This window comes from Glycine max, chromosome 8 (genome assembly GCF_000004515.6).
Source record: "Glycine max cultivar Williams 82 chromosome 8, Glycine_max_v4.0, whole genome shotgun sequence".
In the NCBI taxonomy this organism is placed as follows: domain Eukaryota; kingdom Viridiplantae; phylum Streptophyta; class Magnoliopsida; order Fabales; family Fabaceae; genus Glycine; species Glycine max.
In genome coordinates, this window is record NC_038244.2 from 23,285,782 (window position 1) to 23,357,870 (window position 72,089).

At 32.3% G+C, this 72,089-nt stretch overlaps 3 protein-coding genes across 4 annotated transcripts in view; 1 reads left to right on the plus strand and 2 right to left on the minus strand.

The window, feature by feature from the left end:
• The window catches only part of LOC100798750 (RNA polymerase II C-terminal domain phosphatase-like 3), a 6,985-nt gene extending 70 nt beyond the window's left edge, over positions 1 to 6,915 (minus strand). The window contains exons 1-12 of the mRNA XM_003530434.5: positions 5,941 to 6,915; positions 5,695 to 5,818; positions 5,558 to 5,613; positions 5,392 to 5,455; positions 3,870 to 5,276; positions 3,000 to 3,629; positions 2,781 to 2,927; positions 2,415 to 2,683; positions 2,220 to 2,331; positions 1,888 to 2,145; positions 1,114 to 1,160; positions 1 to 1,016 (exon numbers count right to left, since the gene is read on the minus strand). The exon at positions 1 to 1,016 is cut by the window's left edge and continues 70 nt beyond it. Of these exons, the coding sequence (XP_003530482.2) occupies positions 953 to 1,016; positions 1,114 to 1,160; positions 1,888 to 2,145; positions 2,220 to 2,331; positions 2,415 to 2,683; positions 2,781 to 2,927; positions 3,000 to 3,629; positions 3,870 to 5,276; positions 5,392 to 5,455; positions 5,558 to 5,613; positions 5,695 to 5,818; positions 5,941 to 6,548 (3,786 nt within the window). The 5' untranslated portion in view covers positions 6,549 to 6,915 and the 3' untranslated portion in view covers positions 1 to 952. The remainder of the gene's footprint in view (positions 1,017 to 1,113; positions 1,161 to 1,887; positions 2,146 to 2,219; positions 2,332 to 2,414; positions 2,684 to 2,780; positions 2,928 to 2,999; positions 3,630 to 3,869; positions 5,277 to 5,391; positions 5,456 to 5,557; positions 5,614 to 5,694; positions 5,819 to 5,940) is intronic.
• Positions 6,916 to 22,681: 15,766 nt separating this feature from the next.
• On the plus strand, positions 22,682 to 24,487 carry LOC102664834 (uncharacterized). 2 transcript variants are annotated; one of them, XM_041018442.1, is made up of 2 exons: positions 22,682 to 23,656; positions 24,235 to 24,487. In XM_041018442.1, exon 1 carries the CDS (start codon positions 22,841 to 22,843, stop codon positions 23,630 to 23,632), a length of 792 nt encoding a protein of 263 aa, XP_040874376.1. In that variant the 5' UTR covers positions 22,682 to 22,840; the 3' UTR covers positions 23,633 to 23,656; positions 24,235 to 24,487. The 2 variants fall into 2 exon arrangements, with proteins under 2 accessions (XP_040874376.1, XP_006585841.1); XM_006585778.4 differs by having other exon boundaries at positions 24,271 to 24,487.
• Positions 24,488 to 41,561: 17,074 nt separating this feature from the next.
• LOC102664960 (protein LAX PANICLE 2) lies at positions 41,562 to 51,142 on the minus strand. The gene is made up of 4 exons (XM_006585779.3): positions 49,698 to 51,142; positions 49,464 to 49,514; positions 49,217 to 49,289; positions 41,562 to 42,081 (listed from the first exon to the last, which is right to left on the minus strand). The coding sequence occupies exons 1-4, from the start codon at positions 50,663 to 50,665 to the stop codon at positions 41,917 to 41,919; spliced, it is 1,257 nt and encodes a 418-aa protein (XP_006585842.1). The 5' UTR covers positions 50,666 to 51,142; the 3' UTR covers positions 41,562 to 41,916.
• Positions 51,143 to 72,089: the final 20,947 nt, after the last annotated feature.

Genomic DNA, 72,089 nt, shown 5'->3' on the forward strand with positions numbered 1-72,089 from the left:
TATAATTGGTGTGGTCCTTTTCCGGTAGTGCACAAGAATCTCATTACCATTATTCTTGGGTATATGATAGAGCACATACTTTTTTCTTCTTTTTCTATTTTGGTTACAAAGGCTTTATATCCAAAACTGGCATCATGAATTAGTTTGCCGTTTTTACAAATTCTCAAGATTTTCCAATTGGGTTGTTGTAATTGTAAAGCAACGCAATCCGCATGAATTGATGGTAAAAGCAACCAAGAGGTTTAGACTATAAAACATGGTTAGACATGCTTCCTTTCATTTTCTATCCTGTCCCCCTCCCTGCCAAGCTTTATTGTTTTGGGGAAGGTAGTAGAGTGAATGGTGATTAATTTAAACCCCCAAATGCTTTTCAGTGACGCATTGACATAGAAATTCGTCTATCAGAAATTCATTTTGCCGGGGCCATGAACCCATTTCCAAACTGACTCGACTGTTCTGGCACCCACTTCTCCTTAGACTCAAGCTCTAACAAATTAGGTTCGTTTCAGTCAATACCTCCCTCAGGCCGGGTTCCTCCACATTTTAACTCTTCTCTAATGCTGAGGTCTTTAACTGTCCTTTGTCAGCAACAGAAATAAATTCCACTCCCAATACAATCCCAAGCAAAATTTACTGGGAGCTACTAACAAAAGTCACCCCCACGATATCACTCACCTAGCCCCTAAAAGCAGTCAACCAATTCTGTCAAGCCCTGTCACGCCCTGCAGCACTCACTGTCCTCCATTTAACTCCTCAACAACTGGTCAGTCATCTTGGTAAAATTACATACACTCCCCAATCACCCATCTCCAATGGACACAGTCATCATGAACTAAAACTATCTCTGCTGACCAGTTCTGATCGAATGGTTTCACGCCCCCAAAATCAATGTGATTCTTGATTTATGTTTTCACATGTTTTAGTTTTTGAAAAAGAATTAGGTCAGTTTTTTTTAAGGTTTAATGGCAAAATCTTGCTCATTCGCCCTCCTATACAGCAATGCTGATGCTTCCACCCTGTTTTTATAAGGGAGGGGGAAAGAAGCAGCACGGGTCAAATCCAAGAAGAAGAAAAAAAGAGGATAAATAAAAATGTAAATTATGAGATACTCACCAGCCAGGATGGACAACAAATCTTCCGTTGTTAAGAGCCCAATTCACCTGCTCGAGAAAAAGGAAAGAAAAAGTAGCACTTGTCAGGCTTCAAATTCAATGCACAAGAACACAGTCTGCCACAACTACCATAGAAATGAAGATTTTACAGCATTTTGTTCGTGGTGGGAATAAGCAAAGAAGAGAAGTTGGAGAAAAAACAGAGAAAAAGGAAGGGCTCCCTTCTAATTGATAAAAGGGAAATGGTCTTTTATTAATTGATGTCCGTAAATATGCCATAGACGGTTAACAGTTTAAGTTGCCATGTTATGAGCAAAGGGGAGCAACAGCTGGATGAATCACCTGGATATCCATTTTTCTAGATAAGCTTATCCAGAAACACTTCTAAAAGAAAAAATGGGAGGAAAAAATAGAAGAAAAAAAAGAAATGAACTTCTCAAGTTAAAAATCATTTTAGGAGTTTTTTAGAGAGCTTCTACAAATTCGCCTATACATGAGCTAATTTTAACTCATGGAGAAGCTCATTTCATTTTTTCTTCTTATTTTATTTTCCTAGAAGTGTTTCAGGAAAGTTTATCCAAGCATGCCCTTAAATCAAACTAAATCATGAATAGTTTGATTTGCACTAAATTTCATCGTATAGGTTACCCTTTAGTCCCATTAAATTACTCTATCATGAAGACCTGTTAGCAATGCAGGAATCTATATTTTTTTTACATGACACAGACAGACAGGACTATCATAACATGCTGACAGTTTGGAAATAAAAACATACCTTATCAGTCCCAGGGGAATTTGCAACTACGTGAGTAACCTGTTCATCAATCTGGTTGGTGCAAACAGCACCAAATTGTTCAGCTGTCTGCCACAATGGATGAAGGTGAGGATTTGCTTCACCAACAGGAAATACCCTGCTAAATACTATGCGACAACCAGCTAAGATTTTTCTCTGTTCTGATGCAAGTATATTTCTGACATCCACTTCTTCTAAGGATTGAGAGGCAAAAAAGATTTGGTGTATTTTCTCAATAACCTAGAGGAAGAGAAGAAATTATCAACTGAACAGGCCATCCCAAATTAAATACAAAAAAAATAATGTAAACTCACTGCCAAAGAGGATGCCAGAGTTCCAGCTTCAGGTCTCTCATCATGATCAATCTCAAGAAGGGAAGGGCCAGGCAGTCCAAACTGACGTCTACTACAGGGGAAGTATGTATACCTGCAATGTGTTAAAATTTAATATAGGAATTATTCATATGCTCAATAGAATTGCATGAGTTTGAAATCCCATGTTACACGAACCTTTCCACCACTATCAAGTTCAGTTTGTTATGAGGCCAGACCCTCACAGAATCATCTATAATTACAACAGATGATTCCATACCCAAAACGCCTTCCAAATCTTTGCTTTTGGGAACCCTCTCCTCACCATCAACTGAATCAGTATCATCACCTCTAGAGATAACTCTTCCAGCAAACAAAACTCCCTTTGGATCAAGCACCTTTGCCATTTCTGTCGCATATAGCTTGTTTCCCATAGTGTAAAGATGCAACTCATAGAGCTTACTAGCCTATAAAGCATTTGGGAAAGATGTGAATTCTTTATTTCAAAATTAAGCCATTGTGCAATGTCATGCCTAAAGCATATAAAAGAATCCACATTATTACCTTCTCCAAGAAGTTCCAGATTCCTGGTCTGAGTTTAGTCCACATTCCCATATGAGGAAAGCGAAAAAGATGTCTGTGAGGTTTCTCACGGTCCTGCTCTTCTTTCTTTCTCAATATCTCATCGTGCAGAGGATCAACTTCCACAAACTGAAAGAGAAAATGTTAACATGCAATAACACAAACTTTCATCCAAAGGAGAACCCATTCCATGCAAATTACCTTGGCAGAATTAAGTAGCGTGTGGTCTAGGTCCAATACAAGGCACAATTTCCGAGCAGCAAACATTTTATTCTGTTCTTCAATCCTCCTGGCCCTCTCTCTCTGTATAGCAGCCTTCTGCTGCTCGTCATAACCTTCAAAAAGATGCTCAACATCTCCCCATGTACTCTGGGATCGAGAGGTAACTGATGCAGCTGTTTCGTGAGCAGATGCCATGTCAGCCTGCAGGTTCTGAGAGCTTGACACAACGGATTTTTGTTCCCCTCTATCTGAAGTAAGCGGAACAGATGCAGAAGAAAAATTTTGAGAAACAGGAGTGTGAGTTGATGATTCTTGGGAAACAGACATAATATCAGCAATGTTTTTCAGATTCCGGGTGAATTGTCGAGCAATATCAGGTTGTGCACTTGATTGAGTAGGCACTAATTTATTATCCACCCTACCCTCAAGCTTCGGGGCATTGACATTGTCCCCTGTTCTCTGGTTGTTAGACACAGGGGATACAATGGCTTTGAATTGCTCATTCCCCAAGTCCCCACTCTTCTGGATAGTATTATTAGTGTGGAGAATGCGCCGTGGATCACGGGGTTTCATGCGAATCTTTCCTGAATCATCTTGTAGGGTTTGTGCCTGATTGTGCCAACCAAATGCAAAAATGTAAACTACAGTTAGCTTGACGGGACTTTCATAACACTAAATTGTGACTTTCAAATTCCACAACTAAATTCATTCATAATCAAGGATCGTGATGTTAACATTTTCAATTCAATTTTTAGAAGAAATAGATAATTGGATATTAAGACCATAGCCACAAGTGAATATTCAAAAATTTACTTCAGTAGGTATATTTAAGACAAACAAGCATTTTACCGTGGAAGTTGATTGTGATGAAACAGGAAGCATTCCAACAGAACTTTGAAGAAGACCAGTGGCCATTGATGAACCAATACTCGCTGTTGAGTCTGTTCCCATTGCCGGATTTGAGCTTGTTGGATGCAGCAGCATAATTGCAGCAGAATCAGCAGATTTCTTCTGGGCTTCAGCTAATCTAAGTATGTTAACAAGCATGATTGGATTTACAGATGCTTCTTTCAATAGAGCAGGTAAGGAAGCTAGCACATTACTAGCTGTAATTGGTGCCTGCTCATTTCTAATGCTTGTTGCATTGAAATTATCAGAACCAGTACAGGAACTACTGACTGTATTCAAAGTCTTTTTGGCTTCGGGTCCAAATTTGTCCATTAAATGATTCCTCTCTATCAACTGAGCTCCAGGCCCAGTATTCTCTTCCAACCAACCACCACTTCCAGTTCTTACTTCGCTCATATTATGCTCAGTATTTTCCAAAGAACTTTTTAGTCTTTTTGATACAGTAACATCCAAAGAAGGTTCTTCAGCAGCCTTTTGTTTCCTTGAGATTGTTGTTCCAGAATATTCCACTTTAGACATATTATTTATCAATGTAGACAGGTTATCCACAGCACTTGCATCAGAATTAATGAAACGAAGCCTGGGATCTCTATTCTTTGCAGAGCTTTTCACCGGGAAAGACCCAGGACCTGTTGCATCCACTCTAGAACTAATGAATCCATGCATGCTGGACCTATCCATGGAAGTAGCAGAAACAGGTGGCTGATCCAAAAGAGTTGGTTTAGTGCTTGTTAAAAAATCACCAGTAGAAGCACTAGAGACCTCCTCGTTTGTATCAACAACCTCATCTTCACAGTCACCTGAAGGAGTTGGACTTGGAAATTTATCATTTGTAAAAAGGGAACTTCGACCAAACTTCTGTTGATATGTGGAAACAGCTTTCAAAGCATCAGTTTCATATAGATGAAATTTAGAACCTTCACTATCAAGTTCCATCTTAGCAGATGCTGACCCAGATCTAACCATAGACTCTCCAACAGAAAGTAACTTATTCACAGGGAAGCAGGAAGGTGCTTCTCGAGTTGGTGATGGTAAACTGTCTGCATCATGATCCTTGTGAAGGTCTAACAGAGGGAGCAGAACCCCTCTGCCTTTAATACTATTTTGTCCAAATTTTAAAGCCTGTGATGTCCCAGTTATGTCCCTATGCAAAGGCTTACTATAAGAAATCAATTCAGCAGCTTCTACAGCCTGATTTTCCTGAGTCTTTATCTCATGGATCTGCACTTCTACAGCTGAATTTTCTTGAGTCTTTATCTCAGTGGTCTGCAATTCTTTCTCCTTGCCAATAGCCTCACTATTTACTAAAGCACCAACAGAATCAATTGCAGTCATCATGCCCTGAATCTGTAGGAAGAAACAACCACATTTCAGATTCAATCCCATCGTTGAATTTCTAAATTGAAGATTATGATGATAATAGTAAAACGATTTCCAAAATCCAGTTAACATTAAACATCACCTCTTTTACATGCTCTGGAGAAAATAATTGAGCCTGTTGTTGATCCTTCACAAAAGAAAGCAATCTGACATGAAAAGTGTAGTCAAGGAAACATAGTTAGTGATAGAAGGCACTGCAACTTGAAATAAATCACTGCTACAACCTAAAAACTTAGATTTTTAAAAACCTTAATATGCTATCCTTGTTCTGTTCTTTCTCCGAAGAGTCCATAGAGCAAAACACCTACAATAAATCATAAAACATTGATGACAAAAAATCCCAGTAGAAACAAAAATGATGAGCAAAAGCAGACAAGGGTATTACAGAATAAACCACTTCAGTAGCATTAAATGACAAGCGAACGAGATCATCCTTCTCAGAACCAGCAGGTCTAGAGAGCACTTCAGGAAGGGTATTTTGCAGCTTACTGCAAGTTTGAGCAAACGACCTACAACAACAAATCACCAACAAGCAAAAAATCAATTTAATGTTACAAACTTTGTAATGTAAACTCCAATGCCAACAATTCAGAGAAAAGGAACAAAATCCATTAACAACAGTTCCACTTACTCAACCACATTAGCAACGGTAACACCCTCCAGAACACCCCTCGCACCAAGCTGCTCGGAATCAGAAACATCCATCTTCACATCATCAAGCTTCTCAGAATCAGAAACAGCCACAACAACACTCTCTGCTTCTCCTTCGGGTTCCGCATCAGCATCGATCTCACCCTCCTCCAACTCCCCTTCCTCTTTGTCCACATCCACCACCACCACATCCTTAGGATTCACAGCAACAGAGGCCAGTCGATGGGAGCTGTTGCGGTTACTGTTAGCATTGGCATCAGAGTCCACTTCCATCACAAAAATATCATTCAAAGGCTTATTCTGCACGGCCTGTGCCCAAGCAAGATTATACAAGCCCGATGCATAGCCGCGACATATAGTAGGGTACTTTGAGTAAAGATCATGAACAGCCCAAACCCTAGCATCACTTCCATTGGGCTTATTGTTATTATTTAACAACTTAACATCTTGCTTATTGAAATCCTCGGCTGAAATCTCTTCCACCGAAGCAGTATCCGAAATCTCACCCTCTTCCACATCCTCAGCCTCCTTCCCCATCTTCTCCAATTTTCCCAATACCTCACAATCCAATAACGATCCAAAAACCATAGAAAGCAGAGCCAGACAACAAGCAAAACCAACCGATAATCGAATCGGGATCTAAATAGCGGGAAAAGTTTTAGGGAGAAGTGATTATATTAGGGTTCCAATTTCGTTCCTTCGAAAATCTCAGATTTAGGGCGCAACAACAGTGTCAAAAACTAAATCGGAAATTTCACGGTGTTGGATCTGTTTCGTGAGATCGCAGAAGGTTATTCTTCAGATCCGAAGAGTGATGAAGCAATCGGGATTGTTTCGAAAGCGAGAACAAGAATGACAACAGTAACGATAATAGTGAAAAAAAATTGATTATAAAAAAGTTAAAACGAAGAAAATTATACACGAGGGTGGCGGAAGAATGGGAACCGGGGAAAGGGAGAGGAGGCTTTTATAGGGATACGATGCGAAGGAGAATCTAAGTGTGATGGGATTTTGAATCTAGGCCGTACACGTCAGTGATCCCCGAAAGAAACCCTGTGTGTGTGTGTGCTTAGTGCTTACGAACGAGAACGACCCAAGTACAATGTAGTCTATTAACAGTAAACAGTATTTCTGTGTTTCCCATTTTATCGGGGAAATCATCTTATCTATTTTTTTAAACGATAATTCTGATAGTTGTTAATATTTGATTTTTTTTACAATTGTAGATATAGATTTCTTTCTTTTCCAAAAAATATATATATTTGTTTCTTTAAAAACCTTCAAAATTAATTTTTAATTATGTAGGGCATATATAATTATGCGATCATTCTTAAAATAAATGTGTTGCATAACTGAAAAGAATTCAAGATTTTATAATTAACTAATAAGATTTATACAGAAAATATAAATATCTAGTATAAAGAAAAAAAATGATTCTATTGGAATAATATCACATGATAATCCCATCAATTAATGCATATTTTATATTTATTCTATTAAATTGATTTAATTATTATATTAAACCTTAAATTAATTATTAATTATCTATATATATGATATAAAATATTATTTTATATAATGGAAAACTGTCATAATTCATTCTCGAATTAAATCAATTCTAATTAATTAATTAAAATAAAATTAATAAATAATAAATGTATATTTAGGAAAGTTGAAACATCAAAAGATTTGGCCAAAGGATTTAATTTAAAATGTATTTTAAAAAGAGTTTTACTCTTTGGTAATTGATGATCAAAATATGTAATCGATTATCAGTGGTCAATGTGCCTTCTGAAAAGCTTTTAAATGTTTTAGTCATCAAAGGCTTATATATATGTGACTTGGGCACAAAATTTTCTCAGTTTTTACTGACCACTGACCAAAAAGTCTTATCCTCTCAAAAGAGTAAATTGTCTTATCTTCTAAAAATTCCTTGGCCAAAACACTTGCAATTCAATAATGAATTATTTGGGTGCATCATTGTACAATCTATCTCTTTCAAGAGAGATTTCTTCTTCTCTTCTTTTTACTCAAGGAAAGTGATTAAGGGACCGAGGGTCTCTTGTTGTAAAGCGATCTGAACACAAAGGAAGGGTTGTCCTTGTGTGGTTCAAAACTTATAAAGGGATTTTACAAGATAGTGGAACTCTCAAGCGGGTTGTATGGAGACTGGACGTAGGCACAAGGGTGTGGCCGAACTAGTATAAAACTGAGTTTGCACTTTTTTTTCCCTTAAACTCCTTTATTTATTGTTATTTATCTTTTGCGTTAAGGAAGTTTATTTTAAATTAAATTATAATAATTCATAATAAAGGAACATTGTTATTATCATTAAAGAAGAATAAAATTTTAATTGGGAAATAGTTTGTGATATCTTAATTCAACCTCCCTTCTTAAGATATCTGAGGTCACTTGTCCAACAAGTGATATCAGAGCTTCATTCTTGTATAAAGTTTAGAAGGTTCAAGAATAATGGTTTCATCAAACTATTTATTTCTTGAAGGGAATTCAATAAATAGACCTCCTATTTTTAATGGAGTAGGTTACCATTACTGGAAAACCTGTATGTAAATTTTTATAGAGGCAATAGATTTAAATATCTGGGATGCTCTAGAAGTAGGGCCCTATATTCCCACTATGGTGGTAGGAAATAAAACCATAGAAAAGCCTAGGGAAGAATGGAGTGAAGAAGAAAAGAAATTAGTGCAATACAACTTAAAAGCCAAAAATATAATTACATCTGCCTTAGGAATGGATGAGTACTTAGGGTATCAAATTGTAAAAGTTCAAAAGAAACGTGGGATACCCTACAAGTAACACATGAGGGCACAACAAATGTAAAAAGATCTAGGATAAATACATTAACTCATGAGTATGAATTATTTAGAATGAATTCAAATGAAAGTATACAAGACATGCAAAAGAGGTTTACATATATAATAAATCATCTTGCATCTTTAGGGAAAAATTTTCCAAATGAAGATCTCATAAATAAAGTATTGAGATGTTTGAGCAGAGAATGGCAACCTAAGGTAATAGCCGTTACTGAGTCACGAGATTTAACTAACATGTCTCTTGCTACATTATTTGGAAAGTTACAGGAACACGAAATGGAACTGTTGAGATTAAATCAACACGAAGAAAATGATAAGAAAAAGAAGGGAATTGCTCTTAAAGCTTCATCTTCAATCCAAGAAGAAAGTGATAAGGAAGATTTAATTGATTTGGATGAAGATGATGATCTTAACCTTTTTGTAAAAAGGTTCAACAAGTTCCTGAGAATCAGAGGAAATCAAAGGAGACCATATTTTAAACCTAAAAGAAGGACAAAAGATTCATCCTCTACTCCAAAATACTATGAATGCAATCAACCTGGACATCTGAGGGTTGATTGCCCGATCTTCAAGAAAAGAATGGAGAAATCTGAAAAGAAAAATTTTAGTGAAAAGAAGGCGAAGAAGGCCTACATCACATGGGATGACAATGATATGGAATCATTTGAGGATTCAGGAAATGAAGTAATAAACTTGAGTCTAATGGCTAAAAGTTATGAAAGTGATGAAGAGGTAACATCTTCAAATAACAACTTATCCATTTCTTTTGAGGAATTATAAGATGCATTTGCTGATTTGCATAGAGAATCAATCAAACTTGTAAAGTTAGTTTCATCTTCTAAGAAAACAATTTCAGATTTAGAAAAATAAATTTCAAAATTAAATAAAGAATTAGATCATCTTAAAATTGAAGTTTCAATTTCTAAATTAAATGATAAAGTTTATGTTTCTATTATTCCCGATGAAAAAGTAATATCTAATTCATGTAAATGTTGTAGCGAGTATGTAAAAGAAATTAAAGATTAGAAAAACTCACTTGCTAAATTTTCTATTGGTAAAAATAACCTAGATGTCATATTAAGAAAACAAAGATGTGTCTTTGATAAGGCAGGAATAGGATATAAACCTGAAAAACAACAAAAACTTTATAAAAATTTCTTTGCTTCCACACAAATATAATTCCCCTTTCATCACTTGTTTTTGTTGTGGAAGAAAAGGGCATGACACATCTACATGTTATTTTAGGAAAAATTGCAACAATATTAAAATGATATGGGTCCCAAAAGGATCTTTAGTTAACACTAACACACAAGGACCCAATAAAGTTTGGGTACCTAAGTCATAAACTTGATCATGTAGGTATCTTTGAAGAAGAGATGGTACATAGATAGCGGATGCTCAAAACATATGACGGGAGATGCATCAAAATTCACACATATCTCTCCCAAGAAAAGCGGACATGTGACTTATGGCGACAACAATAAAGGTATAATTCTTGGAGTTGGAAAAATAGGTACGAATTTATCAACCTCCATTGAAAATGTTCTACTTGTTGAAGGAATTAAGCACAATTTGCTAAGTGTTAGTCAATTATGTGATAAAGGCTATCTAGTATCATTTGATTCTCAAAAATGTGTTATTGAACATGAACATGATAGGAATATAAAGCATATAGGTTATAGAGTTAATAATGTTTACATGATAGACTTAAATAAAAAACTAGATCATAATCAATGTTTTCTTAGTAAAGATGATGATCCATGGCTATGGCATAAAAGGATTGCTCACATTAACATGGAACATTTAAATAAGTTAATATCAAAAGATTTAGTTATTGACTTGCCAAAACTTAAATTTGAAAAAGATAAATTATATGATGCATGCCAAAAGAGAAAACAAGTTAGGGCTTCATTCAAATCTAAAAACATTGTCTCAACAGCTCAACCATTACAATTACTACATATGGATTTGTTTGGCCCTTCTAGAATCATGAGTTTTGGAGGAAATTACTATGCCCTTGTTATAGTTGATGATTATTCTAGATACACTTGGACACTATTTATCACTCATAAAAATGATGCATTTCAAGCATTTAAGAAACTTGCAAAAATCATTCAAAACAAGAAAAATCTCAAAATTATATCTATTAGGAGTGATCATGGGGGTGAATTTGAATTATTTTGTGATGAACATGGCATTGAGCATAACTTTTCTGCACCTAGAACCCCTCAACAAAATAGAGTTGTTGAAAGGAAAAATAGGTCTTTGGAAGAAATTGCAAGAACTTTATTAAATGATACTCTTCTTCCAAAATATTTTTGGACTGAAGCCGTTAATATTGCATGTTACATCATGAATAGGGCTTTAATAAGACCCATTTTAAAGAAAACTCCATATGAATTGTTTAATGGTAGAAAACCCAACATTTCACATCTTCATGTATTTGCTTGCAAATGTTTTGTGTTAAATAATGAAAAAGGCAATTTAGGAAAATTTGATGCTAAGTCTAATGAAGGTATCTTTCTTGGATATTCATTGCAAATTAAAGCATATAGAATATATAACAAAAGAACTATGACTATTGAAGAATCTATTCATGTTTCTTTTGATGAGTCTAATGATATTCTTCCAAGAAAGGATATTCTAGATGACATTTCAGATTCCTTAGAAGAAATGCACATTCATGGAAAAGATTCTAAAGGAAAAGGAGAAGGAAGCAATGAGGATTCTCAAGTTGATGAAACCAAAACAAATGATGATCTTCCAAGAGAATGGAAAGCTTCTAGAGATCATCCCCTTGACAACATCATTGGTGATATCTCAAAAGGGGTAACAACTAGACATTCTCTCAAATATATATGCAATAATATGACTTTTGTTTCTATGATTGAACCTAAAAATTTGAAAGAAACCATAATAGATGAACATTGGATAATAGCCATGCAGGAAGAATTAAATCAATTTGAAAGAAATAATGTTTGGGAACTAGTTGAAAAACCCGAAAACTATCTTATCATTGGGACAAAATGGGTATTTAGAAATAAGTTAGATGAAAATGGCATAATTATTAGAAATAAGGCTAGATAAGTAGCAAAATGGTATAATCAAGAAGAAGGGATAGATTATGAGGAAGCATATGCTCCGGTTGCTAGATTAGAAGTCATTAGAATGTTATTAGCCTATGCATCCATAATGGACTTTAAGCTTTATCAAATGGATGTAAAGAGTGCATTTTAAATGGCTTGATTCAAGAAGAAGTATATGTAGATCAACCCCCAGGATTTGAAAACTCAGACAAGCCTAATCATGTTTATAAACTGAAAAAGGCTTTATATGATTTGAAACAAGCCCCAAGGGCTTGGTATGAGCGTTTGAGTAAATTTCTTTTAGATAAAAACTTTTCTAGAGGTAAAGTGGATACCACTCTTTTTATAAAAAGAAAACTAAATGATATTCTATTGGTTCAAATATATGTTGATGATATTATTTTTGGATCCACTAATGAGTCATTATGCAAGGAATTCTCTCTTGACATGCAAAGCGAGTTCGAAATGTCAATGATGGGAGAATTGAATTACTTTCTTGGGTTACAAATAAAGCAAACTAAAGAAGGAATATTTGTCAACCAAGCAAAATACTGCAAGGAATTGATTCAAAGATTTGGAATGTAAAGTGCTAAGCACATGGCTACACCTATGAGTACTGCTTGCTATTTAGATAAAGATAAAACCGGTAGATCTATAGACATCAAGCAATATCGAGGTATGATCATATCACTTCTTTATTTATTTGCTAGCAGACCTAATATCATGTTTAGTGTTTGCATGTGTGCTAGATTTCAGTCCAATCATAAACAATCACATCTAAGTGCAGTTAAGAGGATAATAAGATATTTGTTAGGGACAATTAATTTAGGCTTATGGTATCCTAAGAATTCCATATATAGCCTAGTAGGATACTCGGATTCTGACTTTGCCGGATCTAAAACAAATAGAAAGAGCACAAGTGGGACATTTCAATTCATTGGATCTGCTCTCGCATCATGGAATAGTAAGAAACAAAATAGTGTTGTTTTATCGACTCCTGAAGCGAAATATATTTCTGCTGGCAGTTGTTGTGCCCAAATTTTATGGATGAAGCAACAACTCTCTGACTAAGGAATCCTTCTTGATCATATATGTAACAATTCGCCTCCTCGCTACGATATCAACACTCTAATATGCGTTAATTTTAATTTTTATAAAAAGAACTCCCTTAATTTTGCTTATGAAAATATCCCAACATACATTCACTAAATCATACACGTTTACTTAGATGAATATTATATATATATATATATATATATATATATATATATATATAAACAACAACTTAGTACACGTCATCCACATGAGGTAAGATTAAATATGTTCATACATATGATTAAAATCCAAGTTTTACATCTTTGATTCAATAAAATAAAACTTGAAAACCAACTATGGAGGAGTTGATCACAAAACGCAACTCTCTCCCAAAATAACGCCAACATCATCACATCGGCTCAGCGGCCCCTCACCAGAATCTTACTCCCTGCACCCTGCCACTATCATTCTGCTCCCACGAACAACATTCACGATCATCATAGGTATCAACCACATGATACAAAATTGCAAGGGTGAGTTCATTATAAAAAGAACCAATACCAATTCCAAATGACCACAATTAGCAAGAAACATAGGCAAACATTATGAGCTTACACAATTTTCATTATTCAACACTCACATCCAACAATTATTCATAATCCACATTCAACAATTACTCATCATCCATATTCAACAATATCTCATCATCCATCCATGGATCCAATCAAGATTGCATAGAATGATGCATGCACCTGACTTAACTCTCAAATGCAATGTGGTACGTACCAACAACCAAATCTCAGGAAATAGCCTAAGCGTGTCCACACGAAACTCTCACTTAGGGAACCATGCAGAGTTCGTTGAGACCACCCGGTTGTGCACATAACTGCCCCCCTCCCATAGGTGATCAACCTGGGAGCCCAAAGGAGTTCCCTACCAGGTGACAAGCCCCCTCAGTACAAAGTATACTTTGCTACAACTATTATATTTTCTGTGTCGTATGAGCTATGAACATGGCCAAAAGTAAGTGCCAAATACCATGGACCAATTAAAGCGCCTAAGCATCCCCTCAGAAATGCTTAGATTCTCTAACCACGCTTGTCACCCACGTCTGGGCCATCTGACAAGGTCAGTGCACTCTACCCCCATGACATACACTACATATGACGTATGAACATGGCCCAAAGCAAGTGCCAAAGACCCTGGAAGGTCAGTGCACTTCGCCCCCCACGAACATACACAACATCCAACGTATGAACGTGGCCCAAATCAAGTGCCAAAGACCCTCGAAGGTCAGTGCACTTTGCCCCCCACGAACATGCACAACATGCACATGCCAATGCATTTCCAACATCAATCAACATTCCATTTCCATGTCATTCTCAACATAAATATCATCTCGTCTCAATGACGTTATCAACAACAACAACAACCTCATTTCATATTCACATATTCATCAACAATAACAACAATTCATGTTGACATGGTCTTTATTAACAACGTCATCTCAAATCAATATCATCATAATTATCATTATCAGCATGCAACAGGGACAGACAATTATCCTCATAGCTAGATTCCCTGACCCTAACTATGGTGTTAAAACGGTAAATTTTATAATAAACTCCCCTCACCTATTGTGAAAAGCTTTTAAATGTTTTAGAAAGCATGTAATCGATTACACATGGCTTGTAATCGATTACCAGTGATTTGGAACGTTTTAAAACAGTCATAAGAAATTTTAATTTAAATTTCAAAGTTGTGTAATCAATTACAGTAAGTTGGTAATCGATTACCAATGTTTAAATATTCAAATTTCAAATGTGAAGAGTCATAACTCTTCAAAATTAACTGTGTAATCCATTACACCATTATGGTAATCGATTACCAGTGAGGATTTTCGAAAATAATTCCCAACAGTCACATCTTTTCATTTAAATTTTGAATAGCCATCAAAGACCTATATATATGTGACTTGGGCACGAAATTTTCTCAGAGTTTTTACTGACCAAAAAGTCTTATCCTCTTAAAAGAGTAAATTGTCTTATCTTCTAAAAATTCCTTGGCCAAAACACTTGCAATTCAATAAAGAATTATTAGAGTGCTTCATTGTACAATCTATCTCTTTCAAGAGAGATTTCTTATTCTCTTCTTCTTACTCAAGGAAAGTGATTAAGGGACCGAGGGTCTCTTGTTGTAAAGCGATCTGAACAAAAAGGAAGCGTTGTCCTTGTGTGGTTCAGAACTTGTAAAAGGTTTTTACAAAATAGTGGAACTCTCAAGCGGGTTGGTTGTGAACTGGACATAGGTACAGGGGTGTGACCGAACTAGTATAAAACTAAGTTTGTACTTTCTCTTCCCTTAAACTCCTTTATTTATTGTTATTTATCTTTTGCATTAAGGAAGTTTATTTTAAATTGAATTATAGTAATTCATAATAAGGGAACATTGCTATTATCATTAAAGAAGAAAAAAAAATTAATTGAGAAATAGTTTGTAATATCTTAATTCAACCCCTCCCTTCTTAAGAGATCTGAGGCCACTTGTCCAACATATATTTAAAAAAATATTAGTTTTAAATAAAAATAATTCATCTAGAATATAGTTTGAATACAAGATTAGATTTAAATGCTTTGTCCCTATATTTCTTATACTTCTATGAAAAATTTGTTTGTTATATCATTAAGTGCATCTTTATATATTTTTTTAATCTTTTCTTTAATAAAATGCTTATTTTACACTTTCTTATACTATTTTTCTTTTTTCCCATTTTTATAATTATAAATCAATATATTAATTCAGTTGATTAAGCATGAGCATATGAGTGTTGTTGTAAACCCTACTATTATATGTATTCAATTTTTGTAATAGTATTTCCATTATTATAATAATAATCATAATTATTATTATTATCACTTAAATTAATATACACTGGATAATAAATTAAATAAAAACTAATTTCAAAATCTACATTTTGAGTTATTAAAATATATTTAAATTAATTTTAAAAAATTAAAATCAATATTGATGTGTGTATCGATACTAGAATATAAATACACAATTGGACTATAATATCAAAAGTCGTTATTTAATGTTTAAAAAAATATATTAACAGTTTTAAAATTTTAATTTGTGATAAAATTAATATAAAATAACTAATTTATCATGAAATGTATATAATCAGCTTTTATTACGGGTCATAAAATTAATAGGAATTTTAGTGTGCAATATATTTTGTAGATATAACAATTTTTATGACCAATTTCTAAGACAATTAATATAATAAACTGTTATTACAGGTCAAAAAATTAATAAGAATTTTTGTGAACTATTCATTAAATGAAATATTAATTGATTTTAATCAATAACAATTGCCGTATTTGTTGTTTTGATATTAAATCAGTTAAATATTTGATTCAATTTGAAACTACTACTCATTAAATTAAATTAATTAAATAGAAAATTTCTAATATTAAATCTATATTGTGCACATTTGAATTGATTTTAGATTTTTAATAATAAAAAAATAAATAAAATAATATTTTATTTAATCCATAAAAAAATATTCCCTCCAAATTTACTAGTGCGTTAAATGGTTACTATCTAATATTAGTATAAAAGAATATTTGATTTCATGTTACATGATATATTCATTCCCTTCAAATTTATTAAAACATATTTTATATTTTATTATATTAAATTGATTTAATCATTCCACTAAATCTTAAATTAATTATTATAATATATATATATATATATATATATATATATATATTAATTGATTGATTCAAATTAATTAATGATTAAATATTTTACTTATCATTTTCTTAATCATTCCATTAAATCTTAAATTATTAATCAATATATTAATTTAAAGACAGGCAAATATGTTAATTAAAACAAGTATAATAGTTATTAAAACTAATTTAATAAAATTGTCGTAATTGAAAATATCAATATGATTAAAGAAAAATTAAATAGAAAAAATAAAAATCAAACAAAATTAGAAATGTGTTTAAAAGTGATATGTGATGTGATACATATTTTATAAGAAAGAAACAAAGAATAACTCACGTTTAAGAATAAAATTTTAATTTACACATTCGTATATTATTATAATCTTCGTATTTTTTTACTTTTAGAACAAAAATATTTAAAGTTATTATCTTTTTATTGATTCATGCGACTTATCATTCATTAAGTATCTATTTTATTTTACTAATGATTTTTTACTTTTTCCTAATCACTAATGCATTATTAAAAATATCAATTAAAAAAGGTAATAAATAAATTAAAAGCATAAGCAGAATTGGTAATTAAAACAATTTTTATCGTTTAAAATACTCCAACAAATAAATTACATTAATTATTTAATTAAATGATTTTAAAATTAAGTTTTGTTATATAACTATATATCATCAAATTTATGATCAACACTAGATTGATTTTTCCCCCTAATATGTTATTGGAATTCTTTATTTTATCATGTAATTCATAAAATTTAATTATAGTAATTAAAGTTATTGTAAATTATGGATAATTAATAAATTGAATTATTAAGTCATATGAATTTTAATTTTATATAATACATCAATCAATTTATCTGTTATCTAATATATATATATATATATATATATATATATATATATATATATATATATATATATATATATATATATTAGACTAATCAGAATAAATTAAAAGTAAATAAATAATCATATATATAATCTTCGTTTATTTATATAAACAATTTAAATCAATATTGGATATGAGACTTATTTCTGTTAACTAATAGAAAATTGGGAAAATATTTTTGGACATATTTTAAATTGAAGTTAAAATAATTTATTACAATATTTATTTTTAAAAACATAATTAAAAAGGAAATCATTTTTAATGAATTAAATCATTTAAAAAAATAAAGTCAAAAGAAAATATACAAACTATCACTAAATTAAAAGGGATCCTACTTAGGATAACACCCCAAATTTATTTATTATTTTTCATTTAGAAAAATTCAAGAAAACATGTTGACAATTTTCCTTTCAATTTACTTGATAATTTTAAATGTTATTTTAAACTTTAAATGAGTCCGAGTCAAACACATAAGCAAGGAAAAGACATTGATTGAAGTCAAATGAGAGCCAAAATTTTGGATCTTTCAATGTAATTAAGAGTGTGTTTGGATGAGGCAATTTAAAATTCTAAAGGATTTTAAATTATGAGAATTTCAAATGTTTCAATTTAGATTCCATTATTTTTAAAATTCTGTGTTTGGATACAACCTTCTTCAACAATCACAGAATTACCTCAGATTAAACCTCTTCGACGACAACAACGCCTCAGGATCCTCACACCTCAGCCGGCTCGACGAGAACGCTGCCGCGGTTGCCACCCCTGACGACCGTAGAAACATCGAACTCACTATCGACTTGCTCCGCCACGACGAGCTCCCCCCGCTGCCATACCTCACACTCGACTTCGACAATGGGAAAAAACCCCTCCTCTAGAAGAACGGTGACTTCATCCCTCTATAATACCTGAACGAAAACACCCTCGGCTTCCCCAATGATCTGAATGGCGAAGGCCTCTTGCTCCAGAAACTACTACTCCTTCTCTAGTACCGCCATGACGATGCTGTCGCCGGTTTCATCACCATCCTCTCCGACGCTAGACTCCATTCAAATCCAAACAAGTAAGACCTCTTGAGTTGAAAATCCCTAAAACAATCATCTGAGTTAACATTCGCCGGAGAGCATGTTGTTGGAGAGCTCGTTGCTGACGAGCTCGTTGCCGGAGAGGGCGAGGTACTGGAGGTGCTGCCAGGTGCCGTGCTTGGGAGGGATCTAGCTGGAGAAGAAGTTGCCGCCGAGGTGAAGGTGGCGGAGGAGGGGTATGACAGCGACGGAGAGAAGAATTTCCAAATTCACTCACTTAAAGATAGAATTTGAAATTCTATTCTTTCAACTAACTAAAATCCCTTTTAAAATTCTAAAATTTTGAATTCCTTTTACTAAAATATTCAAACAATTACTTTTAATAAAAAAAGAATTTAATTTCCTATAAAAAATACATTACCTAGTTAAATTATCCTATCTAAACACACTCTAAAAGATAACTAAAATTGAACTTTTTGGATTTCGTGATGTTTCATAGTTGGCATTATATGTAGTATTTTTGATATTGTAAAGGTCGTCTTCACATGAACTTGCTTACATTATGTAATTTGTGCATGTTTTCACTTAAACAATGATAATTAAAATTAAAGATTGTATCTGTAAAAGGTAAATTTAAATTCAATGTAACAAAGCTAAAGGAATAAATGAGCAAAAACAATAGATCAATTTATCAAACGGTTGATGTGCAAAAGGATTTTATGCAATATAACGAAAGAGTTGAGGGTTCGACACTACTAAGCTAACACCAGCAATAATATAATGATATTACTCCATTTAATATTTGATTAACACTTCCTTAATCTTGATCACTCAACTGAATGAGATTATGCTACTTAATTCATCTCTTAATTTCTTAGCAAGCTAATTTAAATAACTTGAATACATGATCAAGGGTTCCAAAGAGACTATTAAAAATTACTCTATTCAAAGTTATACTATCCATTGGACACCATTTTCATTTATTAGTTTTAAAAGCATTTTCCAGTGTTAGTTAAACTAAAAGAATCATGTGATTGGGTGATCAATCAAAAAACAAACACTAAATACAAAGAATAAGCATTGATATTTAAACCAGACATTGAATAGAGAGTGATAATGATTACATGAAAGTTGTTTGGTACATCAAATTCATAAACAAGGATGAAAACTAGTATCTCATTTACATGAAAGGCAACTACAAATTGAATGAATTACAAAAATGGAGTTGGGATGAAGATGAAGGAGTACCAACAAACCCTAGGTTGATACATGAATGTTTCCCAATGATTGCCATCTCAAAATCCTTTTAATCTTTGTTTTGTGTTTCCTCCATAAGTGTAATTTGCTTGAGACATGTACAATTCACTCACAGTGCATTTGGATGTGGAAATTGAATGAAGTAATTCATTTTTTTAAAGAAATTGAAATGCTATGTGGTAAATTTTTCAGTTTGGACAAAACATTTAGAAAGCATTTAAAATTCAAGCATTTTAAGGGAGTATTTTAGTTAACTTAAAACACAGAAATTCAAATTCATTCAAAAAATAAAGAATTTAAAATTTCGTATGTACTGTACTTCCAAGTTTGAAGCAACACCATCATGACGTTTCCCAAACCCCGTCAGAGCCACTCCTCCGTTGCTTCTGCTCCCTCCCACCGTTGTCACCTTGCGACGAAAGCGACATCGAACTGGTCTCGAAGCTCCTCCTGCAGCACCACAACCCCTTCCACGCCACCGAGTCAAGCCTCCAGCTCCACAGCATCACCCTCACCCCCACCCTCCTCCGCCTCAAAAACCACTCCAAGATCGCCCTCACCCTCTTCCACTGCGCCAAAACCCTCCCCAAGCCCCCTCTCTCCCACTCATCCTACACCCTCATCATAGACACCATGGCCAAGATTCGCCAATTCGATGTGCATGGTAACTCATCGTCGAAATGGACCAAAGCCACCTCACCCCAACCCCCTCTACTTTCCTAACCCTAATTCGCCGCCTCATCTACGCCGGCCTCACGCACCAAGCCGTATGCACCTTCCATGACACGACGCCTTCTCATAAACCAAAACGACGCCCGAAGACATCTGCATCTTGCTCGACACGCTCTGTAAGTATGGCCACGTCAGACTCGCCGTCGAGGTTTTCAACAAAAACAAACACACATTTTTAAAAAAGAATGTATTTAATTATTTAATCAAAATAAGAAATTTTAAAAATGAAGAAATTCAATTTCTTTATCCAAACACAAAATTTTGAAAATGAAAGAATTTAGATTGAAGAATTTGAAATTCTCAAAATTTAAAATTCGTTAGAATTTTAAATTTCTCTATCCAAACATACTCTCAGCGAAATTCAATTCTTCTTTAAGTAGCCTTCCAAAAGTATTCCACTCAATTACCAAAACTTCTCATTGATCAAAAATCACGTTTTGACTTGTTAACTTTAGAGAAAATTCACTAAGTGACCGGAATTTGTTTAACATATCCTTATGCTATGTGGCTTCCTAAGGTGAGGTTTTATCGTTGAGAAACCTCCTTGCTCCGCTAGGTGAAAAACACATTATATTAGACTTTTCTTCCACGTGTTATTTTTCCAAGGTGTCTTTAAGTTCCTACAAAATAACAACAAAACTAATTATAAACCATGAGCAATTCTACCTAAAAAGGAGGGCAAATTACAATAAATGAGAGAAAATAAGATAATTGTTATAATTTTTTATTCAAAATGTACATAAATGCAACAATGATCACCTGACAATAAAGTGAAGTAATACTAATAGGTTAAAAGCTCGTTAGAACATCTCCAATGGAGGTGTTTACATGAGTTATTTATATTTAAACAATCTTGTTTAACTTTTTTATTTATTGGAGTAGATGATATGAAGTTGTTTATATAAGCACAATTATTTAAATATTTATATATTTATATCATACATAACATATTTTTCAAGCGTTGTAAGACCCACAAAATTAAGTTAAAGTGTCTTTGTAGGTATTGAACTCATGCACTTTTATTTATAAATAAGAAAGAAGAAAGTAAGCCACTAACACACTTACTTTGTCTAATTAATCCTATTAACATTATTTTTTATATATCATCAATCAAGAAATATTATTTTTTTGAAATGATCAGAATTTACAAATTAAAATATTTACTATATATTTTTTTAATTTTATTTTATATCATTTTATATGTTTTTATTTTAAATAGTTTACATATTTTTATTTTTGTTTTACCAATTTTAATTAAATTCCAAAAATTAATATGCAACTTATTAATATAATTTTTTTTGCAACTTGATTTAATATACAGATTATTTTTACTCTAATTATTTATGTAAAATTAAAAATATTTATATATTACATATTTTTTAATTTATAAATTTTAATAATTTAAAAAAATTAATAACTCTTGATTAACTAAGCATAAAAAATAATATTAATATAATTAAAAAAATAAAATAAGTATTTTATTATCTTGTCAATGAATAATTTTATTTAAAGAATTAGGATAAAAATAATTTGTATATTAAAATCAATTTTTAAAAAATTATGTAAATAATTTACATATTAATTTATGAAATTTAATTAAAAATGATAAAATAAAAAAATATAAACTATTCTTATTAATAAAGGATCTTATAAAATAATGAAACATAATAACTATCGTATTAATTTATTACTTTGTTTATGAATAAAATATCATGAATTTAATTCTTAGGACCAAAATTATATATTTTAAAAAATAGTAAAACTAAATATTTTAATTTTAAAATAAAAAACTGAAATTACAAATTAAAAGTATAGGAGATAAAAATTATAATTTAGCGTTTTTTTTTATTTATATAAAAAGTTAGAGAGACACTCAAATAATAATAATTATACTCCATTTTTTTAAAAGAGAATTGAAAGACTAACCCACCCCTCGGAGAAGTCATCCTAAGACCTATGATTATTATTGGTCTTTCAATTAGGAATTCACCAAATAAAAAAAACAGTCTTTCAATTAGGGGTTAATTTGTCAATTGTCAATATCCAGTGCAGTTGGTTTACACGTGGCATACGCGATCCATTCAAATATTCAAATCAGTCACTTGTCCTGAAGTGCTGAATCAACTAGGCTCCATCCACCTTTTTCACCAACCCGCATCACAACCATCCAACGGCGCAAAAACCTTAGAAGGTGACTGCACCCTTGCACTCTACCGCACCAGAAAACTTTCCATCTCCCTTATCCTGTGCTCATCGCTACGGCCGCCACTGTAACCACAATGACGGAAGAGCCTGAAACCAATCCACCGCCGCCGGAACCTTCAATCCCATCCGCACCGGCCGCCGTGGAAGAAACGGCAGCTCCGGTTACGGCAACAACGTCGCAACCAAGCGCTGAAATCGTCGTCCCTCTTGCGTTAGCTCCGAAGCGGCAGCGCCGTCCAAGCGTTCGTCTAGGGGAGATCGGCGACCAACGTGCCTCCGCACACGGCCACGAATTGCACATGCGACGCCCGAGCATGCCGCCATGGAGCTGGCGTACTCCGAAGGAATCTTCAAGAACCTCAAAAGCGCGCTCCGTGACGAACCTCACGAACGGCGGCGAAGAGTTCGGAAACAGCAACAGCCGAAGAGGGAAAGCAAAACGAGGACCAGCGACAAAGAGATTGAGAACAAATTGGGCTCCGACAGCAACAATCGACGAAAACGGTGACGAAGAAGGTTTCAGGGATTTTGAACACGAACACGAACAGAGTCCGGTGCACTCGGTGGAGGACAACGGAGTGGATTATTGGCACGTGGATCGGAACGAGGATCCTAGGGTTAGGGTTTCGGAAAACGACGGCGTTGAATCGGAGTCGCGGGAACGGAGGAAGAGCGATGGAGTGAGGTCTTGGCTTTACGAGTTAGGGTTGAGTCGGTATGCGCCTATGTTTGAGATCCATGAGGTCGATGATGAGTTGCTTCCGATGTTGACTTTGGAGGATCTCAAGGATATGGGGATCAATGCTGTTGGTTCAAGAAGGAAAATGTACACTGCAATCCAGAAGCTGAGGAAATGCTTGCTGTGACCACATGATCAAATCAAGATGAATGTATGTATATGTATATGTATGTGTAGTTTTTCTTTGTTCTGGCTTTCAAATGTGGATAGAAAAACGCATGTATGTAATGTATGCATGTACAAGAGTTTTTGGTTATCTTTGCTTTCTGGTTGAAATTTCTTGATGGCATGTTTTCTGTGTGATTTTGTCGCCTAATCGAAATAGCTGCTTACCTGATCTGAAGGTTTCTTGAACATGGGAGAATAATGAATCCGATGCTGAATATGTTTTCAAATAATGTGCAATTTAATGCTCATTTAGCTTCTGGTTAAGCTGAGGATTGATGTGGTTTTGTAAAATAGAAATGAGAAATATGTAGTGTAATTAAGTTGTCCTATAGTTTATAACTTGTGTATTCTGTGTCCCTTCGAGCGCTGTTATATTGAAAAATGTTTGTTCATTTTCTTCTGATTCTGCCATTTCCTGGTCCCATATACTCAACAACTATGCATCTTGTCCCCTCGTTAAATTTGTATATATATGTTTGATGGCTTGATAGAATTTTGTTTCTGTTTTCCGATTAACCTTTGAGATACTCTGTCTGTATTCTAACTTTGATAATGCAACAGGAGTAATCTTTTTCATTTTTCATTCATGTGAATCAGATGTGATATTTTGCTTGCTGATCTTGTAGACTGTATAATTGCGAAGTGACTAATAAATAGTCATAATATTTATGGTGGCTGAGGATGCATCTTTTCTTCTCATTGACTGTATGTTATGACTTATGATTAATCTTTCAGCTACTTGATCATTATTGTAACTACATTCTGCAATGCAACAATGATACTATGCAAGTATAAATATAGATCAATTTACTGCCACAGTTTTCCTGAGCTGCAAGTATAAATAGCAAAAGAACAGGAAACAATCTCAATCTCAAGTTACATAATGTCAAACTTAATTTAAAAAAAGATAATCGCTACTAAAGATAATGCAAGTATAAATACTAACTAATTTAAACGCTCGAAACCTTTGACAAAGATGAATGATATTTTGAGTAAGAAAGTCTAATTAGCAAGCCATTAAGAGAATAACCTTCTAGCAGAAGAAAAATAGATTAAATGTGAGCTATAATCCATCCATAAAGAAAATACTAGCTCGAAATTTAGTATTCCTCGTGTGCTGGAGCATTCACTAACTCGAAATTTTGTTTCAAATCTTTAAATTAATATTTAAAAATATGATGAAAAGGACTATACACGGTAAAATAGTCTATATTTTCACCCAATTAGAAATTACTAGTGCATGATTATTAAACTTTACAAATATAGTGAATTTATTTAGAATATTTTAGGATTTGATTTTTTGTTTTAAGGATAGGATTTCTAACATCTTTTGTTTCAAAAAAATATCTTTTAAGAATTGTTATTTATTTTAAATCTTAGGACACTATTTAGATTTTAAAATATTATAAATTTGTTTATAACATTTTAGAATTTGTTATTTATTTAAAAATTTTAGGATATTATTTAAATTTTAAAATATTATGAATTTCGACTAAAATATTTTATGATTTGTTTAATGTTTTAGGGATAGGATTTGATCAATATTTGAATATCACGCTACACTTTTTTTGCACTCTATATAAAAAAAAAATCCATGAATTTAGACTTTGATTTAGCATTTTTCTTAAAAATCATATCAACACTAAACTATCTTATATTGGAACGAATGATTATTAAACTCTAAAATATTATGAATTTGTTTAGAATATTTTAGGATTTGTTATTTTTGTTAAGGATAGGATTTCTTATATCTTTAGTTTAAAACAATTATCTTTTAAGAATTTGATATTTGTTTTAAATCTTAAGACATTATTTAGATTTAAAAATATTATAAATTTGTTTATTATATATTAGAAATTGGTATTTGTTTTAAATCTTTAGGATATTATTTAAATTTTAAAATATTATGAATTTCGTCTAAAATATTTTATGATCTGTTTCATGATTTAAGGGTAGAATATAATCAATATTTGAATATTACGTTACATAATTAACATGATAGCTTGGAGGGTGGAACGGCATGAGCTGCTTGGAAAGTGTAGGTCTAGATTTTCAAGGGCTGGTTTCACTCCTTACCCTTTGACTCCATTGATCACTCATAATATAATGGAGGATTGGTTCAAGAGAGAGATGAAGCTTTTTATCTGGCTTTGAAGAATAGAGATTTGCTTGCTGCTTCTGCATAGAATTAAAACCAACTTAGACTTATGAACCTAATCATGGTTTCAAGCTTACTTTTTTTTAATTAAGACTAGTATTTCCTCTTATTGCTTTAAACGCACCACTGTATAATAAACATTTCTTCACCTCTGAAATCTGTATTCTGTCTGGCTCATTTAAATAATATCTTCCTCCTTTCAAACAAGTTAAGAATTTATTCTGTTTGTTGTTAGAGATTCCTCCTCTAGCTTCCACATAATGATGAGAGGAGTTTCAGTTGCTTACGCCTTACCCCGTCTCTAGTATCCTTTAAGTCTCGACCACTCTTGCGAGAATGTAAATATAGTATCTTAAACAGAACAAATTCTTACTATCACCCCCTCTTATCTGGGACTCCACCAAATAAGAAATTTTTATTTTCACTCCTTTTTTATAAGGCATCGATGTAATTTTAAAATAAGTCATACTAGTGTATCTTATTTATTATTCAATTATGTAATGTTATGTGATTTTTATCATCAAATCAAACTATTCAGTTTAATTTTTTTAGTTTTTGTAATTAAAGTTTAAGGATCTTTTTGTAATTACTTCTTCAGAAGGAAGTGGTTTGTGAAGAATGCTGTATTGTTGATGGGTGAAAAAGATTATATGTAAAGAAGAAAAGACTAGGTTTAAAATCAAGAAGAATACGAATTAATTAAGGATAAAAATGTTTTTTTAATAAAACATTAAATTAAAAATTAAAATATCATATTTTCAAAAAGATCTTTGGACTTTAATTATAAAAAACAAAAAATTAAATTAAATTATCTCATGTAATAATATAAGTCATGTTTTATTTGTTTTCAAATTATACTTGAGTAATGACTCATATATTTAATTGTCGTGTTTTATAGGATAGGCTGAAATTTGAGAGAAAGTAATTGAGATGTTGTAGGAGGTGTTTGGTTTGGTTGTTTTTTGTTTTATTTTTATTGAAAATAAAAAATGGTGATGAAAATATGTTTGGTTGGATTTTTGAAAACATCCTCAGTGAAAATAAAAAAAGGAAACAACCAAAAAATAAAAATAATAAAATCTCATTTTCAATGTTTTCAGTTGATAATAGAAATCTCATTTTAGGTAAAATGAAACTGTGGTAACAATGAATGTAATTTTAAACAAATTTAAAAATACAAAAAGACAAAAAGTTAATATAATAAATTTTCAGTATTTTATTTTATGAAAACAGAAAACAAAAAGTTAAACCAAACATGTTTTTAAAATTCTAATCTTTTGAAAATAAAAATAATTTTCAGAAAATAAAATGCAAACCAAACATATTGTTAATATTTCTCGTTTAGGAATCAATGGCCAAACCAACATAGAGAAAGGAGAACGAAACAATTTTCAGATATGGGGACCGATTCTATCATAGACTTTTAGCAGTGTAACGGAGTAAGCAATTTTTTTAGTGCATCTTTTTTTCTTTGGTCAGTGGAGTGCAGCTCATGCCTCTTCAGGAGTAAGCAAAACTAACAGAATAGCAAATTCACAGTGTAATGGAGCTGTATATCATTTATTCGTATGCATTTGGGCATCATTTCATACCTCGGTTTCAAATTTGGGCATTTGGGCCTCTTATTATGGGTAAATTACAAATAACATCATGCTGCGATCAATTTCAATCTCAATTTTCATATATAGTTTTTTTCCAATAACTTTCATGACGTGTGATTTAAAATAAAAACGGTTGGTTTTAATGTCCATTAGGTAACATGAGAATCAAACCTACTAGAATTTTTTGGTTAGCAGAAATTGAAACTTGAGTATAAGGAATTTATAACAGCTCACACGTTCAACAAACAGGGTTTACATTAAGTTTAACTGTGAGAGATTTAAGTAGTTTACATAAAGTTTTAGGTTCAAATTTGATTTTCATCATCATATATAAAAAAAGTAACATGAGAATCAAGTCAAGTGTATTATTTAAATAATTTGTAAACTAGTTCAATTTTATAGAATTTAATATTTCGAATTTAACTCGAAAATATGACATGTGTTATAACTTCATATGTGACATTTAAAAATTGTTGGCCCAGTTAATTCGATAATTGAGTTTCTTTACCAAGGTTTGAGGTTCATTCTCTGGCTTGGACATGAATTGTAAATAGAGATAGCACTTTACCTCAAAGGTGAAAAAACGTTAGTTGGATGTCAAATAAGAAGTCCCAAATTTCTGGTTAAAAAAATTGTTGAAACATTAACCAGAGGTTAAGGCAACGATTTTTTGGTACTTAGAATACTTTTGAAGACCTCCATCCAAGAGTTGTCCACATAATGGGCTCTTAAACCGGAACAAAGTGGTCCAATCCATAATCTTTAGGGACTTGCTTTGGGCACCAGTCCAACTGCTGGTACACCCAGCATGTTTGGTGAAATGGCAAAAATATCCTCCATCTTTTTTTTAAAAGCTTTTGGAATTCCTCCCTCCCTGCCACTACAGTATTTTGCGTAAAACCTGGGCTGCTTCTCCTCCGCGCTTGTTTATTCCCGTTGGTGTTTTCGTCACGCCACCGCCGCGTCGCCATCACGGTAAGTTTTTCATTTGATTAACCTTGCATTACATTCATGGGGGAGGGGATCCATATTTTATATGGATTAGTAATCCGCATACCGATGAGTAATCCATAATTTGTTTTTTTTTTCTTTTTTGAGTTTCAAAATTTATTTTATAATTATTCAAAATTTTAAAATTAAATAATATTTTTGTTTAAAATTTGCTTTTGTAATAAGTAAATGTTGTTGCTTTTTTTGTGTAATTATAATTAATTAAAAATATTTATTTTGTGTAGTTGATTTTTTTTAAGAAATTAAGTAATTTGTTTATTTTAAAACAAATGTATATATATATATATATATTATTTAATTATTTTTAAAAAGTATTAGTAAATTAGAATTTGTTAAATTTGTTATTTTAATTACATAAATATTAATATTTTGCATTAATAAGTTTAGTAATTTTGTTATATTTGATAGTTTAAAAAGTGTTTTATAAATTTGTTATATATGATAAATTTGAAATGTTTATTAGTATATTTTTGACAATTTAGTAATGATATGGAACAATAAATTTTTTTTTATCATTAGTCAGTTTTCATTAATTTAACTTTGCATTAAAATTTAAGTGAAAAACAAAATTGTAGTTTTATTTTGGCGATTACTTTAAGTTTTCAATAAAATTTAATTTTTTTTATTGTGATAGTAATTTGGGATTGATTGTAGTATTGTTCTTTCGCTTACGAATTTTGATGACTCCTTTAATGAGCAGATCATGGTTAGAATACGAGGTTTGGGTCGAGCTTTAGGAAGGATTATCAGAAGAGCCCTCGGGAGAGAAGTCAACTGTGATGTAGATGATGCTCCTCAGCGGCGAAGGCCCACAGCATCCGCACGTAGGCAATGGGAAGTTGCACTTGTTGCTGAGGATGTTGACAATATGGATCATGCCGATAAGGAAGTCCATGAATAGTCTGAAGAAGCAATTGGCGTTGATGTCCCGACTGATGTCGAGGGTTTTCTAGGCAAACCCCACGACACATTAGTGTTGCAAGACTATGTTTATCATGTGGCCGTGAAAGTTTGGAGTGGAGAGGTATTTGTAATTTTAAATAAATGTTATTTCCCTAAGTAATTACTAATTTTTGTTGAAATGATTTATATTACAATTTTCAAGAACGTCCTGAGTTGAAATTATGCTCCCATGAAAGAAAGGTCGAGAAGTTTCGCAGGCCTGCCCCTGAGATCGAAGGCTTAGTGGCTGCCATTGGATTAAGTCCTATGATCACATGTTCGTTGGACATTGGTGATCGGGGACTTATGTCTGCTTTCATTGAGAGGTGGCATAAGGAAACCAGTAGTTTCCATCTGCCAATTGGAGAGGTGACTATCACCTTGGATGATGTGGCCTCGTTGCTGCATTTGCCCATTACAGGCGCGTTCCATAGTTTTTAGTCTCTTCATGTGGACGATGCCATCTTGCTGCTAGTGGAATTGCTTGAAGTAAGTGGTGAAGAGGCATGAGCTGAGACAGTACAATGCCATGGGGCATATGTTCGACTTTCCTGGTTGCGAGACATATATCGGAGCAAATGTGACGCAACACAGTGGACACCCGCAGCTCGTGCATATTTGTTGCACCTTTTTGGTTGCACACTCTTTGCTAACAAGAGTGCGACACACATTCATGTCGTATTCTTGGACGCATTGATGGACCTAACGCAGATTGGAAGCTATACATGGGGAGCTACTACACTGGTGCATATGTATGACAGTCTGAATGATGCATCAAAGAGCATGACTAGACAACTTGTAGGATACATCACACTTTTACAGGTCATTTGAATTTTGATTCAAAATACATATTAACTTGTTTATTCTATTTTGAGAAATGTGTTTAATTGATTTGTTCAAAAAATATGTGCAGTGTTGGATCTACGAGCACTTTCCCTCGGTTGGTTGTGTTGTTGATGCTGAGGATTATGATAAGAGGAAACCACATGCCTAATTTTGGAAGTCTGGGAAGGCATCACCAATATCGATATATCGTAGGCGGTTGGATAGATTGACGTCTGATGTTGTATGTTGGATTCCATATGGTGACTACCGTGCCTCCAGAGAGTTTGAGGTTATCTCTTTATTTTTAGGACATATCAGATGGGGTCTATTTATTGTCATACACCAGAGAGGGTTGTACGAAAGTTTGGGTATGTCTAGACCATTCCTCCACACCTTGCTACTACTTTTCTCTGTATAAAAGACATTGATGATAGATGGATTCAATTTTCTAAATACACTGCACCGATTGGTCAGATATGTGTAGCGCTTGGGTAGTGTTAACCGGACTACATGGATTGGTTCTACTCGATATCCCATTCCTTCATGAGTCCAGCATAGTCTGGGGATCCTCCTAGACAGCCCCCTGTGCAGCAGCATGACACATTTAAGGAACCACATGTTGCTCAACATCCAATGGCGACAATGGGTATGAATGAAGCAGCTGAAGATGCATATGCTGGTGTAGAGCGACCTCGACATGCTGTGGTAAATAATTTTTCAAATGTAATTGTTACTCAATTTATGTGAACATTCATTAACCCTTAACATTATTTGTTTTTGTTTTTTATCATGTCGTAGGAGGCTTGTCAAGCAATGGGCAAAAGGTTGGAGCGATTGCTCAACCTAAGGAAAGTCACTAAAGGCACAAAGACATACAATGTGATGGAGGACTGTCTGCGGATCGCTAGAGGTGTGACTGTGGATCACAATGTATATGTACGGTCGCGACGAAGGCGTCACACTGAAGATGCGTGAAGAGTTATTTTAGTTACCTAGTTTTATATAATTTTTGGTTTTATATGAGTAAAGAACGTTAATTGTTTAAGTTGTATTTTTAATTTTTGATTAATGATGAATTAACATTATTATGTTTATCCTTTGGTAACCCTAATTAGTGAAACTAACTTAATTATTTAAGTAACACTAATAATGTGATTATTGGATACAATGTCACATAAAAGACACTAAGTAAGTAAATGTCAATGTTGAATGAAACATGCATATATCATCATTTTAGATCACAAGCACAAAAGTAAGTAAATGTTTAATCTTCATCTAAATCAACATATTTTGTATTCAACCTTAACAAATCTTTATACTGTTGCATTCTACTAATATATGGTGTGAGCCACTGCTTTGCCTACTGATGACAATGTGTAGACCATAATAACGCTATTGGCAGTAAGGGACAAAGATCCCTTAGAAATGCTTGTTACATTAGAACATACACATTAAAAATACCATGGTGCAAATATTTTCACAATAATTACACAGGAAGGATGACTCATGCATTCACCTGAACAAAATGATTACTATACACATGACCGATACATATAACACGATGCACAAAATAATCTATTAGTGGTTAACTTCTAAGAGGAAAAAATGTCATGCTTTGTCGGAGTGACAAAGAAACAAGGATCACATTATACCTTGATGCAATGACATATCTCATGTCAGTTATATTCATTCACTTGTCCATGGTAACCTACATGTAACAGTCAATAAATTGAATTTAGTTACTGCATATTTAATGGCAGAAAACATAACATTAAAGTTATATATTATACCATGGATAATCCATCAACAAGTAGGGATCACTTTAATTCCTCAAATCGGTCTATACCACTAACCAGATTTATATAGTCATCAGACCATTTTGTAAGTTCTTTAAGCAAATGATTGCACACCAATGACCATGAATCTTCACACATACCTAATAGGGCAACAACTATCGACATCCACAGTTACCATAATCTTTCACATCAACAATGTTTACAATAGAATCATGAATGCATGGATGAAATTGATCCAACATTGGCACGATCTTTCTTTCAAATGGTTGCTCAGATGATAATGCACCATGTTTCACTGATGAATTACTGTTCTGCACAGAGTGTAATGCATCAACATACTCCCAGGATGAGGGATCACGCTTTATAGATCTTTGTTGCTTGGTCACCGGTCTCTTCTGAGCACCTTTTATTTTGACCTTTTCTGGAGGAGCACACATAAAGTTTAGATCAGGATAAGCAATTTCCTGAAGTTTATTCTTCAAAGTAACTTTGCCACAAACATCAAGCTCTTCAAATCGTTTGGAAATGGTTTCCATCTCTTCGGTTATGCTTACTTGGGCCTCAGATAACCCTTGGTCTAAAAAACTTAGCCTCCGCCAAAACATATGGATTGTTTCAAATGGTATGCTACCAACAACATATTTGGATAGTTCACACGCACATGGAAGACCGTAAGTAGTTCTCATCATGCATCCACAATGAAAAGGGTTTTTGTTAGCATAATGTACATGCTCAAACTCAGCAGCAATCTGATTTAAAGTATAACTTGATACCATGCCAAGTAGTCTCTTGTATAGGGATGCCTTAATTTGAGTGTGTTGCAGTGTGATCATGTTGTTCATGGATTCCCAAACATTATATAGGTCTCCAAGGCTATTTTGTAGTAGTCTCTTTAAGGCCCAATGAGCATACTCAACCTTGCATATGAGATACACAACAAATAGAGGAAACACATTATTTTTTTTATGCATTCAATCATAAAAGCTAACAATTTGATATATTTTACAATTTAATACCAGTTAGTTGTTGTGTTTCTAAAGTGCATGACCTTATTCGTCCAGACTTTAACAAATCTTTCTTTGTGAGGGAATGACCCATGTTTGGTTGACATAGTCAACAAATATTGGCCATGGTGAGCAAGCAATTTCAAATTTCTTAAGGCAGTCATCAAACTGTTGCTCAGAAGGACAATCCACTAAACTCCCTCAGGCTTCCATTACGTAGTCCTATGCATTTTTTTTACCAACAAGGATTTTACACTTTGCCTTCACATTCTTATCAATTTGAAATCGACACAACAAATTCGTGGACTCAGGGAATATAGTTTTCACTGCATTCATCAATGCTAGATCTCTGTCAGTCACAATAACTCCAGGGAGTGCATCACGTCTAACGAAAAGACCACGAAACCTTTCTAGAGCCTAAACAACGTTATTAAGATGTTCTCCCTCCAAATAGTCAAAGGAAGCAGAGAATTTCATCCATGTTGGTATCACACCAACAATATCAAGTAACGGTAGTTTGTACATGTTTATCTTATAGATACCATCTATCAAAAAGACCAAATTACAAGCATTGGTTAATTTCACAGCATCAGGATGACTCCAAAATATGTCATGTACAATATCTTCATCCTTTAATCTATGCCAATGAATATATTGATCCCATTCAAGAAGTCTCATTAGTTGTTGCATTTCAGTATTATTGCCTCTTATGGAAGAACAGTAAGCATTTCTTGCATTGTATATTTGTTTGATCGTTGTATAATTATTGGCATTGTGCTCTTTCAACGTTAGAAGAATATTTATGGGTTTGACCATTGACTTTGTCATATTAACAACAACTATATTCTCATCCTTAGTTAGTCTACCAGCATATGGATGTCCAACTAAACACTTTGCCAATTCATGATTGTGCCTCCCACAGATTAAATTCATTATTCATCCTTCACCTCCTAACTCTGGTTTTGCATGCAACTTAAATGGACACCCACATTTTCTACTACCAGTACATGTTTAAACAGAGAGGGTTGTGCGGCAGTTTGGGTATGTTCAGATGATTCCTCCACACTCTCCGGGTTCAAGATTATGCTTGGAAGATATTGACGACAAATGGATGCATTTCTCTGACTACCTTGCACTGGTAGGCCAGATTTGTGTTGTGCCTGGACAATATGCACCGGACTACATGTAATGGTTTTACATGATTTTGCATCTATTCATGAGGTTGACATAGCCTGGGGAGACATATGTGAAACCATATATGCCTCGGTACCCGATGGCGGCAACAACTACGGAGGAAGCACTTGCGCATGCACCTTCTGATATGGAGCAGCCTAGACGTGCAGTGGTAACATATATATTCATCTTACTCTTAATTTCATTTGATTTAAACATGCAATATGGTTATACCTAATCCGTTGTTGTGAATGTCATAAGAGGCTTGCCAATCAATAGTTGAAAGGTTGGAGCGGTTGCTCAACCTAAGGATAGTGACTGAAGGCACATAAACATACAATGTCATGCCAGACTATCTAAGGATCACTAGAGGTGTCATTGTGGATCACAATGTATATGTGCGATTGCGACGAAGACAGCACACGAATCACGCATGAATACACACTATGTTTATCATTTTATTTTATTTGACAACATTTTTCTTTTAACAATTTTATTTGAATTGTTTTTTTTATATTACTATTTACAAACGTAAATTATTTAACCCTAAAGCATTTTTGATGTTGTACTAAACCCTGCTTTTCACGTGACAGTTAACTCTAACAACGCACGTAACACTAAACCCTAAGTATTATAGTAACCCTAAACCATTTTAACGTAAAATATAACACGTAATTATGTGAATTTCCAATGAAACAACTATATATTATTGTAATACATGACAATGTTATAGGTACCTAAAATGTTCAGTCTTCACTTCAATCAATATAGTCTCTTTTCAACATCATCAAATTTTTGTACTACCGCATTCTACTAATATATGGAGTTTGTCACTGCTTTGCTTGAGAATGACAATTCCTAGACCATAACAAAGCTAGAGGTGGTAAGGGATAACGATCTCTTAAATAAACCTATTACACATGCACAAATAATTTCAAGTTATAATAACACAATTAATTTAAAAAATTTAAAAACAGGATTATGATGAATCTACCTGAATAAAATGATTGCCAATGACGTGACTAATACATATTACGCGATGCACAGAAGAATCTGTTGGTGGTTGACTTCTAAGAGGAAAAAATGTCATGCTTTGTTGTCGAGACAACGATACAAGGATAACATTATACCTTGATGCAATGAAATATCCCATGTCGGTTATATCCATCCACTTATCCATAGTAACCTGCATGAACCAGTTATATGAATTACATTTAATTAAACTAAATTTTAAATAAAAAAACAAAACATAAATTACATACCATGGATAATCCATCAACATGTAGGGGCCTCTTTAATTCCTCAAATCTATCTATGCCACCAAGGAGGTTAATATACTCATTAGACCATTTGCCAAGTTCATTAAGCAAATGGTTGCGCACCAACAACCATGAATCTTCATCCATACCTAATAAGGCAACAATTGTATGATATCCACAATCACCGTCAGCTTTGACATCGACAATGTTTTCAATGGAATTATGAATGAACAAATGAAATTGATCCCAACATTGGCATAGTCTTTCTTCGAATTGCCTGGTCAGAAGATGATGCACTAGGTTAGACTGAAGAATTACTATTTTGCACAGAATGTAAAGCATCAACATACTCCCAGTAAGACAGATTGCACTTTATTGATCTTTGATGTTTGGTCATCGGTTTCTTCTGAGCACCTTTGATGTTGACCTTTTCTGGAGGAGGACACATAGAGTTTAGATCAGGGTAGGCAATTTCCTAAAGTTTACTCTTTAGAGTAACTTTGCCACAAACATAAAGCTCTTCAAATCGCTTGGATATGATTTCCATCTGTTCGGTTATGGTCACTTGGGGCTCAGATAACCCTTGGTCTGAAAAACTTAGCCTCCACCAAAACATATGGATTGTCTCAAGTGGTATGGTACCAACAACATATTTGGATAGCTCACATGCAAATGGAAGACTGTGGGTAGTTCTCATGACACATCCACAACGAGAAGGGTTTTTGCCAGCATGATGTACACGCTCAAACTCAGTAACAATATGATTTAAAGCATACCTTGAAAACATGTAGTTTCTTGTATAAGGTAACTTTAAACACATGTCCAACCACATGTGTACTTGTCTCAAAGGGTGCCTTAATTTCAGTGTGTTGCAGCGTGATCATGTTGTTCATGACTTTCCAAACACTACATAGGTCTCCAAGGCTATTCTGTAATAGTCTTTTTAAAGCCCAATGAGCAGATTCAACCCTGCATATGAAATACACAAAAAACAATAAACAAATACAAGTATTTTTATCTATTAAGTCCTAAACCATAATAAAAAAATGAGAATTTTCATACCTGTTTGTTGTTGTGTTTCCTAAGTGCATCACCTTATTTGTCCTGACTTTAACAAATTTTTCTTTGTGGGGAATTATCGATGTTTGGTTGACATAGTCAACAAACATTGGCCATGGTGAATAAGCAATTTCAAACTTCTTAAGGCAATCATAGAACTGACGCTCGGAATAACAATCAACCAAACTCCCCCAGGCATCCATGACATAATCCCATGCATTTGTTTTACCAATTAGGGATTTACATTTTGCCTTGACATTCTTGTCGATATGAAACCTACATAACAAGTTGGTACACTCAGGAAAAATAGTTTTCACTGCATTCATAAATGTTAGGTCTCTGTTGGTAACAATAACTCTAGGAAGGGAATCACGTCTTAGAAAAAAACCTCGAAATCGTTCTAGAGCCCATACCATATTATTTAGACGTTCTTCCTCCAAATAGGCTAAACTAGCAAAAAATGTCATCCCTGTTGGTGTCACACAAACCAAGTCAAGTAACGGGAGCATGTACCTGTTTATTTTGTAGGTACTATCTATCAAAAATACCAAAATACAAGCATTGCATAACTTCACTACATCATGATGACACCGAAAGATATTGCATACAACATCTTCATCCTTTAACCTATGCCAATGAATATACTGATCCCGTTCAAGAAGATTTGTTAGATGTTGCATTTTAATATCATTGTCTCTTATGGAAGAATGGTATGCACTTCTTGAATTGTATATTTGTTTGGTTGTTGTACAACTATTGACATTATGCTCCTTCAACGTTAGCAAAATATTTCTTGGTTGCACCATTGACTTTGTCATATCAGTAATAATTATCTTTTCTTCCTTAGTCAATCGACCAACATATTGATATCCAACTAATGACTTTGTCATTTTATGATTGTGACTCCCAGACATTAACTTCACCATCCATCCTTGACCCCCAACCACTAGTTTCCATTGAAGCTTAAAGGGACACCCACATTTCCTATTGCCAGTATCTCTTCTTACAAAATCTTTCTTCCTAGACCAATACTGAGCACTCCTTTCACAACCAATTAAGAAAAATGAAGTCATTCCTCTAATACCAATGTTTGTGTATGACCTCATAATCACCTCTACAAATCCAATTTTATCAGCAACAGATCGAGCCCACAACAAAATATCATCTCGGGTAGCAAACACCTACAATGAAATCCACACAACTTTAGTCTTCAAAGGGACATTCATATTATTAATTTAATAACAATAAATCACATTAATACCTGAGAAGTATTGAACACATCAGAACAATGAACATGTTCTTCATTCACATCAGCTTCGTCTTCATTTTGTTCATTCATATCAACTTCTTCAGACATTATACTATCATACATTCATCGATCTTCGTTCATCTTAACAACACGTTCAAAAGTTTGAGCATCACAAACAAATAACTCCTAACTGCACCATACATATACTAAATCACACAAAATCCTACATAATTTTTTATTTTATATAATATTATAAAACATTAAAATTGATAACCCTATATTTTAAAAACCAATAACATAAACTTTTTCTACTTACAATTCATAACCATATAATACATAAAAAAATTATAACTGAACCATATGTAGTAAAATAAATTATTTTAATCAACTTAATTCTAATTCATTAAATTATGACCACACAAAACAATCAATTTTAGATCACAACGACTTAAATAAATTATACGTAAATTACAAGTGTAAATTATCTTAGATTTAATATCATTTCCAAAATATAACAATAAGTAATTACAAATTAATTATCAATCTACACTTATTTAAAAATATTTAAAAGAATAATACAAATTACATTTCAAATAAACAAATAAAAAAATAATTTTTTTATACACATTAATTTAATTTTTTTAACAATCATACTAACATATTTATAATTTTAAAAAAATTTAAAATTTCTTTTAATCCATATAACTCAAAAAAAAAACTCCGACGCACCTTCGACGTATCTTTGTTAACAACCAAAGCAACCACCACTGACGTACCTCCGTAACACTTTTACCTCGACCGAAGCGGCACAATGTACCTCTCATGACAATGAATAAACCAAAAGAAATGGACCGAGAAAATGAAAGAATGACTGTGTTATTGTAAAAAAAGAAACTTAAAGGGAAGAAAAAAGCAATAAGAGCATTTTCGAAATTAAATTTTTTTTGCTGGGTGCACAAGTAATATGATTGGTACACGTAGCAACACCCTAAAACAAGTGAGATGTTTTCTCGAGAAAAACAAATGTTATGTTATAAAGGTTTTAGTTATAGGCTATTAACCTACACATGCATCCACTCTTTTATTTAGTTAGTTTGAAAAACATTTTATATCTAATATATTTTCATATTTAAATGAGTAACAATATAACCTATATTAGTTTAATTGTTGTTGTATTAGATTTTTATCATTAAAATTTGAAATTATATATTAGTTAGTTTGTTTAAAGGTTAAAGCTTGTTGACTTGTGTAAAAGTTTTTTTTTAGTATAGAGTATGAGAAACCTTTATGAAAGATAATCTTACTTGAACCAATAAGATTACCATGAGTGATAAAACTATCATTCTAAATATTTAATGCAGTACATACCTGATATAAGTTTAAATCTATTAGCCTACCTATTTCTATAATGATAATTAAATAATTTCAATAAAACTTATTTCTTTTAAAAAAAATCCACCCTTATATCATATTTGAATCCTTAATCTTGAAAGTAAAATAATTTCAATAAATACTCTCCTTCCTCACGTGTCTTTAAGCTTTAAATAAATAATTTTTATTAACTAATTATTCATTCAAAGAAAATAGTGGTATAAATTGGAGAAATTGCATTGAAAATTGACACAAATAAAACTTTTTACATGGTTAATTGACATTATCTCTTGAGCCTCATGTTATAGTTGGATTTCCATGAAAAATGGGTTGGATGGATGAAACAGTCAAGTAGTATGATTTGATCAATGGTGATCTAAATGGTCCTATTTAACCAAAAAGAGGTCTCAAACAAGGAGCCCCACTATCCCCATACTTGTTCATTTTATGTAATGAAGGCCTTTCTAGTATCTTTAAAAAAAGAGAGGCAATGAGAGAAATCCAGGGTGTCAAAGTGTGTAGAGGAGCTCCTCTCCTCACACATTTTATTTGCTGACGATTGTTTCTTATTCTATAGGACAAATGATAAAGAGAGCAATTCTCTTAAGGAAACTCTTGACATTTATGGAAAAGCATCAGGCTAGTTGATCAATTACCAGATGTCTGAAATCTTCTTCAACAACACTTCAATGCCAACATGACAACAAATCTCATCTCTCCTAGGAATGCATGAAACTTTAGGAGCAAGCAAGTATATGGGGCTCCCATCTTTCTTTGGAAGCAAGAAGAAACAAGTGTTTGGCTTTCTCAAAGATAGACAATGGAAGCAAATCAACCATTGGTCCACGAAACATCAACACTTGAAGATAGACAATGGAAGCAAGCGAGGAAATTCTCATCAAATCTGTTGCACAAATAATTCCCACATATTGTATGAGTGTTTTCCTTCTTCCATCAACACTTGAAGATGAATTAGAAAAAATAATGAATTCCTTTTGGTGGGGAAAAAGAAGTGAAGCAACTCGTGGCATCAATTGGGAAAAAGGAGGATGGCAATACGAGTTTCAAATATCTTCATGCTTTCAATTTATCCATGCTAAGGAAGCAAAGTTGGAAACTTTTATGCAACCAAGATACTATAGTTTCAAAGGTCTTCAAAGCTAAATATTTTCCTAATGGAAAAATTTTAGATGCACAATTAGGACATAATTTGAGTATCATAGTATACATACATAATGCATATCTAACTAATAATTAACATTTGACGCTACTTACGCACAAAATAAATTGATATCAATTAGTCATTATGTTAGTATATTTGTAGCTTGAGGATAAATGATACTATAATTTTTTTAGGTTAAAAATATAATTTTTGCGCTCTTATTTTTTTAAAATCCATGATTTTAGTTTTTTTTAATTGAAATAATTTGTTCCCTACTTTTAAAAAAATATGTGACTTTAGTTTTCTTGATCAATTTAAGACTTGACTGTGTACTACATTAATTCTTTTTTTTAATAAATTAAGCATGGTAGCAATTAAATGATTTTTAAAAACATTTGTCATATTAATAATAAATAAATATGTGTCAGTTAACATTTATAAAGTACATAGATCAATATTTGAAATGATCATAGGTAGGGTAGGAAGTAGGATGGGTTGTTCGTCGGAGGCCTATGGCTTGATCCGTTTAAGGCCCAACCCAAAATCCAACTAAACTCATTTAGTAAAAATGTCAAGTTCAAGCTTTTTAAAAAAACCTATTTGGTTAAATAGGTTAGATCACATATCTTAAGAAAAATCCATTAAATCTGACGAGCCCATTCGTTTGACAATAATATTTTATAATAAAAATATTATTATTAATATGATATATAATATTATCATTATTTTATTTAAATTAATAAATTATTTTAGTAGTTTGATAATTTGAATAATTTCAATTAATGTTTGAAATAAGTTAATTTGTATAAGCCTGAATGGATAACAAAAATAAGGACTCTTTACTTTTGGTGAGACTTGAAAAATTTTGGTAGCATATCATATGTAATATTTGTAAGCAATTTTTGCCCATTTCTTGTTATTTAAATTTTTCTCATTGTTTTTAATGAAAATCTTTGGTTTTTTTTTAAATATTTTTTTTACACTTCTATGAAACAAACATTTAAATGAGCTGACGAGTTTGATGGACTTTTACGAAGGTCAAGCATCAACCTAAAAATAAAAATTGTGAATTTTTTAAAAATGAGAGACAAAATATTTCAATTAAAAAATAAGATTAAAATCACGAACCTCTTAAAAGTTAAGAATAAAATATCTCAATTTAAAAATAAAAAAATTAAAATTACTCTTTTAAAAAATAGAAAAAAAATAGAAAGACAAAAATTATATTTTAATTTTTTTAAAGCAAAATTAAAGATATAAATGAGAATAAAAAGAGACTAAAAGGGGAAAATGGGTTAGTGATCAAATTAGATTGAGTTTTGTGCTTGCTAATACAGTTGATGATAATTACTCACCCACGTGGGAATACAATTTTGGGTAATGCTACTCACCCCAAAACCCTAATTGAATAAACACTGTTTTGGGGGATGTGTTTTTCCGTAATCTCCATGTCAATTAAAGAAATATAAAAGGGGAAGAAAAATCAAAATAAATAATAATAAAAACCCATTAGAATAGAAAAATTGGAAAAAGAAAGAGGGAAAAAGGGTTTAGATCGATCATAAGTTAACAATTAGGGATACAATTAATTAACACGACGTATTTGAAGTTATTTGGGGGTCCTCAGTTTCGATCAGTTTGTGGTTCTACAGTAATGGAGCACCATGACATGATCTGTGGTGGTTGAGGAATCTGAAAGCAAAGGTCTTGTGGTGTCCCTCGGACTCCAAATGTTATCCCTCACATGCTGCAACGTCAAGAAAGGTAAAAGTTGCTGCCCTCTGCATGTTATCTCTATCTGCAACAGTATTTCCATTCATTGCACATTTATTATACAGTCATTCCAACCAAACTAATTATCATTATCATCTTCCACATATATACACTCATCACGTGGCTATACAGTGATATATCGACCACCACAAGAAAATATATCATGTGGAACAAAAAAAAAAGTAGTAATACAAATACGACATGACCTTAGCTAGCAATGGTTAAACTCAATATACATATCATGATGATAACTTTACATCAAGTGCGTGATTATAAGAAATGATAGTCATAATGTTCATTATGCGTCTTTCCATCTTTTCTAGTTTTATATAACTTTCTTATGTGCATTATTTTGATATACTAAAAATCATTATTATGTTTACTTTTTTCATATATAATCTCTCATTCTAATATTTATATGTCTTTACGCGACGGCTCGCTTTAGTTCACTTTCAAGTAAAGACTCCCTACAATATTGAAACTACATACACACAATATGTCATATTGATAATGTTTATAGTTATTTTCATCCAAACAAATGGGTTCAAGAAATATAAGAGAAACACAACTGTTAAAAGTAACTTTCTTAATTACTGACTATGCAAGGAGATATAATTATACTCAACATTTGACTCTTAAGTCTTAACATTTTACGATATTATTAATTTCTTCCACTAAATGATCCCATCATTAATTAATCTTACACTTAATTAATTTAGATGCACACGTAAATTTACATGTTAAGAGACTGGACACACCTACAGAAATTATTGCAAATCAATCACTAATCTAGCATAATAAATTATATATACAGTAATGCTACACATAGAAAATCTTGATTAAGACAAAATAATTATCAAAAATACCTATTTAATTTTTCTCTGTATTTTTTTTAAAGACATCTAATCTAATACTATTTTTTTTTCTGCTGTAAATATAGTGAATATGAAGTCATGCTTTGTCAGTGGCTTACGTCTTGGGCCTACTTACCAACGCATATATAAGATCTTTGTAACTTCTACTTTACGCATAAGATTGATCCACATCTCCACTTTCCTATTTCATTTTAATGTTTCAGAAAAGTAATTTCCTCCTTTAAGTCAAGAGATTCCTAAATCCTTAAGCATGCACGCATATTTGGGTCAGCGGGCAATCGTGGAAATGCCCACCCAACCCACGATCTTAAAAACTGCCCTCTCTTTAATCATTATGGGGGCCCATTCATACTTTGCTCCCAAGCCAGAATCATGATCCCTTAGACTTCAGTGTTTTCTATTCTATTCTATATATGCCCCCAATACTATTATTATATGTGTTATCATATGGTTAATGCTACTACTATCATAACAAATAGTCAAATACTATCCTCTCGCAATAAACAAATCACTAATAACCTATTATTAACAAACAAACAAATAAATCCAAAAGTTTGAAGCTAAACCAAAAATATAAAATGAACACCATACATACATAACGTACAATATAATATGATGCAATGGCAGATCCATGAAGCACGGCGAAGAATAGGCAAAGGCTCAATCTAGAAAAGAAAAAGAAGTCGCAATTTAATATAATAAATATATATAACTTGTATTCTCTTCTTCGTTTCATCCTTCGGAGGGACCTAATCACGCATTTATATTACTAAATTTTCATGGTCATCATGCACGTCTCTATCACGTTGCGCCACCCAAACCCTAATGCATGCGAGCGTCAACATTACTACATGAAATAATAGCCCTTTTGATTTTTTCATCATCGACTAGCTAACTAGTTCTATATGTCATATAAATAAAATAAAATAAAATAAAAAACCAACTCCATGTCCTTTATTTAATAATATTACCACCGGTTTGAACTTGAGAAAACATATTAATAAAAAATCTAATTAAAGTGGCGTAGTGCTTCATATATCCTTCCGATTAGTTTTTTTAATGATGCATGCATATCACTCACCAACTTTAATTGCTATTATTAATAGTATTATAGGATATGCACGTATCTTCTTCCATTTTCTTTTGTTTTTATTCTATAGACGTGCATGAAATTAATTTCTTTTCGGTTATGATAAAAATATATAAACTGAATTTTGATGTTGAATTGGACAGTACAGTGAATTAGATTAAGATTTTGTTCTTATTAGGGACTTAGAACAGATTTATACTGTGGTTGTGGTGGAAGATGCTGCCTACACATAATGGGATTCTTTTCATTTGGTTCCATTCCATGAGATGAGAGTGCAGCACTTGATAGTTTGATGGAGCTTTTAAGCCAAATATTCCGTAGAAAAGGAGAACTAGCAAATGGAAATTAACGGGAAGGGCCTACATTAGCTGTGGGATATCAAGCGAAAGCGTGACGAAAGGAGAGAGAGAGCATGCAGATAGGAATTGAGTGGTGAGAACGACAGGGTCCACGTGTGATTTTCGAAGCCCTAGGATATGATGTTTGAGTTAAATTAACAAACAAATATCTCGTAACCTTTTTTGTATGAATAGAAGGAGTAGTGCTGCCAACTAAGTAGGCCAAGATAAAGAAATATATATCCAAGTTGAAGATGTGTTTTTACATCCTAAAGTCAATGCGCTCTTTATAAATTACAAAAGCAACAAGGGAAAAACAAATAATAAAGCGAGGGATACACACCTTCCACCATGAAAGACATCTTTATGCTTTCTTGCATTCATTATTGCCTTGACTATCTATTATTCATATCCATGTCCATATTATTGTAAAAACAAAAAAAAACAGTTTGTTCTTATTTAAACCCTTTAATTTGAATATCTATACATTTTTTTCTATTAAGCTATATATGTTTCTTCTAAACAAAACTTTCACCGTATTTTTTATGGGTAAGATGTTTAGTCACTGTATTTATTAATTCTTATAAAGCCGTGGCTCTATAATATGGAAAAGTATTCGTGGACATGAAATATGCTGCAATATATATACTTAGTGAGAGAAAAAAAATAGATATTATAAGTATTATGACCGTGATTAGATATTTAAAAGTGTGGGTATCATTATATATATATATATATATATATATATATATATATGGAAAATGTATACTCTATGCTTGGGGTTGCATGAGTAGAAAGATAAAAAAAAAAAAAAGAATGAAAAAGAGATGGAGAAAATATAGATATGTGTTAATGATAACACTATATATAATCTTTAAAGATATTTGAAGTAAATATGTTGGCCTTACTTATCCATTTACCCTCCAACCTTTTCTGAATTTACGACAAGAAACTAATAATCTTATATATAAGCAAGAGATTAAGCTAGCTAGACCATATATCTCCCTATAGGTTGTTAAATTGGATAATCTATCACACTCATTATAAAGCTAATTAATGATTGGATCTTTTGTTTCCAAATCCAAGTGATGTGTCAACTATTTATGTGTGAGGTTTGCCGTTCCGGGCGGCATGGGAACTACATGCAAACCAGCTAGCCATATTCTTATTTTTTATGATGTGCAGTGTAAAACCGAGTAGTCTTAGGTTGACTTCTCATAACAAACAAACAACATATCAAGGCAAAAAGAAATTGAAACCAGCAGCCAGAGGGGATATTGTTGTGTGCGTCACTCATTCTAACTACACCAAACTTAATTAGATTACTCTAATGATAATAACGAGCATATATAATTTTTTTAATTAATGCCTATCATTCCTAAAATAACCTTCTCTTTAAATCAAGAACTAAAATCTACTATAGAAATAATATAAAGATTTGTACGCGTTAATACTAGTCATACTCAAAATTACAGAGATTTAGAATAAACAAATCCCCTATACAACTCAATGACATCTCTGCATATACATATAGATTTTTAATAAGAAAAAAATGCTTAACCATATATAAATATTTAAATTACTTTATTTCAATATAAATTTAATTATCTATTATAATCATTTATAGTCAAAATTAAGTCCTTTACGAGAATATGTTCTCACCTAATATGCTTTCTTTATATATATGTATGTATGATCATTGCAGATACATATATGCTGCATTAATCTGTGATCTTAAGGATGAGAAAGAGAATAATATGCCGTCTTAATCTCATCTTGAAAGCATGAGTTGGAAGGCAAACATACTATATATATATATATCAAAAACACAACGAGGGGGTTGACCGAAAAAGTAACTTGCATGAAAATCTGACCAACAGAATGGAATGTCGATTTTATGTGTCTTGCAGCCTCGCATGATCTATATTTAAGGCAATTTGATAACGCATACTATGAACGTATATAAGATTTTGCGTAGTGTGGACTACAAATTCAATTAAACAAATCGGTTTCTCAATGAAAAGTTGTGATGCATGTTCGATACATTTGACACTCATGCTTGTGTTTTTTCCTGTCAGTTTGGCACGAAAAGTCTAAGACCATTATTCTATTTGTAACATGTACCTTGGTTTTGTTGTTTTGTGGATGGCAAATACAGACAAAATAGGTACTCGACAATGAAAACCTAGAAATTATATATATATATATATATATATATATATATATATATATATATATATCCTTCTCAATTTCATTGCCAAGCAACATGTACAAATGAATACCAAACTCAACCGCTAACAAAACTCTAGTAAAAGATTGGCCTTTGTGGAAAGAAAAAAAACATGTCAAAGTAAATAGGACAGGTAATTTGTAATATTTGAAAAAAAATCCAATATTTTTATATTTGTTATTGTAAGAAAATGAATATAGATTAAAAAGATCACATTAATTTGCAATAAATCATCAGCTTTGGAGACAAGTTATTTATTAAAACGAATTTTACAAAATCTTATTTTTCAGGAAAAATGAACTGTAGGTTTTTTGAAGTTCTTCCATAAAATTGACCCACAAAATAAGCCAATCCAATAATACACTGATAAAGATCAAATGAGATCAACAATGAGACTGAAATACTTCCCAATCTTTTTAGAACAAAAAGAAAAGAAAATAAGAGAAGTGTTTGAGGCTTTTCCATTCGAGGAGGGAAGTTTTAAAAATAAGAGAAGATTTAAAAGGGTTACAGCTAAAAAGAAATCAATTTTTTATGTCAATCTTAAAACATTACAAAAAAAAAAAAAAAAGAGGATAAGCAAGCGAAGTTTCTTTACCAATTTTTTAATTCATTCAGTCTTCAAAAATTTCAACTGTTTTGTAAATGTTTTCATCATGCTAAAATTGAGTATGGCATCATCGGCTAATGCAAATGATAAACGAGTGGGGTGAACACCTAATCATTGTATATATATAGATCTTAATTTTTCTCCTATAGGTCAGATCTAGTAATTTTAAGGGCATGCATGGATATTATGATGTAGGTTCTATATGTGTTGCTTCGTTTTCTCTAAGGATTCAAACCTTTTTTTAGTAATTATTAGGCAACAAGTAGTAGTGGTGTTCGATGATGAAGTGTGCATGAAGGATTGTAAAGTTCTGGCTCGACACACTATAATGCGCACATTCTAATAATATCACTTAATGAATATATAGCCTCGTGCACATGTTTCATAATGAGCGTAGATCATGAGTATCTGAAAGTACACCTAAATCCCCAACCGAATTCAATACTAGTTCTGTACTTTATACCGCGTATCATTAAGTTTCGAAAAACTTAACATGCACAATCTCAAGAGTATATGTTGAATAACTATTTTAATACTAGGGTTATAGTATAAGTAGTACCACTTAGATGAAAATACATAGACCATATATATAGCTATTACTACTGTATAATCTGTGCCCTGAGAGGCTGAGATGTTAAAGAAAGGGAACCTCTTCAGCTAGATATTATTAGTTAGGGAGACGATGCAGATTAGTTTTCCAATTAAACTAGCTAGTTATTATTCTTTATCCTGTTTAGTACATATATGACCATTTTTCTTTTAAATTAGATCCTAGGTTACGAAAAGTTGTTTCTTCTAGTCTACCTATTAGTTTGCTGTGTGCTTGGGACCATTCCTCAGGTGATTAATTGGCTTGGGATATATAACTTATACTCCAATATTACAATATCAACTATCCATAATTTTCTTTAGGGAAATAGTCAACTATCCATAATTTAACTCTCTTTTATCTACATTCTACACATATCTAATTAAAATCTATATATACATATATGCTTAGTTCTATTTGCCATAAAAGATTATCATTTTGTTTTAACAATTTCATCCCTCTTTTCTAAAAACAAGTGGTGTAGACCACTTAAAGTTTACTTTCATGCAAATCAGTGGCAAGACACTGAAATCATAAACTACTCGAGCATACGTGGGTGATTATTACGATGATACTGGGTGTATAGAGTATTACTCCAATATCAACAAGGAGCTTCCTTCTATGAAACTAACTTTTGGCTAGAAAAAACTAACAAAAAGATAGTGCATGGGAGTATATATTAATTTTTCCTGTGAAGTAATTAATTAGTAATTATTATATATCTTTAATTAAGTTTCTCCTTTTGAACAATTGTGGTACACACCTAACTACTAATACCCCAATTCCCGTGCACCACCAAACACAACACTCTAATAAAAGGTTCTTAGGATCCTATGTGGAAGCTCCATATATATATATATATATTGTCTTTGTTGGATGGACAAACACCATGATTCTAATTAATCATGTTGCCATGACACAGAATATGAGTATGAAATTAAAACGGAAATGGAAGACGATCGATTTCCGAGAAACATACTTCTCACCTGATGCATACGCATTTATTTTTTAATAGGATTTTATGAGGAGAGCAAGAAACATTATATATACTTACCCATCACTAGATAGATAAACCTGCTTTAGTTCTGCTGTATCTTTCATCTTTCTAACCCCCACTAGGTTTCTATTTTAATGTACTTTGGTACTTTTGATGAGAACGTAGTTCCATTTCCTTTTCGGACACTCCTATGTAATCCCCTATGTTCATTTTCTTCATCTCTCTTTAATTACATGCTAATAAAGGAGACAACAATTGGGATTAGGAAGGTGCATGATATGACAAAGAGAGAGAGCAACGATGGAAAATCATATCCCTAGCTATAACTAATTCACACAAGCACATACACATACACATAACAAATAGATTATAATTATTAATTTATAGTATTAATATAAAAGGGTAAAGAGATGGTTAAAACTTGAAAGTACCTCTGATTCGCTTTCCAGTCTGAGTTTGCTAACCAGATACTTCAATAGCAACCGAACTGTCATCCTTCCATCCCTGAAAGTTTTAAGTCAAAAAGAAATGATGAGTTTTTGCAGCTCCAAATACGATCAAATCATGATCAAAACGACATTGATAACACACTGACAAGAAAAGCCTCAAGCTAGCACTTCAAGGGAGAGAGAATAAGAAACAAATAAACAAAGAAAGAAAAAACAAACAAATACTCACTTAATTCTAAGGTAGTTCTTAGGTATTTGTGACAAGAATGGTTCTCTCGCTCTGCATTGTACAAATGAAAACCAAGTGAGTTTTATCAGAAAAAAAAGCAATTAAACTGCGCTAGCCTAGCCTATAGCTAGCTAGACGCATGCATGTACACATATATATATAAGAAAAATTAGTGTACTAGAAATTATAACAAATATTAATTTGCATTTTTTAATTTATTGTTAGCTAGCTTACTGATTTGGAGAGACTAGTAACATAAACCATATTCCAGAATGAGGTCTTCTAGGAGGATCAACAACCCGAACGGTGACATTATCGGAGCTTGGTCCAGCCCCAGCTGCTGCCACGTCATATTGATCAAACCCGGAAGAGGAAGTAGAAGAAGGGAAGTGATGAAAGGGTACTGTGGGAAAGTAAGATCCTAAGGGATGAGGCCTCAAAGAAGAGTAACAAGTTTGTGAAGAGGAAGAAGAAGAAGGAATAGGAAGAGGAGTGAAAGAAGAAGAAGAGGGCATAATAGGCATTGAATGAGGAAGTAGTGGACCAAATGCCCGGTTCATCATCTCGTGATGACCAAAGGTTGATGATGTAATTGGACCACTTGCCATAGACATCATCGACGACGACATGGAAGAGGAAGAAGAAGAAGAAGAAGAAGAATACGAAGTCGTTGGGCGATGCTGCTCAAAAAGCAAACGAGATGAAGAAGAACCACCAAAACTAGACCCTCCTCCTCTCCCTGAAGCCACCCCCGGAAAAATCGCCGGTGATGGCTGCTGCTCTGAGCTCCGCCGTGAAGGAAGCAAGTCTAACTCAACAAGCCCTGAACCGGTTGTTGTTGGAACAGCGGTTCGATTATCACGCTCTTGCTTTGTGCTTGTCAAACCTATGCTTAATTGAAGCCAGTTATTGTTTTTGTTGTTGTTGTTGTGTGCTCCTTCTTCTTCTTCTTCTTCCTTTGAGGTTGAACCACAACCTCCAACTTCATCTTCCTCGTTAGGGTTGTTGTGTCTCGATGATTCTTCAGCCTCGGCCATGATGTGCCTCCTCACCACTATATCAGCTCCTAACAAGCAATTGTAGCCTCCTTCAACTTGGTTCATCGCACTATTCGTTGTTGTGTTACCGTAAATAACATAATCACCACTCCTATTAATGTTGTTCTGTTGTTGCTTCCCGTTTTGAGAAGGAACCATGGTCATATTGGAGTTCTCACTCCACACCAGAAAACCATGAAAAAACCAAACCCGATGAAGATGATGATGATGATGATGATGTTGTTGTTGGACACGTGTCCGTTCTCAACACGAGCAATAAGAAAAAGAAAGGAAGAAGAAGGAGAAAAAGAAGAGAAGGGGTTCGGGATCTGGTGTTTATATAAAGGGTTAGGCATAGGAATTGCATAGTGGTTTGCCATCATCTATATCATGATCAATAAGGAAGAGACTTATTAATAGTAATAAGAAAGCCATCAACTATATATGCAAAATAATATTCTCAGAATAGCAGCTAGCTAGCTGCAGCAAGAACATCAAAGAGAACTAAATATTTCTTTCTTTCAAATCTCACTTTCCATTAATTCTCTTTGTTTGGAAGCTTGTGGGATGGAACTGTTTGCAGAAGCTATGAGAGAAAAAAGAGAAAGAAAGAAAGAGAAAGAATGAAAGAACGAAGTACGGTGGTCTCTCTGTCAGTTGAATAAATAATTAACTTTATTCTATTTTATATTTGTATACATGTCTTTCAACATTATTCTAACAAGAGTTTATGTGCCTATATTATTTGATAATTTTCTTTAACTTCTAATAACGACGACTATGTGATTAAAATATTTTACTTGCTCGAGATCATTGATTTGATAATGACAATTGAAGATGAAGTAGTTTTGTTATAATTAATTTTTATAAAATGATTGAATATCGTATAAAATGTCCTCTTGTAAGAATGACGTAATTAATGTAAATAGTTATGTATGTAAACCTTTATATGTTAACAATTTTCGGGAAATCGAGAAGTATGATAACAATTTTCTACCTTTTTTTATCAAAATAATTCTGATATGCCTATTAATTAGTGTGTTAAAAATTTTTTGGGGGGGGGGGGGGGGGGGGGGGGTGGACAAAGAGAAGGGTCCTGCCAGCGAACAGTTTTGGGCCATGTTCCGTGGAGAAAATGACTGCAAAGGGTCTCACCCTTTTGGTTATGTCGCTAAAAGCTCCTCTTTAGCCCTAATGACCTTCTGGTCGGGTTACCCTAATTATTAATATTTAATTACTCATAATATTTGATAGCCAAAAATGATAAAAAAAATCATAATAATTAAGACTATTTTATTTTTTAGAAATATATATCTTGATTTATCTGGCTATTTTTTAACTTTTGCAACTTGTAGAGATACATACTACTTTAAAAAACGGTTTACATGTAAATGGCTTGTTGAAATTAATTTCATGTTGTTCTCTCTTTTGAAAAATTATTCGGTCGTTGTCTTCTTCTAGTATATTTTTGCATGTTCATTTTGAACTTTTTTGGTTTATGTATTCAAGGTGATCCTGATCAATGGACTTCTCCTGAACATTCAACTGCATGCTTTTGGAATAATGCAACTTTTGAAAATCTTGTTGTCAAAAGTTTACTTTTACAGTGACTCTTATTACAAGTTTTCGAAGAAGTAACTCTAAAGGCATGGCAGCAATACCAAACTTAATTAGCCCACATACTATATTATTATTAATTAATATTTTAGCTTCATATTGCCCATCCTCTGCGTATAATTAAATATCTGTGACACACAGGCTGCTGGAGATCATATTGTATTAATGAATCTGATCAGTGATCATGCAAAATGGTTACACAAAATTGTTGTTTAAAGAAAAGGGTATATTGAAATACTAAAAAGTTCAAATTAAATAATGAAGCAGCAGAGAGATCAAACAAAGTGCAGTTTTTTGGGTGTTTTGTTGTTATGTGTGTATTTTTTTTGTTGCACTGGGAATTGGGGGAGGAGATGGAGAGAAGGAATATAAGTAATTTAAGTGGGAGGGCATGATGACCTACCTGTCAAAAATGGTATAAAATAGAAAGACATATAATAAACAAGGGGAAAAGGACACATTGGACACAAGTCATTAATTCATTATTAAGAGGCAATTATAAAGAAATAAATAGAGAATAGGATTCTTTCATTTGGGCATGCATGATGATGATGGTGTCTCCACACAACCCGAGAATCGAAACACTGCGATGTGGGCTTTTATTGTAAAACATTCGTTGCAAAAGCCATGTGCCTCCCACCCTCCTTGCATCTATTTGTACGGTCTCTCTCTCTTAATTTGTGTGATAGTATGTTTTTATAGTATTTTTTTTGTGCTTCTTGGGAAGGGCTTATGAGGACCAATATCAGGAGGGTCATCAAAATCAATCTTGCACACTGACAAATTGTAATCATACTCTCATATAGTAGTATATAAATTTCAATGTTCAAAACAGTACTTCCGTTAAGTAGTGGATGTTTAAAGATGAACAACGAGCTTGGCTGACCCTTGCTGAAAAGCTGGAACTTTCTTTCCAGCCCATCTAACATGCTCTCTCTCTCTCTCTATAAAGCAAAACAGCTTTATTTCGAAAGAAACTATTCGGGACTTTCACAGGAGGATGAGGGGTCAATCAACCAAATTCCCTGACTTAAATTATGTTGGAAATTTTTACGAGTCTTTGACATGCCGGACCAATTCCAACTCTAATATCGTTTGGAGAAATTCTTATATATATATATATATATATATATATATATATATATATATATATATATATATATATATATATATATATATATATATATATAAAAGGATTCCCTATATAAACCTTACACACATATTAAGTGTCTAAAATAAGTAGTACTTATCTAAGAATTTATCATGCATCCATTAATTAGAAAATTTGGGAAAATTTTGGATATATAGTTTCAAATTGGAGGTATATTTTAATTACACTCCCTTCGATCTCATTTTTCTACAGGGAAAAAAAATGTTTGCCAAATGAAGAAAACAAGATATAATGTGTCATGCGCTTATGAAGGCAGCAACCAAAGAGATGAGAAGCGTGACTCTGGTGGCAGTGCATGGATTGGAATCAAAGGGACACTTTGTTTGATGATGGCGATATTTTTCTACCCTAAAATTTCACCCTCAAGATACATGCATGATGTATTGTTTCAGTGGAAATTAATACACATAGACAGTGATCGCAGCGCCCATATTATTAATGTAATTTTTTCAATAGTGCGGTTTTTATTTTAGTTTAAAAAACTTATATGTAACAGTGCGTGATAGTAGTTTTATACAACTCCTTTAGTATAATATATGTGAGTATCATTTTAATTATAAAAACAAAAAGGAAAGACGAGGAGCTCCACTTTACCACAAAAAATTCTTCATAGTAATCATAAGAGTATATTTCATAAGCACAAAATCTTAATATATATCTTTAAGTGTGGACAAACTAAGTTAGACGTAAGTAGTTAATTTAAAATATAATATATAGTTGCGACCAATGAGGAGTTTATTGGTTAAAAAGTTGACGTTGAAAACAACTCCAGATTAGGAGTTTGTCTTTTTGTGTTTCTTCTCTTATGCCTTTTCCATCTTTCTTTCTCCCATTTTTTTCACAATGAGTACCGTCCATGTGTCACCACTTTGTCCAAAATTACTCTCTCAAAAATAAATCCTTCAACATATATATTGAATTAACCATGAATTTGGAAGTGGCTACAAGAGAGGAACAAACTATGTAATGTCCGAGGAAGAAGAGAAGAAGAAAATCACTTTAATTGGCTTTGGAAAGGAAAGAAGAAAAAAAATTGTACGAATTGAATGTTGTGAGCGAATACGTAATAATCATGCATGGGATGCTGGCATGACTTTTAGAAATTGTAACAGATTCCATGGGCTAGGTTGATTTTGATTTAGCACGGTACTAAGGGAAGGGGACCAAACAATGATAACATTTGCAATGTACATGTTCCCATCAGAGAAAGTGGGTTAGCTAGCGCTATGGTGTCTTTTTCCCACTTCGAAAGATGAGTGGACAATTGAAGAAAGACAAGTTTCACTGTGTATATTTTTATATTTTAATTTTATGTATAGAAAAGAATTATCAACTTTAATATCGTCATCATGCCATCATCAATACGACCATCATCACCAATTTCATCCATCCACACATACGAGACAAGATCGAGACGAGAGTGAGGCCCAATTTAACACATATAACACACTAAAAATATTGCTACTATATAGGTGGCTAGTTAATTACTATATAGCCTTTTTTTAAAAATAAAAAAGGCCCTAAAGTGTATATATACTTGGGCATTGACTCTTGACTTTTGAGAAAAAAGTGTGATAAGGAAGAGGAAGGAGTTTGTTTTTTTGAACTTGTTATTATCAAAACCAAGAGAGAGGGGGTGACTGTTTAGTAGTGTTGTGTTTGCATGTGCATGTGTTATAATGAGTGGCCATGTCAGTCCATGCATGTGAGAGTCTGGGGGATAACTGTAAGTTGTGGAAACCGAGAGGGAAAAAAGAGAATATTGCATGGCTTATGGGGGTTAAAATTTGTCAGATTCGTGTGCACGGTCCACTTTTGGGCTTTAAGATAGGAGTGCCATGTGATATCGTAATTTATAGCCTAGTACCTTCAATCCACTAACATTTGGTCAACAAATCAACAATGCTTCAAAATATATTGAATGATATATTTGAAATACTACTATATAACATATTATTACATGCATCTTTTGGAAATCATTTAGTACATGAATACAAACGCCTCGCCTAATAAGAATGTTGTTGAATGGGGTGTGACGACATTTTTTCATATAGACTCCTAAATATAATGCTTTAATAATAGCCTTTTCTCCATGTTTTAAAGTCGTCATACTATATGTAGACTAATCGTATGTATTTGGACTTGCATGCAAAACCAAAAGGAAAATACTTTACCTCAATCATGACGAGTAAGAACACACTCCACGTTTTTTTTTTTTTTATCTAAATGCAATGATAGTATTGAAAAGATTTTTTTTACATTATCATCTAATTAATTATATATATATATATATATATATATATATATATGAGAATTATTTTTTATATTATTATTATTATTCAAATATACTTTTTTGTATTTCTTATCGTCTAAGGCTTCGTGTAGTTTAGGGGAAATTAAAGTTGAGGAAAAGAAAGTCAATGAAAGAAAAATACAAATATATAAAAAAAATCATCATTTCTTTTTGAATGAAAGGCTGGAAAGAGAGATGAAAGAAAAGTTTTAGTGACTCACAAGAAAAATTCCCCACCTCTCTTGGTCATCTCTCTTAAAAGGGAAACATGCAAGAGATTCTACTATTTTATTTATTTATCCAAAATACTTATGATAACAAAAATAATAATAAATAAGTATTATATTAATTAAATCAATAATAATAATAATATAAAAATTCTTTCCAATAATAAATTTTCTCCAAAATATATTATTTGGGCAAAATAATAATATTACCATATATAAATATTTTACTTTTCATTTTCTGCAACTATTTTTTTTTATTTTCTATGTTATCTAACCTAAAATTGATTTAATTTTAAACTTTTTTTTTTTACTTTCTTACCTCCCGTTTTCTTTTCTAAACCTAACAATCTCAACCGTCTGTTTGGTTCTAGTGATTCAAGAAAGAATGAAAATGCAAGATGAAAAAGACAAAAACTCGTTTGGTTTGTTTAATTATCTAGGAGGAAAGAAAAATAATAACAGAACCCACAAAAGTATTCTTTTTAGATACTAGGAGTATCAAAATGATTCTAATTTAATGGACCGATTCAATAATTAAGTTCGACAAAGGGTTGGATTGAGCTTTAAAAATTCAGACTTGAAAATATTTTAATTTAGCCTAATCCTTGTCAAAATTTCTTTGACCCAAATGGGATGGGTTAACTTATTATGGTTTGATTTTTTATTATTATTAAAATCATAGACGATAAATTTAATTCTACATTTATTTTTAATTTCTATTTCAGGGCTAACATTCTATGCATATTTAGTTTTGTTTTTATTTTATTTCTATTATTACGTGTTATGATTTTCCTGTTTTACAGTACAAATAACTAATTATGTTTTTTATTTTAGTTTATAATGATTTAAAACATTTTATTAACTATTTGCATTTTTTATTTTAATAAATTTTCTTATATATGAAAGATGATTGACCCATGAGTTGACTTATTTGACTTGTGGCCTACTAGTAGTTGAACTCGACTAAAAAAATTTAACTTAATATTAAATTGGCCCAATCCAAAAGAAATAAATATTTACTTGCAATGGATCAACATGAATGAATTAGGTTGATCCAAATTTACCGTTTTAATTTATCCTCTTTAAAAATAAAAGAATAAATAAAGAATAATTATTCTTTTTTTATAATAAAAAATTAAATTAATATTATTTTTTCTCTTAGAGATATTTATGTCATTTTATATATACAAATTTTAACATTTTTTTCTTATCAGACAACTTACAAAATTATCTCACTTTCTATTTTCTTTCATAAATTAAAGAAAGCATAAAGGGTTTACAATCCATTAGAGTAGAAATTGACTATAGATAAAAGGACTTTGCAAATATTACTATTTTTATACTTTTCTTTTTGTTACAAATGAGTCAGACATCAAGTATAAAACAAGAAAATAAGCTAAAGTGAAAGTAACTTAAGATATTAAATTGAGATTTACTGCAAGATATTTTGGCATCACATCTGTCTGTCTCTTTGGGCAATTCAATTTTTTTTATTTAACTTTATTAATAAAATCTGAAATTTTAATGATGATATGACTTTTTAATGTTATGGTTTCTAAAAATGCCAGGGCTGCATAGTGCATAGTACGACAAACAAACTCTCAAGTTTATGTGTTTCTACTGTAGAGTTACATTGGTTCTTAGTTAGGAGTCAAGCTAGGGAAGACTAACTTGGGAATTTAATACAGGCAAATGAAATTCTGGTTCTGCCCATCTGAAACATAATTCAACAACATTACAAACAGGCACAACTTTCTTTTATTTCCTCTTGAAATACATTTTGTGTTACAATATTTATTTGTAGTACTTTTTTATTTCAAATTTAATTATCTTTACACGATTGTTATATTAAAATTCATTGAGGTCAATAATTATTAAAAAATATAAAGAATAGAAAATAAATGTGCAGATATTATGGATCACCATCATGTATATTCTTTCTTTTTACTGTGGCTCTTGGAAACACGGAACTTACAAAAATGATGATTGCTAGTCTAATCATCCTAGACCCAGCTGCATACATACATAGCTTTGAAAGTGAGAAAAAAAAGATAGATATAGGGCATGTCCTCCTCCACTGCAAGTATGCAAATTACAGACTGAATTGTCATCACTATGCATGCACATATATATAATTGATGATTAATGGAGGAGGAAAGGAAATGACATGGCCTCCTAGTCAGTCATGCAAGTGAAGATTCTTCATCTTTTATGGAAAACCATTAATTATTTCCCTATACAGTGCGCTGCGTAGCTTCTAAGCTCAGCAAATAAAAAGCTGCAAGACACTTATAAATCAATGAAAAGATTTTCTTTTATTAAGGATAGATGTAGGACTGCACATCGATATCCAAATACCCTATGCAAGAATATTATTGGAGAGAAACTAGATGATAACGATGGTATATGAGTGTGAGAAAAAAACTATGATCCAAAACTGATCCGAATCTAATTATAACGACTGAACTATTTTGAGAAGAAATTGAACCGATTCATTTTATTAAAATGAACGAGTTAATCAATTAATTTTTTTAAACAATTTGGTTCAGGTCTTTGAAAACTCAAATTGTATAAAAATATCAAATTAATAATCAAATGAGTTTATCAACTCGAACCTAAAAAAATCAAACTGTTTTGAAAAAAAATTGAACTTAACTACTTTATAAATGATTTTTATAAAGTGATTCAGTTCAAGTTTTTAAAAAATATAAATTGTGCACAACCTAAGTAGTACTAATAAACAATGAGAATTTAGTAAGCGAGTTAATGCAGGTTTGAATTAACATTAAAAATAACTCTAACATTTTTTTTTGTCGAAACACCAATTAATATTATTACTTATGTATGCATTGGAATTTATGCTATTAAGCTTTCACGAGAGGAAACATATCCATATATAATCTTCCATAATGTGCTAAAACAAGATTTGAATCTTCGTCATAAGACATGTTTATATTATCCAGTAAACAATAGTTCAATCAGAAATGTTTATATTGTTATTATTAAAGAAAACTGTAAACTATATATGGTAGTACATTCTGTGACATGAGTACAATATTCTGTGCCATGCTCTTTTCTTCCTCACCTGTGCAGGAACCCACAGTACTAATTTTTCTTTCTTTTTGGATAAGAAGTACTAATACAAACACAAACATGATCACTTTTTTGTAATCCTGTGACAGGGACTAGTCTGTGAAAGAAAGGTAGCTATGGCTGTGCCTGTTTATATCCAAAAACATTAAAATTTGAGGGAGTAAGTGATGCCTTTTGTATTTTTAGCATGGTCTTGATCCCATTTTGTATGTTGGCTGGTCATTAGTCATTACTCATCTCTCCAGGGTGAAAAGGAGGCCAACTTTCTATAAATTCCTCCTTTCGGCTTAGCACTTTGTATTGCATGTCCCCTTAGAACGCAAGCAAACCCTCTTTCATGACTTCAAGAATATTCTTCAACTTTTATCTTTTAATTAATCTTTTGTGGATTATTGTTCTTCATTTATGTAATTTGTTAAATATAGCTATTTCTCATCTTTCTATGTATAGGGTAGGCGTCCTTTATGAGGGACCAACATACCTAAAAGCCCAATATCTCAATGTCTAATTGATTAATTAATGTCTAGTGCTACACCCTTTCTCAGTTTTTGTATATATACGTACACCTCAAATTATATCCACGATTTTGCAATTTTTTTTTCCAAATGTCTGCATTTTTTATAATAATCAAACTATCATAATATGACAAGATTATTAGATAATCTTGTCTTTAAATGTAATTAAAATTTTTATCTCTAATTTGTAAATATGAAAAAATTGTTATAGGAAAAATCAATTCCTTACACAAATTTTAATACTAAATACTTAATTAAAAAATTAACCCTTATTTCTCGGCCAAAGAAGAGCGGGTTCACCCAAAAAAATCACCGGAACCACATGGAAGAGGCTTCCAACTTCTGTTAAAATAGGAATTTAATATACAATTGAGAAATATAAAAGTCAAATCAACTTGCTTAGACAAAGTGAATGTCTTTAATCATTTGATATAGAGAGAGAGACACACACACCGAGCTAGCACGCATAACAATTTTGTATACATAGACGAGCATATGCTGGATGCTGCCACAGAACCTCTGCTCTAACTAGAATTGTTCTGTATATCCTTGTCTCATGACTGCACTGCAGACCACGCTTGCTGAATTTTATCAAAGCACAAATATATAGGCATTTACGAATATTGCAGGAGGAATATGCATTAACATATGTAGTATTTAATTCATAATTAAACAAACAAAAATAACGCCTTGAGCCTTTAATCTGGGTGCGCTTTCTCTTTTCTCTTTATTTTTAATATATTCCGATTTGAAACTTAAATCCTCAAATGCACCAATTTTATGTTAACGGTGAGACGTCGGGATTGAGGAATCCGACTTATCATGGGTGTTTCTTTTTTTCAATTTAATTTTTTTAATTTTTAATTTTTTTAATTAACATTTTAATTTTTTAAAAAAAAGTTATTGACTTATTTTTTAATATTATTTTTGTATTAATAAAATAATTAAAACTTTTAATATTATTATTTTATTAAATATAATTTTTTTTGTTTGTCATTTAATTTTTTTAAAAATGATAATATTTTTTTAACAATTTATCTATAGAAGAATACATTACATCATAAATAAAATAAATAAAATAAATAAAATACATAAACAATAATATTTGTCTAAGGGAAAGTTACACTCATTCTCCTTCCTTGGATCAAAACCCCACTGATCTCCTTCGTATTCTTGTCAAATTTATTTGTGGTATAAACCACACAAGAGTGCAAAGCTCCCAAAACTTTTGGCAGCTTAGCATATGATTCTTTCCGATTTTCATGAATGATTTGTCATGCTCTTTGCTTTGCTAACCATGTCTTTTTGTAGGATGAAGTATAATTCATGAATGTTTTGATCTTTGTCATCAACGTTTTGATGGAGACTGTTGGGTTTGTTTTGACAATGGGTTGGATGATATGTGCTATGACGTGTTTGTCGAGTTGCTGATGATATCATTTGAGCATTGACGTGAAGTGTGATAACCTCTAATACGGTTGATAATCCATTTCTTGTGCCTCTTTGAATTGATGTGCCTAAGCTCCATGTACAACTATTTTCATGTGATTTACACACGAAGTTTAGCCTTTTCTGGTCAGAATATATTATTTTACAATCAAAATGATTTCTGGTGTTGTATTCTTTGACTACTCGAATACATTGTGTTTTTTTATCGAAAGCCATGCCAACCTTGAGTGCACCAGTTGGTGGTTGTACACGGTCTTATTGCTGAACAAAATGGAGCTTATCAATGTATTGTGATAGGTGGTCAAGATTTAACTCTACTAGACACCTAGGTTAATGATATTACAACGGAGGTGATAGAGGTGACGTTGGTACGACAACACCCTCGTCATCGCTTTGGTCACTAAAATCATCTATTTTTTCTTCGTGAAATCATATAATCTTCATTAGTGATAGGATGTTCATTTCAGTGTGATGTTTGTGTTTGTGGTTGTCAGGGTGACGTAAAATATTATGATGGATGATAGTTTTGTTGGTCAAAAGAGGTTTGTTGGGCATCAGAAAAAGAATCATTTTGGGATAATAGTTGTGTGTATGAAGTATAAATGTCAAAGATATTTTATATTTCAAGGTTGTTGTACTAAGACTCTAGATCATTAAGGTCTAGGTTGTTGTACAGTAATTGTTGTGGAGACGGTAATTGTAGTTGTGGACACGACAATTGTGGAAACAATAATTGTGGTTGAGGAATAAGCTCAGTAACAACATACGATTCGGCATAATTCAATTCTAAATTTTGGACAATTGTTTCCAGCACGTCTCCGAGATTGTCATTGTCATGTAATTGTGCTAAAATAAAACGTGTATGACCATGATGAAATGACATAGGGACACAATATAACAACTGAACAACTGTTTCAAAGTAGGGAGACGGTTGTTAATTTTTCAAATCAATTGTGTTAACGTAATAGACCGAATCATGTATAGAAATATTAGGTTCGCACATGAGTACATCGATCCCTGAACCGAGTCGTCTGCAATCTAACCATGGTGGTGAATGACAATCGATATTTCTTTAGGTGGAGCTATGGGTGGTGCTTGTGGGAAGACTATGAGAGTCAGGAACAGAGGTTAGTTTTGTGAAAATGTTGTTGTGTTTGATGTGTTGTGAAATGGTGGGATTATATATAGGGTGAGAAAGTTTGGTACGAGAGTTAGGTGGGAGGCATAGTTAAAAGAGTCAATGCATGTGAGTGAACAATGTGTAATTGCGTATATTAAAAACGATAGTTTGTCCATTGTATCATGACTGTTGACCGCAATGTTCTGCATCGCGCATCGAGCCCACACGAATTATTGAGATCCGCATTAATGCGATTCTCGGTGCATGTGAGTGAACAGTGTGCAGCTGTATACATTACAGATGATAGTCAGTCTATTGCATCATGGCTGTTGACTGCTTTGTTCCGCAATGTTCCGCATCGCGCACCGATCCCACACGAATTATTGAGATCTGCATTAATGCAATTGTTAATACATGTGAGTGAATAGTGTGCAGTTGCGCACATTATTGATGATAGTCTTTTTGTTGGTGTTGTGATTGTTCATGACACTCTTCTGCATCGCGCATCGAGCCAACGTAGATTATTGAGATCTGCATTAATGGGATTATCAATGCATGTGAGTGAATAACATGCAGCTGCGCACATTACAGATGACAGTCTTTTTTTTTGTATCTTGACTGTTCACGACATTGTTCCACATCACGCATTGAGCCCACACAGATTATTTAGATCCGCATTAGTACGATTGCCGGTGCATGTGACTAAACAGTGTGTAACTGCAAACATTACAAACAATAATTTGTCTGTTGCATCATGACTGTTGACCGCATTGTTGCGCATCGTGCATCGAGCTCACTCGAATTATTGAGAACTGCATTAATGCGATTGTTGGTGTATGTGAGTGAACAATGTGCAGCTACGCACATTACAGATGACAGTCTTTTTTTTTTTGCACCATAACTGTTCATGGCACTGTTCCGCATCTTTGCAATCAAGCATTTAGGATCATATTATTAAAGTAAATTGAAAAAAATAACTGAAAAGCATGGAACAACTACAAATACATAATAAAGACTAACAAAAACTAAAACGCAATACAACAACAAAACATGTTAAATTATTCATTCTAATTTCAAGGAATTGTGCAACTTCTACTCCATCTTGGCCTAGCTTAGGTCATTAACTTAAGAAAGTGATAATGAATTATGAACATCAACTTTAAGTTTCATACATATTACACTTGCCATATTTGCAAAAGTATCAAACATGCACCAAACACCTTCTCCGTCAATAATTTGAATTGCCTTATACTCAACACGACCATTGAATTGGTATACAGGACAACGATACCAAAGTGCAGTAATTATAGGAGTAACATCATTATCTTTAATTGATGACTGTATTGTAGTGATTATGTTTGTCAGTGTTATTGTTGGATTCAACGGTAACAATTTTGTCTTATTACTTTTGAAAACTGTATTTGCACTTGAACTGGGAATGATCTCACCATTGTTATAAATGTACGCACAAATTGGGTCTAAACTCATTTTGCTTACTCTCTCTGTTTTCTCGCACAATTTGATTTGATGCAACTATGCAAAGTCTAAGGTGATATGGTGCCTTTATATATACAATCAATCACGAGTTTATGGTTCACGTGAATTGGAATCTTGATGCGTGACAGTAACACAGTCATGTTAACGTGCTTTCAAATCTCTATGCTTTGGAATCTTGACATGATTTATATTATAAATAGATGGGAGATGCATGCCAATACCATATTTTCATCGCCCAACTTCAAATTTTATATCATTTGTACTCGGTTTACCATTTAACCTCATTGTCATGGCTCATATACCTTTATTGTGTCATTAACATGTTCACCATTCACGTACCACAATTAACGACTTAATCACTTCGTATTACCATATAATACCTGAACAACAACTAGAAATTATATCATTATTATGGTCTACTAGGTTCCAAAATATTACCCTAATCAAACAATGCAAAATTGATCCTGCATTAATCATTGTATTGGTTGAACAATGAAAGCCTGAAACACACATATTTCACTTGTCATGAGGTGAATGCATCATCACATTCAAAGATGTTGCACTGCATATAGGCATGAGGGTCAATGGTCGTGCTGTGACTGAACCTAGCTTCTTACATTTGGATGAGTTTTGCAACGAGTTACTAGGCGAAGTCCCTCTAGATAATGCACGTAAGAGAGCCGCACTGAAGCTAACATGGTTGCTTAGCATCTTATGTGCACCATTACCTAAAGAACTAACAATACACCAACTACAATGCATGTGTATAGCTTACATAATGTACATGATTAGTGGTGCTTTAATACCTGATAAATCTAAAAATAGAGTTCATCTGATGTATTTGAACCCATTATGTGACTTTGACAACATAAAAAAATATAGTTAGGGTTCTGCCTGTTTAGCAAACTTGTACAAAGAACTATGTCAGGCATCACAAGAGGTTGGTATAGTTATGGGTGATTGTGTCATACTATTGTAGTCATGGGCTTGGTACCACGTGCCTTTTATTACTCCAAGAGTCCCACAGTCCGAAACAACTTATCCACTTGCTAAAAGGTTATTACAAATAGTGAAATCTAAATTTTTAATTCCAATGACACACATTATAACATTACAATGAATAGTGGTTTTGCTTCGTTTACATTTCAAATGGAGTGGTGGTAGATTAGAACATAAGGGCATACCTCATGGTGATTTGGTCGAGTATAGATCTCGTATAGATCATATAAAGAGTCATCAGGTATAATACTATCATCAACTGCACCATTAATATGTACATATTAACATTTACTAATGTTGCATTGTTAGCATATATTTTAGTTTTCTTAGGTCTCATATAGAGAATTTGAAGAGCACCTACCGAGATATGCATACAGAGACAAGGAGATTTGGTATGCATGTACTAGAAGTCTACAATTATTTGTTTTCCCATGGTGGAATGACATCAAACAAACCGGGTCAAGCTACAATTTGGACTGCATCAAGATATCCCTATTGACCCCATGAATCTTGATCGACTTCACTAGATTGACATGCGAGGCAATCATTACAGTGACTGAATGGAATATCATGCGGAGTGGATTAATATACGAAAAAACAAACACAATAATGTTTTAACTGGACAATGGATTCAAGGACTAATGACACATACACCGGAGTATATGGAATGGTATAGCAAAACACTATTTTGTTCTTGTCTATTGCACAACAATTAAATGATCCACGTACAACCAATAATTACCCATAATGTTCAAGGGACAACTGTTAAAGAAACGCATTTCCTGGTTTCACATCCTCAGTCAATGTTTTGTACTCCTTCACCTGTTCATCAAACTTTTGGCCAGACTCGCGAGTCAGTCAATGCAACTAGCCATGAATGGATGACTAATTTATTTGGTGTCGATTTGAATACACCAAATTTTGGGGCATCATATTTATCTTCTTTACAACAGTTCGATGCACCATATTCATTTGGAGAGCAAGGACAAAGTTTTTTAGCTGTAGCAACCCACACTGAAAACATTGAGATAGAACAACAACATTATGAGGGAGAATCAGTTATGCAAGAGAAAAGAAATCCGCGATGTAATCGACGTCCACGACCTTGTGGGACTGGTCATTGTCTTGGTCATTGAACAATAAAATGTTGTGATAATGGGATCGACTATGTTTAACTACCCTTGTAATGTAGATTTCAAAATTATGTTAAAGGGACATGCTATGTTATGTTATGTTTAAGTGATCATCTTATGCAATTTATAAAATTTATCTTCAATACATTAAAAATACTTGTGACAAATTTATTTCATAGTTTTCACATCAAATAATTAAAAAAAATATATTGTATAACAGTTTCATCAAGAATAACCTTAAATTAAAAGTAAAAAATATAAAAAAAGAATGTTTTTCACCCTTAAAACAATGTTTATGTGGTCATCTTATGCAATTTATAAAACGTATCTCCAATAGATTAAAAATATCCGTGGCAAATTTATTTCATAGTTTTCATGTCCAACAATCCAAAAATATATATCGTGTGATAGTTTCATCTAGAAAGACCTCAAATTAAGAGTAAAATGTAAAAAATAATGTTTTACACCCTTAAAATAATGTTTAAGTGGTCATCTTATGCAATTTATAAAATTTATATCCAATACATTAAAAATATTCATGGCAAATTTATTTCATAGTTTTCACGTCAAAGAATAAAAAAAAAATTATATTGTGTAACAGCTTCATCAAGAAGGACTGATCAAAATTAAAAAAATATGTTTTTCACCCTTAAAACAATGTTTAAGTGGTCATCTTATGTAATTTATAAAATTTATCTCCACTGGCCTTTATTGCATCTCAAGGCCATGTGCTGGATAGGCTTACATGCCATTTACCAGTGCATGTGACTAAACAATGAACACCTGCTTGCAACCAACAAATTCTATAAATACCACTACCAGCTAAAAACGTTCATAGAAGTTTCAAATATTCATCTCAACTCCTACCACAATGTGTCACCTAACTGCATATGTTTGTATTTACTATAATGACCAAATCTACAACACTAATAAGGGCACCACCTTCATTAGTAACAACACAAAAATTTTCATGATCAACAAGGTCATAACCCTTACACAATTGCTTAAACTTGTTCACCAAAAAATAAACATTTAACCACACCAACATATCCAACATTTCCGCTTTCAATGCCCCATATTTGAGCCAGGACAATCATATATGTACATATGTTTTATTCTGGGAGATGATCCTGACGTTTGACAAATGTTCAACATTTTTTACAACAACCCAACACTACCATTCGTGGAGTTATTTGTCACAATTTGTGACAATAATAACCCACCAAACAACCAACATGACTACCTCGAATGTTGAGGACCTATTATATGAATACGAGAGTTGTTGGGTCAAAGACCATGGTAGTGATAGTGACTCCTCTTCTGGGCCGAAAGGATGCAACATGTCTCATTCTCACGAACCAATATTCAAACGAAGTTGATAATCAGGGGATGATCCCTGTGTTAGTTCTTTCTGCTTTGAGGTTTTCCTGTGGTGTGGTATGTCGATGTTCAATGCTTTAACATTAAGTCATTGAGAGTTTGCATTGCCTACTTCGTTTTGTAGTTGTTGTTTGTAGTACTTAATTTAGGTAATGAAATAAATCATTTGTTTCAGTTTATGTTGACGATTTGGTCCAAAAAATGACAACTAACTAAAATCCATACACTTGTTTTTTTTTATAAGTCTGTGCAAATTAATCAAGCCTCTATTATTTACAAAAAAAATAACATTGAATTGACAACTCAAAATTTAAATTTAAGTCTGAAAGTAATAATGAATGTCTACTGCATCAGGTAGCAAGGTAAAATTATAATTGAAATTGATAATACTTTGCAATTTATCCAAGTCTCTTAATGCTTCTCCAGCAAAACTAACATTGAATTGACAACTCACAATTTAAATTTAAGTCTAAAAATAATAATGGACATGTGATGCACAATGTAGTATAGTAAACTCAAATTCGAAATTAACAACATTTTACAATTTACCCACATCTCTAAAAAAATAATAGATGTTTCACTAGTAAAATTAACATTGAATTGTCAACTCACAATTTAAATTTAAGTATGAAAGTAATAATAATGGACGTCTTGTGGACCAGGTAGCAGGGTAAAATCACAATCGAAATTGACAACACTTTGCAATCTACCCATGTCTCTGAAAAATAATAGATGTTTCACCAACAAAACTAACATTAAATTGATAACTCACAATTTAAATTCAAGTCTAAAAGTAATAATGGATATTTGGTGCACCAGGTAGCAGGGTAAAATCACAGTCGAAATTCACAACATTACACTATATCGATAAAAGTGAAATTACAATAATGGCATGTCTCAATAAACATCAACAGGACAAATATTCAAACAACTATAAATAACATCAAACACCCTTAATACAATCACACACTTCCACATAACATACCTTCACAAACCATATTCAATCTCAATACTATGACATTCTTAGGAGAAACAAACACTCAGACCATTTCTAACTCGTGATTAACATTCATTTTCCAAATGGATCAATCATTCACAACCAAACTAATGTTTCAATGTCCTACTCCAATACCAATGTGAGTTCCTGATGAATGTTCTTTTGAGACACTCAAGAGTAGAATGTACAATATCCTTCAGCTAATCAATGACCAATTTGTAGATGAAATCTAATACCGACAATCATCCATAGATGCAGGTCAGCAATTTTTTTTTATTCTTTGCAATTGAAAAATGATGATGATGTATGCACGATATTAATGTGCAATGAGCAATACCCATGTGTTGGCCCTATAGATTTATTATGTACCATCAACAAAATACTAGATGGTATACTCAACCTACTTCGATCCACCATTACTCTTACTCATGATGCAATGTTGTATTACAACGGTAAGTGGAAGATACCACGACAAGATAGTTTTTTGGGTTACTCCTTTCCCCTTATGAAATTCACGAATCAGAACTGGTCAGACAATTGTTCTTTCAACAATCAGGTCATACAAAATATTCAAAAAAATTAATCAAATATCAAATAATAGAGTTGAAAATCAACGAAGACATGTCAAAGGTGTTAACAAAATTCAACTACTGGAAACATTTTTGTCCAATAGAAATTTTAACTATTTTTAACAAACCAATAATCCAACTATTGGATAAAGACATGCCCGTTGCATAGCATCTTTCAAATTATGATTAGTTTTTTCATTTTGATGTTTGAATTGTTATTGTTAGTACATTCCGTTATTTTTTATTTATCATGTTTCATTTATTATGTTTCAATTTCATTTTATTATTTTCATTTGTTATTGATAGTTTTTTCTATTATTTGAGTGTTTTAATTTCTTTATATAATATAATTAACATGTGATAACTATATATTCATTGTATTTTTTATAAAAAAAATATTTAAAAAAATCAAAAGTTTGAAAGTCTTGTATAAATTAATTATTATTAAACCAAAAATATTATCAACTTTTAAAAATTAAATAATATAAGCAAAAAAATTATATTTAATAACATCATTTTCTTAAAAAATAAATATTATTTAAAAAATAAGAATATTTTAAAAAATAAATCAATAAAAATTAATTTTCATAAAATATAAATTTAAAAATTAAAAAAAACACACTACCCTTGAGAAGTCGGATTCCCCAATCCCAACTTCTTACTATCAACACAAAACTAGCGCATTTGAGGATTTAAGTTTAGTGTATATTGAAAATAAAGAGGAGAGAGAACCTGCAGTTTGAGAAAAAAAACCTTTAATATGCATGTCCTCAAACCCTAAATATTTCCTTCTAAATGGTCTTTTTTCTCTTTACTTTTTTTACAAATACTAACTAGCTAGCGGCATAATTTGGACAAGAAAAAAAACTTAATTAAATACAATTCTATAGATTTTTTATGTGTCATTCTCCAATAGTTAAATTAGAATGGAGGTTTCATCTTGATAATATGCATAATATTTTAATACAAACTTTTTTAGGCATACTATTAAGTTAAATTTTTATTTTTAATTAAAAAATAGCACATACGCACCTATAAAAGTGTATGTAAGTTTTGTCTTTAAAATCAAGAATGATTGACACAAGTGATAACAATCTTTATCCCTTAATCAAAGAGTTCAAATCCTAATTAGTCCTTAGATATTGAAAAAAATCATGTCGAAAGAAAAATATTCACCTTGAGTGCACTTAGGGACTCCAACGAAAATTTATCACTATTTTTAGCAGGGACAATTTTGTACTAATACGATAGACAATTAAAAAAAAATTGTATCTTTAGAACAATGGTTAAGAATTAATTTGACAAATGATAAGTAATGTTCTAAAAATATTGGTTAATAATTCAAAATGAAAAGCTTTTATTGAAACTATTTTTAATATATTTTCACGATAATCTTTAGTGCATCTTAACATGATTTCAAATAAATTTTTCATGAGTTTTTTATAGACACTAATTATTAATATTTTTTTCTTCATAATTGTTTAGCGCTCGCCATTACCAATTTAATTATAACCACCATCCTCAACACCTCGTCATTTCTAACTATAAAAAATATTAATTTCATTAGAATATTACCTTAAGTTATCTTGCTTGGTTTTTTTTTTTAAAGGGATTATCTTGCTTGGTTTGTTAACTTAAAACATGGCTTTCTTCCATTTTTACAATTATTCACATTGATAATGAGTGGTGTTTGTAGAGTTGGGTATATGAGTAGAGTCTATGGAAGGCCCGTTTAGCCTGGAGCCCGCATGGGCTACAAGTCTTTTAAATATCAAATACTAAATTTTTACCCTTTGATTATTTACACTGTCCATAACTTATGAAATACCTCATGAATTAGAGCATTCGTGGAAAAATAATTGCAAAACTTCACTCATTTTAATAAGACTATATATATTTATATAATAAACGTTAATATGTGGTGAAACATTCTATAAAAATGTTAATATACATTAGTATTTTAGTCTATACAAAAAAAATGTTATGTTTAGAAGCAGACCTTTAGATTGAGTGGCCCAGGGAAAAATCCTAGTCGTGAACTTTGCAAGTTAAGTCGTTTAACCAGTTGTTCCCAGTTCCAACCCATGCAATGTAAAATCAAGAAAACCCTTTATTAAGAAAGTGACTCGTCGATTGACCAAGTGCTTTATTACTGTTAATTTGTTTGTTAAGCGGATTTAGCTGTAATAATAAATAATAAATAATGAGAAGAATAACAACTTTGTTGCTATGCAAATGGGGCTTCGCCTATAATATATGTATGAATTTTGTTAAGGATAGATTATTTAGTGCCTCAAATGCATATAAATCTTTTAAATATATATAATCATAACAACTAATACATGTTTGACAACTTATTTTGAATTAATTGTGCCACCGAGGAAGAAAAAAGAAAAGTGGAGTAATTCATTAACTCTATCTTCACATGAAAGCGATTCCAAGTTGAAATCATGAAATATTGGGCAGAAAGGAGATGAATTGAGACCAACCCGATCGCACTCAGCATGAGCAAGGTCATTCCAACGTGGAAAATAATCCCAGCCCAAGATATTAAATGGCATCGCCTTCAAAATTCCCAAAATCAGGAGAGGTTTCCACACAGATTTATGCTCTGTTTGGTTTTGGAAGGAAAAGTAAGGAAAAAATAAAGTTGTAAGATAATATTTTAGAGTTTAGACTGTTTAGTATGAGAAAAAATGAAAAAAAAGTCATGTGTAAAATTACATATATAATTGTCCAAACAAAAAGCATGTAATATAAATAATAATATTTTTGTCTTTATATATTTACGGCTTGCATTCACCCTGTTGATACAGAAATAAGAAGAAAAAAAACAACAAACAATTACAATTAAGTGATATGATGATATAATAAGAGGAAAACGTTTGGAAAAATGAACAAAGATGACAAGTATCAAATAAATGTTTATAATTGGTTCTATGTATCATTACCTTTTATATTCATGATTTAGAGGTAGATACTTCAATTTTGTCCTCCCATGTAATTTAGTTTTTTTTTTTTAAAAGTATATACTTGTGAAATCTTATTTTCAGGACTAGATTGACCCGAATCTTCCCCTACTGTATACAGATCACAATAAATGTTGTGATGCATTAAATCAAAGTCAAATTTTAAGAAACTATTCTAATTAAATTAATGAAAAATGGTCAGTTTTTAGTAGAGGAAAGTATCCACATAATTGGAAAATTTTATTTTACCCTGGAATTTTGTGCTTTGATATATCTAAAGCACATACAACTACAAGTTATGGATTCGTCTATCAGCTCCACCTCTGTATGTGCTCAGGTTGAATGCTCGCTGACTAAATAGCAAAAACCCTTGGTAAACTACATATATTAGATGATATTCATATTTTGCAGGGTTTTTTTTGGTGATATATTCATGTTTTGCAGGTTAGAACAACCTCAAAGACAAGCCTTGCTTGAAAACTGAAAACAGGCTTGGTACTTTTGAAGGTTAGTTCAGAAACTGCACAAAGACTACATGAGGGTTTTTAACATTCTGTTCA

Excerpts from the sequence above, each read along its gene's own strand:
- LOC102664834 (XM_041018442.1), top strand. The coding sequence starts at position 22,841 with ATGACGGAAGAGCCTGAAACCAATCCACCGCCGCCGGAACCTTCAATC.
- LOC102664960 (XM_006585779.3), bottom strand. The coding sequence starts at position 50,665 with ATGACCATGGTTCCTTCTCAAAACGGGAAGCAACAACAGAACAACATT. Across the intron at positions 49,515-49,697 it reads TTACTAGTCTCTCCAAATCA|AGCGAGAGAACCATTCTTGT; the intron begins GTAAGCTAGCTA and ends TGTACAATGCAG. Across the intron at positions 49,290-49,463 it reads AAGAACTACCTTAGAATTAA|GGATGGAAGGATGACAGTTC; the intron begins GTGAGTATTTGT and ends TAAAACTTTCAG.